Source organism: Triturus cristatus, chromosome 9 (assembly GCF_964204655.1).
Source record: "Triturus cristatus chromosome 9, aTriCri1.1, whole genome shotgun sequence".
NCBI lineage: Eukaryota > Metazoa > Chordata > Amphibia > Caudata > Salamandridae > Triturus > Triturus cristatus.
In genome coordinates this window covers 751,596,718-751,668,806 of record NC_140592.1, presented here as the reverse complement: position 1 = coordinate 751,668,806, position 72,089 = coordinate 751,596,718, and the positions used below count along the sequence as shown (strand labels likewise).

General features: G+C 44.9%; 1 protein-coding gene across 2 annotated transcripts; it reads right to left on the bottom strand.

Annotated features, from left to right (window-relative positions):
• Positions 1–35,495: 35,495 nt before the first annotated feature.
• Positions 35,496–66,230, bottom strand: GPHA2 (glycoprotein hormone subunit alpha 2). 2 transcript variants are annotated; one of them, XM_085627998.1, is made up of 4 exons: positions 66,112–66,230; positions 47,938–48,045; positions 42,277–42,461; positions 35,496–36,322 (listed from the first exon to the last, which is right to left on the bottom strand). In XM_085627998.1, exons 1-4 carry the CDS (start codon positions 66,200–66,202, stop codon positions 36,221–36,223), a joined length of 486 nt encoding a protein of 161 aa, XP_085484124.1. In that variant the 5' UTR covers positions 66,203–66,230; the 3' UTR covers positions 35,496–36,220. The 2 variants fall into 2 exon arrangements, with proteins under 2 accessions (XP_085484124.1, XP_085484125.1); XM_085627999.1 differs by having other exon boundaries at positions 66,098–66,210.
• Between the last annotated feature and the right edge of the window lie 5,859 nt (positions 66,231–72,089).

The following is a 72,089-nucleotide window of genomic DNA, read 5'->3' as shown; positions in this document are numbered from 1 at the left end:
CAGTAATGTCCATTGCAATCTTGAGAGAGTACCCTCTGTTGGACAAACTCTAAAGCAGGCCCTAAGGTATACAGATATAGTTTACCCCAGATGGATTGCAAAGGACATTACCTCCCTCATCCATCATAGTGGTTCCTTTCAATGTAGAAAAGTTTTGAAGGATGGTCAGCTGTCAAACTTTTCAAAATGTGTTTTTTTCAAAAACAAACTCCTAAGGTGGGAGTTTGTTTTTGAAAAATAAAAAAAACAAATGACCCCCACACACTGAGAGTCTTCTCCTAGGGCGTGGGGGTCATATTTCTTCCCCCTAGGGTAGACAGTTTAATGTTGTTCCCCCCCCACAAACCCTACTCCGTTGGGCTGTTAGAGGAAGTACTCCATTGACAGAGCCAATGGGGCTCCATCAATGAAATACTTATGTCTAAATGAGGCGGATGGACCAAGGGTTTGGCAGGCAGGATACTTTGTCATATTTGCAATTGAGTATTCTGTTCACCAAACTCTACATCAGGTGTTTAATGTGGTGTGTAGGTAATGACAGCTGCTGTGAGGTTCAATCAAAACATAATCATTACCTTTTTGCGGACAATTAACAATAGCAGCATTGTTACATTATTTTTAGATTAGGAAAATAGATATTCACAGTGGAATTAAAAAAATATCATATTTAGAATGATTTCGGCAGAGAAGTAGGCCTAATCCAAACATCTCTAAGTTAATTTTAGTCCACAAAACTTACATTTATAGACTTTAGGAATTTGACTGCGGGGTGTTAGTAACCAACAGCTGCACTATTTTCTTTTATCAATAAATCAACAGAGACATTTTGAAAAAGAACTACACTGGCACAGTACAAATATCGAAAATGGCCAAAAATATTTTGAGTCAAAATATTAAATCTTTCAAATATATGTGAGCTTTAGCAAGTGGCTATCTAGTAAGACACTAAAAGAGTACATATAAAGAGCTCTTGGATTGGAAATAGGCTAAAAGAAAAAGTTGATTAACTACTTTAACTATATTGCTGGTGGATATTATATCTTCCGGCAGATTCTCCAGCAAGTAGAAGACCTTGGAAAACAGTTAAGGATGGAACTACCTCAGTAGGGGAGGAATGAAAGCAGTGCTACAGTTGCGGAAAGATCTAGTATCAACAGGAAATATTGTTACCAAAGTACATAACTTTTTCTTCTAATTGATGCTTCTTCCTGCAGATCCCACACCAAAGGAATGAAGGCTACAGCAGTACCCACCAAGAGGTTGTGCTGATTAAGCAAAGGCCTAGCAAAGTATTCTTCACTTCATACTTCAGCTGCAGGGCAATAATTATTGGCAAAGGTATACAATGAAGATCAAGTTGCTGTCCAGCAAATATCAGTCACTAGGATGCCCTGTTGAGGTCAGCAGGTCAGCAGAAGCTGTCATGATGCGCACAAATTCCAACTGGAGGTTTTTTTTGTATCCAAGACGAATGCAAAGACTGACCACATGCAAATTAATATGCAGGGTCACTACTTTTCCTTTCTTGACCCCAGAAAAGCTAACAAACAGCTGACAATTGTCTCATGGAGTACCCTGTCCACCAGACCCTCAGTCTCCCCGCCTCATGAAGAGACAGGTGGACCTTAAGTTTTCTGTCAACTGAGCTCCTTTGCCTCTGTTAATGGAAAACTTCCTCTGACGGCCCAATGGAAAACTTCACTGTCTGCTGGCCCTATTTAAGGTGGACAGTGTAATGTCTTTTTTTTCTTGGGTCTTACGGCCAGTAAAAATCTGGCAGTGAGGGACAGGAAAATAAAAATAGAGACCCCTTTTCCCTGGGAGAAAACTCCCTGGGTGCAGGCAACATTAGTTTTCTGTTTTTATGAAACAAATTCATGGTTTAGGAATTTGTTTCTGCAAGCAAAGACATTTTAAAACTTTAGTAGATGGCTATTAAAACTAACGGCAACCGTCCACCAAAATGTTGTACATTTGAAAGAACCGCCATGATGGAAGTTCCTTTCAATGTACAGCGATGCCCACTGGGACATGGTCATCTCTATATTTGACGGATGGTAGTCTGTCAGAATGGTGGAGAAAATGTCCTCCGCTACCTGGAAGGACATGGTACAATCAGTCAAATTTACGGGCCTTAGATATAAAGCCGTAGAAAATACATGATCGAGAACAACGTAAAGTATGCAGGGAACACTAAGAGCAGCACAGGGGGACAAAGACAAGTCCTGTCTGGTGCCAAGTAGTAGAGGGATCCATGTAGATCATTCTCTGCATGCAAAAACCCCTCTTATTTGTGATCAATTCATGGAAGCTTGAGGATATGCTGTACCTGCAGACATATATAGCTCTCTTAAACACTCTGGGCCTTATTTATGAGGCCTTGCGACACTTTTAAGTCACCGTTGCGTCACTTTTTGTAACACACCGGGTGCGTAAAAAATGCGCCACATTGCGCCCTATTTACAAAGTGGCGCATCTAAGCATATGTGTTACTTTGTAAAGCCCTGCGCCACATTATACCTGCGCCAGGTATAATGTATGCAGGGTGGGCTTTCCCCTGCAAAAAGACTCCTGAAAGCGGCACAGTGAAATCTCTCAAATTTCACTGCACCTCTTCTAGGACGCCACTGCATCAAAACCTTACACCTGCCTCACAGCAGGCGTAAGACTGACGTGAAAGGACACATTGCTGGAGTTACGTCACTCTTGTGACACTCCAGCAATGTATCATTACTGCGCCTACAGATACGTGAGAAATACTGACGTATCTGTAACTCCTTGCGACATGGAGCACCGTACATTAAATGCATCCATCGTGTTACATGGAGGGCGCAGTGAAAACTGTTGCATCGCTGTTTTTCATGCAGCGATGCAACACTTTTCATCAATGAGGCCCAAAGCATATTGAACTTATTAATTACTGGCATTCTTTGTTACTCTACGGCCTAGCCCTCCTCTTCACAGTTCTTACTACCAGAGGATAGCTCCACTGTGAGACAGCTGGCAGGCAAAGCACAGCAGAAAAAGCATTCAAACAAATGATTCTTCCACTTCCTCCAACTCCAACCACTGACAACATAAAACGTCGTCCTCCTCCCCCTTCTGCTAGTAAAAAAAAGCCCCATTAGATGCCAAGAAAATGACAAGGTGAGGGACCAGGCAGGAATGAAGGACTGTGATGGAGAGGACTAGGGTTTTGAGTAATGTCTCATTCCTGTGCTCTCCCCTGCGCTGGTGCACAAACTGCTGCCATGCACCGGCGCAGGCAACCTTGCACCATGGTGCAAGGATGCCTGCATCATGGGGAAATTGTTTTCGTGCAGGAAAGGGCACCTTCCTGTACAAAAACAATCACTACAGGCATTTTCCTCTTTCAATGCGTGCTGTAGAATGCAGCATGCATTTAAAGAGGAAAAAATTAAGAGAAATGAAAACATTTCTCCTTGTTGTGCCTCGCTACGCCACCCCTAGGGTGGCGTAGCATTCAGACACATTTTCAAATTCACAATTCCCCAAGAAAAAAGAAAGAGCAGAAAGGGCTAAGTCGAGGGAAACATGGCGGCAGGCTGACGCCCGCTGCGGGAGCTCCCGAGAACGAGAAGAAAGAATGGCATAATCCAGCGTAATACAGCAGAGGACACGGCGCAAATCAGCTCAAATTTGGTAGAAAATGGTAGAAAATGCGCAATATATGTAATGTAGAAGCTTGTTATAAGTTTGTGACAGAATAATTTGTGAAAAATTAACCGAGAGACTTACCCCCTCATGGGAGCTGACGCGGAGCTCTGTGGAGGAACCTAGCGTAGAGCGGCGGCGCACTGGAGGAGGACGCGGGCTGCTTCCCTGCTAGTCGGGTTCCGGGTCAGCAGAGGCAGAGGCAGTACTAGACATCAGGAGCCCGGGGAAAGGTGTATGGAATGCGACTGCGTGCTGGAAGAGTTGCCCTTCGGTTGGGGGAAGAGCCAGCTGAGTTGCCGAAGGAGCAAGGAGAGGAGCCTGAGTGAGGAGTCGAGGGGGAGCCCAGTGAAAGTGTCGGCTGGGTGTGAGAGGAGGCAGATGGAAGAGGGCCCCCCTTTAGAGACACTAATTTTGGTGGATGGTGGTGAGGGAATCGCTACTATCACTACTATCGATGTGCCAGTAAGTAACTCTTCACCCAGGGAGGTGGATGATTCGCAAAGGGAGGTTGACGGTTCAGTCAAAGAGTGCAATCCATTTAGAAAAGTGACCGAGGTAGAAAAACTCCCAAGTAAGGGGGGGCTAAGGCTGCAAGGTGCAGCGCAAGGGGCACAAGGCTCACAAGGTAAAAACAGATACCTTCTACGCTCGGTCCCTGAACCTAAAGGAGGTGGATGGGGGGAAAATATTAAAGGGAAGGGAGAAAGTGGAGAGGCCCTGGTCCCAGTCCCAGTCTCGCCAAAGAGAAAAGGGGGAAAATCAGGAGGGAAATTAAAGCGGTGTAGCCCTAAGGTGTCATGTACCTCTACAAAACCTCTTCCGTCTCTCACTTCCTATTTCAAGATTATGGAACAGATCACAGCACCACAGGGGGGGAGAAACAAGAGCACTCCACCCACAGCAACAATGCAGTTGGAGAATAGGTTCTCCGTGCTACCTGAGAGACATGTTCAGGATGCCCTGGAGGGAAGCATGAGTGGGGCGGGGGTGGGGGTGGAGGTGGAGGTGGAGGTGGAAAATGAAGAGGCGGACGGCAGTCTTAGTATCATCCCATCTCCCTCCCATCGGGTCTCTCCTCCTATTTCTCAAGGGGGGTACTCCAAGCAAAGAGAACCCAGAGAATCCAGAGTCAGCCAGGTACAGGCATAGACACATGGTCGAGTATGAGTGCAGAAGGGCCGGTAGAAGAAGCCACAGGAGGAATGGAGAGTCAGATAACAAAGATGTTTTTGAGTTTTAGGCAAGACATTTTGTCAAAGTTTGAGATATCGGAGAGTAATCAGAGAGGGATTCAGGACACATGCGAGACTTTGGAAGGAAAACTCGACGAAATAGCACAGAGAACTGGAATCTTGGAAGAGGAAGTGAAGGGTCTGTCGGAAGTAGTGACTGAGAACTCAAAGGAATTCGCGAAATTAAAAAGGCAGAACAGAACACTAGAAGAAGACATGGAGTGGTTGGAAATGCAAGCTAGACGCAATAATTTGAGAGTTCTCAAAGTACCAGAGGGATCGGAGAAGGAAGATATTATTAAAGCCTTTATTTGCAAACTATTAAGGGACGGTATTTTGAAAGATAGACCAGAAATTGAGTTGGAAAAGGAAATTCAGAGGAAAATAAGGAAGTAGATAGAACGTCACGTGTGAAATATGTTGCCCCCCCAAAAGCTTTTGCTAGACTTAAGAACATGATAAAAGAATTATATTTGGTGGACATTAGGCGTAGTAAGAATAGAGTTATAAGAGAATTCACGTATTATAGCAAAAAGTATAGGCATAATTCCCGCATAGATTACTTCCTCGTAGACCAGGCATTATATGCAGACATAGAAGTAGTATCGCACACTCCAGCAATCTTAGCCAATCATTCTGCAGTAGTAATGTCTGTGAGCCTCCACCAAAGGGAGGGGCAAAGGAGATGGACGTTAGACAGGACTATTTTACTGGATGAGGAAGTGATAAGAGATTTGGCGGAGAATACTAAGGAATATTTTCAGGCAAATATTGGCTCTGCAAATGAGCAATTGGTCTGGGACGCCTTCAAGGCATATGTAAGGGGAATTTTGAGATCCATAACAGGGGGGAAAAGAAAGATAGCAAAACAGGACGAGGAGAGTAGAATAAGTGAGATCAAGATGAAAGAGAGGGAGCTACCGAAAACCTCCTTAGAAGGTGCAAGAAATCTGTCAACTTTGGTTAAGGACTTAGAGGACTTGCAGGCCAAATTTCAGGCCCAATTGGATAAAACACTACTTGAGAAATGGAAGGTAAGTAAGCTTCAACATTTTGCCTATGGCGAGAATTGTAGCTCTCTGTTGGCCTGGAAAGTGAAAGCAGATAGAGCCAGAAACACAATAAAAAGTCTAAAAAGTATAGAGTCAGGGGAGGTGCTCTATGCAAATGTAGACATATGTCGGAAAGCCAGAGGATTTATGAGTGGGCTTTATAAAGAGACTGTATTTCCAGACCAAGAAAGCATTAATAAGTGGTTAACGCAGGAAAACCTTCCACAGTTGGCTGAAGAACAGAAGAGCATTTTAAGAAGGGAGATAACAGAAGAGGAGGTTAAGATCCAGTGCAGAAGAATGGCCTGGAGAAAAGCAGCCGGGCCGGATGGCTTTCCAGTCGAGGTATACTTATGCTTATTAGATATTGTGGTGCCTGTTTTTATATCATTGTGTAACAGATTATATAGTTTGGGAGAACATTTTCCCAGCTCATGGTCAGAAGCTACGATTACAATAATATTGAAACCCAATAAAGATCCACAGAAAGTAGACTCCTATAGACCTATATCCCTTTTAAACGCCGATTATAAGTTCTATTCGGGCATTGTGGCATCACGAGTGGCAAAGGTGATAAAAGAGGTTGTGCACTCTGATCAAAGGAGCTTTATCCCCGGGAGGCAATTAAATAAGTTAACGTTTCAGATGATAGGAGTTGTGGATATTGCGGAAAACACAAAAGATTCCCTTGACAGTAGTAGCAGTAGATGCTGCTTAAGCATTTGATCAAGTTAACTGGCAGTATCTGTGGGAGGTTCTAACTGGTTTAAATTTTCCCAAAAATTTGGTGAGGGCGATGAAAAACCTGTACCAGAGCCCTAGAGCCTAGGTCTTGACCAATGGAGAGTTATCGAATTGGTTCAGCATAACAAGAGGTTCAAAACAGGGATGTTCCCTGTCTCCGCTTCTATTTAACTTATATATAGAGCCTTTGGCTAATTTGATTAGGGCGGATGCTATGATTCTCCCCTTTACTTTTAATGAGTTTAAAGTGAAACTGGGACTCTACGCAGATGATCTGATTCTATATGCAACTAATCCCCAAGAGGCAATACCTAGTTTGATGAGAAAAGCGGAGGGTTTTGGTTTAATCTCCGGTTATAATGTTAAGATAGATAAAACCGAGATTATGCAATGGAACCAGGAGATAAGCATTCAGGGAGCCAAAACTCGAGTGCGTTATTTGGGGGTGATCAGTATGCAGAAGTTGGAAGATATTCCAAGAGAAAATTGGAAGAAAGTAATTCGGGAGTTTTCCTTTATATTGTTGAAATGGGCGAATTTACCGTTAAATATCTATGGTAGGGTAAACCTCATAAAGATGGTTATACTCCTGCAAGTTACTTTCCTTTTTAATTCTATTCCCTTAACTTTTAAAAAGGAGGATATAGCTAAACTACAGGAGAAAATTAGTAGTTTCATTTGGGCATCTAAAGGGCCAAGGTTAGCTTGAAGGAAGCTGAGGAGGAAACTGGGGGCGGGGGGATTGGTATTACCAGACCTGCTTGTTTACTGCTACGCATTCCACTTCAAAATATTTCGTTTGCTAGCAAATAAGCCAGATAGGTCATCACTGGGTGCATTGTTTACAGCAATGCTTGGAGAGGTGAGTCAAGGCCAGCATCGCTTTTTGTTTAAGTATGGAGACCCAAAGTTTTTTAAAAAGGTCAGATTGAAGATTTTAAGTACGGCATTAAGAACATGGACATATGTCCGGAAACAACTGCGAATTCCATATTATTCTATGCGGGCACCAATCTGGGAATCCCCGGGTACCCCCATATGTTTGAATGATCAATTGAGTCACCCACTAAAAGATGGGGGTATTTTCCATTGGACGGACCTTACGATAGATGGAAGCCTAGTGAGCTGGGAAAGGCTTAGCAACCTGACTAGGGGGAAGTTAACAAAGTTCAAATATTATCAATTGGGCTACTGGTGGGCAGCACAAGATTGGGCACAGGAGGAGGAAGACCCCAAGCTAGATCAGCTAACAAGAACAGATCACTGGGGGAAGGAAATTTCTTACTGGTATTGGGCCTTCGTAGAGGCAGAAGACACGTTAGAGACCGATATTAGAAAACTATGGAGTGAAGAGCTTAAAGATGAGGAAGCAGGTACCACATGGGTGAATTCTTTCAATTTGCTACTAGTGGTTGTGAAACCAGCTTCACTTAAGCGTAACCATCTATTCACAGAGTTTATTGGTCTCCGTTGAAGTTGTCAAAGGTTACAGGCAATAAGTACTGCTGCCCAAGATGTAAGCATGAAGGAGCGGACGATATGTACATGTTCCTGGGATGCTTAAAAATTGTGAAATACTGATTGGAGGTTTGTAACTTCCTGGGAGAGAAACAAGGCAAACAAATTAAGGTAAGTCCGCATCTGGTATTTTTTGGGCTTCCGCAAGATGAAGAGCTGGGGAAGGAGGTTGGTTTCAAGCTTATTTTTTATGTGGTTTTACTTGCAAGGCGTGAGATTTGTAAGAAGTGAAAATCTGAGGATCCCCCATCTTTTGTTGAATGCCTAAAAAGCGTTATGTTAACAAGTGAATCTGATATGGCCTGTGACCCAGCAAGTAGGGATAAGATCTGGACACTATTGTTGGAATGGAAAAAAAAAACAAGTGGGTCCAATGATTAAGCCAAATGTGCTCGCGGCTCTGATGTCCCCAGAAATTCCTTCCAAGGGCGGCATAGAAAAATGGTGATGGGTTTCAGAAACTGCACTCTCCATAAGGAGTACTCCTTCCTCTCTCTGATGGTCATCACACTCAGTAGGAAGAGACTCAATATGAGAGTTGGCAAAATGAGGACTATCACGATTCCTCGTAAATCATTCAGACACATTTCCAGATTTACAATTCCTCGTAAATCTGGAAATGTGTCTTGTTCCATGAGTGTTGCTTGGGAACACCCACAGCGACACCCGTGAAACGCCCCTTTCACCCAAAGTGTTGCGTGTAAAGGGGCCATATTTACAAGGACAGGAAAATCCACGCAGGGTGGCTTTTCCTGTCCTTGTAAATATGGAACAGTAACATGCGCCACCAGTACGTCACAAAAAGTGACGTACTGGTGGCGCAGGGGGCTTGTAAATCTGCCTCTGAATGTTTTCAGGGACAGTCTTACACATTCATTTGTAGGCCTGTTGGATTGCCTGCTGAACATACCTGCTCATTGTCAGACTGGATGTTTTTTTGCCACTGTTATCTGGACCGTACTCAATAAAGAGCGAATCTGAATCCCTGAATGAATCTGTTCTATGTAGATAAATCATAAGAACCTCATCACATTTAACATCACAGGCACACCAGACTGCAACTCCTACTCATACACTAGCAGGATAACTTACTAGGAGAGATAAAATTGCACTTGGACTTTATGTTTGAAATTAGTATTTGGAAGGAGAACCACCTTGTTTGGAAAAAATCTAATGTAAGGAAAAGATGAAAGTGAGGTACCTGATTCCCAAGCATCCTTGCTCATGTAAGCTCTACTGGAAAAGCTACATTCACTGTTAATCATTGAAAAGAGGCTGTTTCTAAATGATCTAATTGTGGGACATATGCACAAGCCCCTATTGCCAACACAACGCCCGTTTTTCCGACATCGTGGTGGCTATAGGGGCTTAGCCTTATTTACAAGGCAGCGTTAAGCCACTTAACATGGCTTAATGCTGCCTTGTATATAAGGCCCCCTTTCACGCTATGGTTAGCGTTAACGGGGTGGGCAGTAGGTGTTGCAGTGGGCGTTCCACCGCAACACCCATTGATTTTGATGCTGCCCTCTATGTACAAGGGCAGCGTAAATAGGAGGCAGCGCCAAAATTAAGACCAGGGAAAACCTGGTCTTAACTTGGCGAAACGAGGAGAAATGCATTGTTTCTCTTTGTTTTTGCTTTTTCCATGTTTGCTGCCTTGTGCAGCACACATGCAAAAAGCGACTGCCATGGATTGTTTAGGTACATGAAGGTCCCCCTTCCTGTACATAAACAATCTGTAAAAAATGCCATTTTGTGACTTTCATGTGTGCTGCATTAAGCAGCACACATAAAAGTGACAAAATGGCATTTCAAGATTGTTTATGTGCAGGAAGGGACACCTTCCTAAACATAAACAATCCTCACCATGAACACAGACACCCTTGCACTATGGTGCAAGTGTGCCTGCATTGCCTGTAGTGCCATCGCTGGGGGAAACACAAGGCTGCACCATATCGTTGTAAATATGGTGCAGACTTGCGTTTCAGAAGTGGCGGAGTGAGGCGTTAAGCCATGATGGCTAACGCCTCACTCCGCCATTTCTATTCTAAATATCTTTCATAGTATGATGGGCCCCAGGACATCGGGAGTACAAGGCCTCCACCCCACGGCAGGGCGCCGTAGTTTGTGCTTGCCCTGTGGCCCTCTGAAAGGGGTTCTGACAGTGCAAAATTTCTATTCTTAAACCAGGAGATTAGATTTTCCCAATGCTTCAAATACGAAGAAAGAGTAGTGCTGTAACTTTTCAGACATTTACCCCCAGTCACAGAGCTGGGTTGAATCCATCATCGTTCTTTAGCTCACTTTGCCACCCCAGTTCAGACCCAGCTATATGCAAATCAATTCTTGACCTGTGCGTTATGGGAACAGTCCAGCCCGAACTGCCAAGCCAGGTCTTCCCTGAACCAGAAACAAGCATCCTGGGACCAGTTTCGGGGTAACGCCCTTCATCAGCCAGGCTAGCCTGAATCCAGTGGCAAAGTGAGCAAGGGACCCAAGTCTAGGAATACCCTGCCAACTTAAGGAGAACAACGCAAACACAAGGAGATGATGGACGGAGCGTTGAAACTATTCAGACATTCATCCTCAGTCACAGATCTGGGTTGACTCCATCATCATTCTGTAGCTCAGTTTGCCACCCCAGTTCAGATCCAGCTATATGCAAATCAGCCTTGTCCCTGTGCCTAATGGAAACAGTCCAGCTCGAACTGCAAAGCCAGGTCTTCCCTGGACCAGAAACAAGCATCCTGGGACTGGTTTCGGGGTAACACCTCTCATCAGCCAGGCTAGCTTGAATCCAATGGCAAAGTGAGCAAGGGACCCACGTCTGGGCAAATTGTATGCTGAGTGCGGCACCCGCTTTAGGAACACAGCGCTCAGTTAAATTAATATTTTTACTTTGATTTTGAGCGTGGTGTCCACTTCAGGGACACAGCTTTCAGTTTCATTTTTTAGTTTTTTAAAATTTGCGATTTTACCCTTTTCATGTGATAAACTCTTCCCAGTACAGTGCAATTACGCGTAACATCACATGGAATGGGAAATTACGGTATGGGGCCGATACGTTTTTCTCTGCTGTAAAACATCACAGAATCCCTTATTCCATGCAGTTTCACTGCATACATTTCTTGTGCATGGGGTTTAGGAAAGGGGTATGGGAGAGTGGGGGAGTTTTTAGCAGATGAAAGCATTGTGCCAGGGCACCTGTCTCCTACTGCAGTGGTCAGGCTCTTTCATACCTGGTAAATCCAGGTGCGGAAAAATCTAACCGCAAATAATTGGGCGGAGGAAAATTAATGCCTGACTTGTAATCAGGTCTGTGGTTAGCAAAAATTATTCTTGCAAGCCTGTCTATATTGGGCCTCAATGCCCAGAAAAGTCACACCGTTTGTCTGTTTTTAGTTTGTGTATCACGAGTAGCAGTCACTAGAGTCTGGACCGAGCATGAACCAACCGGACCCCATTGGTTCAATCCCTTTTAAAGTGATCACTCACGTCAGAAGCACAGTCCTGTAGATTCCAGGGGGCAGATTTACAAGCCCCTTGCAACAACTTTATGCCGCAGTTGCATCACTTCTATGACGCAGCGGCGTCGTAAACAATGCTGCCATGTTGCGACATATTTACAAAGTGACGCATCTAGGGAGATGCGTCACGTTGTAAAGCCCTGCGCTACATTATACCTGTGTCAGGTATAATGTATGCAGGGTGGGTGTTCCAACGTGAGAAAGCCTTGTAAAAGTGACGCAGTGAAATCTACAAGATTTCACAGAGTCACTTTTATGACGCCACAGCGTCAGAACCTTACGCCTGCTTGAAGCAGGCGTAAAGAGCAGTGACGGCTCGCATAGAGCGCGCTGCAGGGTGGTGAGGCGGGGCGGGGCGGGGGAGGGGCATGGTGGGGGGTAGTAAACTCGAACATACGACGGAACGGAGGAAAGCAATAATTACTTTCCTCCATTCCATCGTATGTCTGAGTGTACTACCCCCCCATCCTGCCCCTCCCCTGCCCCGGCGCCCCGCAGCAAGCCCTATGCGAGCCGCCACTGGTAAGGAGTGATGCAGCATGTTAGGAATAGGCATTCCTAACCATTGCTGGAGTTGTGTCGTGCTTACGACACAACTCCAGCAATGTAAGTCAAAAGATCCATCACGCATCTGTCTATCCTTGCGCCACGGTGCGCCGCATTGTAAATGAGACGCAACCATGGTGGTGCAAGGGTTTTTTTACGAGACACAAATGAACTGACGCATCTCTGCTAATATGCAGAGGTGTACCGGTTCTTGTAAATCTGCCCCAGATGCTTAAATGGTACGGATTAAGAATTAATTTGAATTTGCTCCGTTTGTTGGCTGGATTTCGTTACATCTCTTATCAGGTGGTGAGAGGTAAATTGACTCGTTCGTTATTCATTGTATCTTTAATGAAGGTGGTCAGAAATGTTTTGGGAAGTGGGTTCACCCTTCTGCCCTTCCCGTCTGCTCTTGTGCTATTGGGATATCATTTCCTATAGTAAAATGTTTCGTGGCTTAATAAATAAAATAAACTGCACTTTAAAAAAAATAAAGAACTAGTTAGTCGAAACGTTTGTCAACACTGCTATCTTGTGTAAGACAAGCTGCCAAAGGTGCCTTGTATTATATGGGTATATAGAGGTTTCCGCGCCTCTTGCGAGGAGTGTGTCCGAAAACACATGTGCTCATAGGCTCTGTACTCCAGTCTAGCCTCTGCTTTCTATAGATTATGTGCGGGTCTAAGCCCTTACTATAGATGTTTCCATTCACCAAGTAAAGCTGTGCCACAGTCCTTGCTTCAGAGGTTTTTTAATATCAAATGTGCAATTTTAATTGGACAATTTTAATTCATTGACTTTCTTCTTTTCTCGATCTCTTTACTTTCAAAATAGATGCTTGATTCAAGAAGTGCAGGCCTTCCAAAGAGCAGACGTGTGTTACTTGTCCTTCTCCCTGATTTGCCTACGTTGCCTTGATGCCTGAAACATATGTAGCATTTTTTGTCCACCTGCCGAATGGTAGCCCATTCTTCATGAACTGATGCCAAAGCATGGCCTGCCATTTACTGGTACTCGTCTCCGAGTACTAGACTTCTCGTCACATTCGTCACAACATAAGGGTGAGTGTTAATCCTACAGACCCTCCCTTCCCCCATACCCCCAAAGGAGGAGACAGAAAATTAAAATACCCCCCACTTCGAACCAAAGCTCTTACGGTACCAAGCAAGTGAAGCAAGTCATCGAGGCACTCCCCAGAAGAGCTCTCTGGTCTCTTCCACCCAAGCATCTATCTGTTCATCCTTTCAAGTTCAAGAAATACTTTATTCGGTTCAATTACAAAAACCATAAAAGTAGACAGACAACAAGAACAGGTCCCCTAAAAATACAGTAATTTTCCTTTTAAAAAAGAATATAAAAACAAACATTATGTAGAAAACCATTCTAAAAAATGTATCTGAACAAATCAGTAAAACAACCCAAAAAACCCGCTAGGCTACTCTCTTCCAACTTATCTTTTTACTCAATCTCATGGCTATGGTCAGAAAATTCGCAATGTTAAAAATTTCCCAAATATTTGACAACAATTGCAGGTACAAAAGGGCCGGTTTGACCTGTCTAAAGCCTTTATCCTTAATTAATGGTAGTATGAACTTTTTCCTTATTGGGGTAAAATATATGCAAAAGAACAAAAAGTGCGTAGTGTCCATGATGGAAAATCCATCACACGGACAAATCTCTAGGTCTTTCGCATTTGTCCACCCTGGGCAGCCTGTAATAAGAAGGTGCATTTTGTTTAATCTGAATCTGGTCAGCAAAATTCTATGGTTGGAATTATTGACCACTCTCAGATACAGTTCCATCTCCCCAGAATTTATTAACAACTGATAAGCTCTTACAGTAGGTTTAGACAATTCTTTGTCTTCCCTTTCTAGTCCCATGATGAGCCTATATGTATGTTTTACCCATTTCGCATCCCCCTTAACTATTTTGGATGGCTGATTATACAATTCAGGACGACCTAAATAATCCGCTATCTTTTTGATGTAATTCAGCCACGGGATGGAATTACATCGGTCAAGTGCTAAGCAGTCCCTTAAGACCTCATGGTTTAATTCTAGGTCTGCATTCAACCACACTGTAATCCATTTTAATAGTGGTGCAAGTGCAATTCGATCCACCAGGTATTCCACCCCACATTCTTGGTGGGCAATAAACCCCGGGGTGGAATGGGGTACAGACAAAATGCTTTTTAGGAACTTATCCTCCACACACTGCAACGATTTTGCATCTTTAAAGCCCCATAAATCTGCACCATACATAGCCAAGGAGACACATTTAGCGTCATACACCTTTAAAACTGCCTGCAGTGGTTTCACACCTATTTTCCGTGCAAATCCTAATACTGACAGAGTGGCCCTAGAGAAGACATTACGCTTGGCTGCCATTTGAGGCAGCCATGTGGAGCTATCATCGAAAATGACCCCTAAGTATGGGAATCTAGAGACTTTAGACAGGACATTTCCGTTACAATACAAGTTCGTCGTTTGTTTGCCTTTTGGTCCCACTGTCATTACATGGGATTTGAGGTAGTTAACACCTAAATCTAAAATATTCATAAAATCATAAAATGAGTTTAAAAGCCGCTGTAAACCTACCATGGTACGTGCCAAAAGTGCGGCATCATCGGCATAAAGTAGTGCCGGTATAGTAAACTTACCCGCCCTCGGTATGTCCTTACATACTTTCCCTAGGACCATACCAAGGTCATTGACATAAAGGGTAAACAGAAGGGGGGCTAAAATACAGCCCTGTCTGACCCCACTCAGAATCCCGATCTTACCCGTACAGTTACCCTTGTGATCATACCTAACTGTAGCAGTAAGGTCCCTGTGAAGATCTGCCAGGAAGTACACTATGTTTTCATCAATGCCTAATTTTAAAAATATATCCCACAACTTTGATCTATTTACTCGATCAAAAGCTGATGAGGGGTCCATAAATGCTATGTATAGTGAACCCCTTTTGGCAATTGTGTACTTCCCAATTAAAAGTTGGAGATTGAGGCATTGGTCTATAGTACCACGGCCCTTCCTAAAACCAAATTGAAGAACCGAAAGGATATTTGTTTCATCCAATTTTTCACAGAGTTTACTCAGGACCACCCGTCCTAGGACCTTTACTGCAGAATCAATGAGCGAGATCGGGCGGTAGTTACTGGGATCCCCTCTGTTACCCTTTTTGAATATCGGCACAATGACTGATTCTGACCATGTGGTTGGAATACCAGATTTACAGACTCTATTATAAACATTTGCTAAAACTACGGACCATAGCTTGACATCTGATTTGAAGAGGTCAGCAGGGACGCCATCTGGGCCCGGGGCCTTATTGCTAGTCATTTTCCCTATGGCGTCTGCCACCTCTTCCACCGTAACCGAAAAAATGTATGGATGCAGAATGACAGCGGGTGAGCCCTCCTCACCCCAGTTTGTTACTTCATAAACTGATTTAAAATGCAAAAGCCATGACTGTTCCTGTATGTTGCAATCTAACACATGATTGCCAACATCATTAAAAAAAGGTTTATTAACAACGGACCAGAATTTAGCACTATTATTCAGGACATCAGTGGAGGTCAAGTCTTCCCAGGCTGTTTCCCTAATCTCGCGCTTTCTAATCTCTATAGCCCTTTTATAAGATTTCCTTAAGGAAGCCACGAGTGTCCTATCTACTGGGTTCTCCTTCAGGGCCATTCGTAGTTTTTGGTTGGCGCGTGTACATTTATGGTCAAACCAACCGACCCCCTCTGATTCTTTTACTTGACCTGGACATTTGAGGTCAGCCCCTATTTGAGTGCTGACTATTTGGTACGCATCTAACACCTCCTGATCCCCTGCTTCCAAATCCCTGCATATGTCCAGCTCCCTACCAACATTAGCCCTGAGATTGCTTAAAAATTCCTCAGGGACAACCTTGCCCCATCTTAATCTTCTCCCCTGATCCGTTGGGACGATCTCTTTCCTGCTAGCTCTATTCTGACCTTTCTCCGGAACACAAATGAGATCCATAATTCTAAGAGTAACTGGGTTGTGGTCACTAAAATGGGACCATTCCGCACTGTAATTCTTGATGTGATTCCCTAAGGTAAGGCTGATAAAGATGTAATCTATGTTTGAGCCCCTTCCTCTACCTTTAAAGGTAGGTATATTCTCATCTTCCCTTTGTGGGAGCATCAAACCATGGTCTGCCAATTTTTTTTCAAGAAGTACCCCCTGTGCTGAATGCTCAAAATGAACTTCCCCTAGCTCTATGGGTCCCATCTGGTCCAAAGAAGAACAATTTTCTGGGCAGCCATGAATGTTAAAATCGCCCAGAAGAATAATTGAACAATGATGCTGATTAACCTCCCTATATTTTTCCAAAAAACAATCAAGAGAGGCCAATTGGTCAGTCAGGCCTGATCTATCAAAAGAATGATAAAAATTCACAATTAAAATATTACATGCCCCGTCACAAGCAATTTGTACTGCTAAACAGCATGGGAGACCGGTTTCTATCTGTGTAAGTGTCCCTGGAATAGTAGCCACAATTAACATCACTAGCCCCCCCTTTGCCCTCCCCATAACCGAGGGTATTGCCGGTAACAAATAGGTGGAATAGCCGTCTATACTTAAAATATTTTCTAAGTCCCAGGTTTCTTGTAACCCAATGATATCCACTGTCCCCATGAACTCTCTCCAGATGAGATCGTCCAATTTATTCCGTAGACCCGCAATATTCCAGGTTACGATTTTTATAACGGTAGTAGTCAGGGAATGTACTAACCCATCTGAGACTACCATCGTCCCCACTAGGGTATTTACGTCATCATTTTGAATCGTAACATTTGGGGGCAGGGTCTCACCCTCCTCCCGGGAACCGGGTATAACTCTATTCTCTAAGCCATGCCATAGTCAGTCTATGCAGCCTAGGTTGGACAGAGCATCAAACTGATTAAAAACCGGGACATTGAAAAAATTGTCTGGTCCCAAGGTATGACGAGAGTTATGTTGGGGATAACCTTTGTGCAATAGGGGGATGGGCAGTGTCTTTGTAAAGTGCCTCCTTTGAGCACCATTTCTCCCAGGAAATTGCATAGAAAAGTTCTCCATGCCAGCCATTTGGGGGGGCCATGGGTAGAAATAGCTCAGGTCAAAGGTCATGATTCCACCCCCATTATTGTGATTCGGGAAACCGCTGATGAACTGGACCACACGTGGGTTACTAAAGTTCACTATAATGCAGTCACCCTCAATGTCCTTTGCCTTTTGGCCTACCCAACAGACCCGTCTCACATTTATAATTTCCCCATATAAATCTCAACTTAATGGCCGGTTTTTCCCTAACCAAAACATTACCTTATTTTGTAATTCTTGATAAGACTCTGCCCTATTGTTCACCCACTCAGGAACCCCCGCCAGAACAATCACAAATGGATAAGACTCCTCAAGGAGATCAATTCCCTTATGATTGCTCAGAGCATTTGTTCCCATAGGCACCACTTTAACTTGAATGTTGTCAATTGTCTGTGTGCCTTTCGGGTTTATCTGGCCATGATGTACAGCTATATTGCCTATCTGTGTGTCACTAGCTACCTGAAAAGGCATACCCTTAGTTTCCCCCCCGAGGATTAAGATGTACTCTACTCTCTTTAACCAATTTTTCCTTAAAGCAAGACTTCTGGCTGGTTTTTGGAGGATTAACTAAAGTAGACGCACTATTGTGTGGCTGATGTACTTCCCCCACATTATTAGGCATATTTAAATTAGCGGAAGTAACAATTTGAAGGCCATCTAACTGCGAGCCTACCCTGCTAAGTCGTTCGACTATTGGGGAGATTAATGATTTTAACATGCATTCGAACTTATCTAATAAATGAGCAATGTCACCAGCTCCATCAGCAACATCAATTTTATCAGGAAAAAAGTTAACTTGGGGGGGCACAGGAGTCACCTCCTGTAAAGAGGTATTTTTACTACCTCCCTGAATGCCCCCCTTGTGGCCGGATAGTATAACTTTGGATCTCTTGCGGCTCCCCCCCTTCAATGCTCTATCACAGTGTTTACGCTTTAAAGCTAGCGCTGGCGTACTTTCTAGGGACTCGTGTACCACTCGATGTTCTAGTACTGGTACTGGCTCATTACTTTTCCTAGTCCCTTTATCCGCACTTGGGTAAGCCATAAAAGAAGCCAAGCTAGCATCCACCCCACTTATATCCGAAATAACGGACTGCTCCATGATTAGGTGATTTAAAGGAGCACTCTGGGTCAGTGTAGAAGGTGGAGACACTACGAGTGCAATGTTCCCAAGAGAAGATCTTTTTTGAAGAGCGGGGTCAAGAGATAAACGACGGACCGTTTGGTCGATCTCCTTTTCCAGGGCCGAAGCAGCCATTGTAATAAAGGCGTCTATGGGACCTATAATCCCCCCTGACCCTCCCTTAATACTCAGTTTCTGGCCTTTCAGTGATTTTGATGCCATGCTTACTCCCACACAGGCTACACGTTAAACTTATCAGATGACTAACAGACACTCTGCGATTGGGAATTATAAATCAGTACTTTACGTGGGACTCCTATTCCCCTCACCAGCACACTATCCGAGTCCGTCAACCAAGGGGTATGGCCCAGTCCAGTCTCCTTCAGTCTCTGACTGTCTCAGACTGTCCGCCCTTTGTCCAGGCTTCGTCCCGCGCGCGTCCCGCTGTGCGCGGGTCCAGTGATGATTTTATGCACCTGGTCCTGGTGTGCTGGGCGTGGCCGAGGTCCCCACAGCCTTGTGGGCACTGTAGTCCTCTCCAGAGGTGTTGCCCCGGTGCAGGAATGAGCGAGTGTTTCCCGCGAAGCGGGAAACACGAGAAGTTGGTGCAGGTCTATTAAAGGGCTTTTCCCAGTCTTTCCAGTCTGCCCTGATCCGCTACACAGCCAAACACGATTGCCAGGACTCTCCCGCTTTTCCACCAGTGCAGTGGTGATTTTATGCACCTGGTCCTGGTGTGCTGGGCGTGGCCGAGGTCCCCACAGCCTTGTGGGCACTGTAGTCCTCTCCAGAGGTGTTGCCCCGGTGCAGGAATGAGCGAGTGTTTCCCGCGAAGCGGGAAACACGAGAAGTTGGTGCAGGTCTATTAAAGGGCTTTTCCCAGTCTTTCCAGTCTGCCCTGATCCGCTACACAGCCAAACACAATTGCCAGGACTCTCCCGCTTTTCCACTGGTGCAGTGGCGATTTTATGCACCTGGTCCTGGTGTGCTGGGCGTGGCCGAGGTCCCCACAGCCTTGTGGGCACTGTAGTCCTCTCCAGAGGTGTCGCCCCGGTGCAGGAATGAGCGAGTGTTTCCCGCGAAGCGGGAAACACGAGAAGTTGGTGCAGGTCTATTAAAGGGGTTTTCCCAGTCTTTCCAGTCTGCCCTGATCCGCTACACAGCCAAACACGATTGCCAGGACTTCATCCTTTCATCCACCCGCTGATATCCACCATTTCATCTGTGCGTTCTGTCTTCCATTCAGTCTTTCATCTGTCAGTCTTTAACCATTCCATTCATCCGTCCACCCATCCATTTCCAAATCCATCCCTCTGTCACCAAATCTATCCATCCAACCTATCCATCCACTCGTCCATCCCTTCTTATACCCATCCATCCTAACATCCACCCATCTACCAATTCACTCACCCATCCGTTCAGTTCAACATTCATCTGATCACTCACTCACACATCCATCCTTCCACTCACATCCATCCTTTCATGTTAATTTTGAGCTTTTGTTTGCCTAGTTGAAGACAGAAGAGGCCTTCAAAACCTCCACCTCCACCCCGCCGTAACGATCCCCCTGCCTTCATCCATCTACTACTACATCTATCCTTCCACTCATCCATCCTTTCACTCACTCATCAGTCCATGCTTTCACTCATCTCTCCATCCATCCATTCACCCTTCGTTTCAATTATCCATCAGTTCTTTCACTCATCCATCCACCCTTTAACTCATCCACCCTTCCTTGCACTCATCCATCCGTCCGCCCTTTGATCCGTCCACCCTTTCATCCACCCACCCTTTCATCCATCCGCTATTTCGTCCATCCTCCCTTTCATTCATCCACCCTTCCACTCATCTATAAATCTTTCACTTATCCATCCTTTCACACATCTACACATCCTTTCACTCACCCATTCATTTGCCATACATTCAAGCACACACACACTCACTCACTCCATCCATCCATCCAACCTTTCACTCACCCATCTATTCTTTCTCTCATCATCCACCCACTCATCCATCCAATCCGTCATCCACTCGCTCTGCGAAACATGCTGTATTAGGGTATGCACTGGAAGCCCGCCCATTCTTCGCCCATATTTGTCATTGGCTTGTGTCATTGTCCTTCGTAAATGCTGGCTCCTAATTTGCAAATAGGCTTGTTAGTCCCTCCTTGGTACCACCTTGTCTGCATTTGTTACTGCCCATAACGACTGGACCTTTTACTTGGCTTGTTGTCACACAATCTGCATAAGTGGGTGAGCACTATTTTGTTTATTGACAATGATGGGGAAAATTGCGGCTAATTTTCTTATACCGCGCTATGCCACTCTAAATTGTGTGCTGAGCGCAGCACCCGCTTTAGGGACACCGTGCTCAGTTTATATTTTTTTAAAACTTTGATGTTGAGTGCGGCACCCGCTTAAGGGACACCACACTCTGTTTCTTTTTTATTTTTTAAACTTTAATAATGAGCGCGGTGCCCGCTTCAGGGACAATGCGCTCTGTTTCTTTCTTTTAACTTTAATAGTGAACGTGGCGCCTGCTTCACGAACACAGCGCTCTGCAATGCAATAGGTATTGCTTTTGAAAAACTTTGAACTATTAGTATTGTCAATGACAACGCCTTTTAATATTATAAAAGGCATTGCCATTTACAATGCCAATAGCTCAAAAACTCGCAATTGCAAGACCTATTGCATTGTCAATGCTTGTTTTAGGTCTCGCCTAGGCAGCACTTGCGCTGTCTGTTTGAGACATGCTGCATTCAGGTATGGACTTGAAGCTCCGCCCATTTTTCACCATCTTTTCAATTGGCTCCTGTTACTGTAAATGGTTGCTTTTGATTCGTAAATAGGCTTAGTAGTTCCTCCTTAGTACGGCTTTTTCTCCTTTTGTAACCTCTCATGAGGACTGGCACTCTTACTTGTGTTGTTACCCAGTATGTTTTATTTACAGTCTGTGATAACTATTTTTCTTAAAAGATTTTCTACTACTGCACTGCATGACATGCTTTCCTGCAACGGCACCCACTTTTTCACTCTCTGCTGGTTGTCTGCTCCTCATCACCGTCCCGCCGCAGGCGCCACGGTTTAGGTTTCAGCACAGAGCCCGGTTTTATACTTCTATTAGCAATGGCAGCCGTGCAGGATATTTTTAAAATGCGCTGCTCGCCTGACACCTGTTTAATTTATAAAGCATGTGTTTTTTTGGCAGCGTGGCACGCTTTAACAATAGCGCCTGTTCGCCTTTCTTTTCGTCGGAGTAAGCATTTTATTAGCAATGGCGGCCGCAAATTATATTTACAAAATGCGCAGCTCGCCCGACTTACACCTTTTTATTTATAAAGGCATGTTTTTTGGCATTGTGGCATGCTTTAACAATAGCAGCCGCGCACCTTTCTTTTTGGAGTAAGCAGCCAATGTCGGCCGCGCCCCTTTATTTTGTTTGACAAGTAGCTCTTCTTGGCTTCAAGCAATTTAGGATTAATTTCCTGGTCACTCCAGTCTTAGCTGCGTTCAGCCTTTCCCTATGCTTGTATGTTGCTGCTTGGTGGCCTAGGGCAGGCTCTCCCACTCCTCCCTGCCCCAGCAGGCACATTGCACTTCTAGACAAAGTACCTTTGCGAGGCACGATTGGGTGGGAAGTGCGATACCTGCTTTCGGAATGGCGAGTCGTCACCGAACACAAAGCATTTCTTAGGTAGTATGTTTTTTAATAAATCTCCTACAAGACCGTGGCTTAAAATAAAAGTGATAGACCCTTTGAGCCACATGTATTTGAAAATATCAAATGATTTAATACCCTTAGGGGGATATTCTCAAGAACGTGTGATAATTATCGCAAAATTAGCTTAACGCAACTGTGCGCATCGCAGTCTATCGCGAAAAAATAACACCGTGTCAACGTTGTATTCCCAACCCTGCGGCACCATGCGATAGTGTCACGATAACGTGCCAAATGACCACGTAAAAATTAACGCAACGCTGAAAAAATGCTAAACACGAACGCAAAAATGCCCCAAATAGCGATACAAAAATCTGCAATAACCAGCGACAGGCCTGCAATTCCCATGCGTCATGTGGGAAAATGCACTATAAAAGCAACAACAAAAAAACACACCAAAACCAAAATAAACTGCGTAACACCATGAATGCACCCGGACCGAGTGCAGAGGACAAATCGAACCCCACAAGCCCCACGGAGGACCAGCCAGGAACCCCGTGGAAGAGGAAGACGAGGTTCAGTCTGCAGGAAAACCGGATCAACGCAACTGTGCACATCGCAGTCTATCGCAACAAAATAACACCGTGTCAACGTTGTATTCCCAACCCGGCGGCACCATGCGATAGTGTCACGATAACGTGCCAAATGACCACGTAAAAATTAACGCAACGCTGAAAAAATGCAAAACACGAACGCAAAAATGCCCCAAATAGCGATACAAAAATCTGCAATAACCAGCGACAGGCCTGCAATTCCCATGCGTCATGTGGGAAAATGCACTATAAAAGCAACAACACAAAAACACACCAAAACCAAAATAAACTGCGTAACACCATGAATGCACCCGGACCGAGTGCAGAGGACAAATCAAACCCCACAAGCCCCACGGAGGACCAGCCAGGAACCCCGTGGAAGAGGAAGACAAGGTTCAGTCCGCAGGAAAACCAGATCATCGTCGCGGAGGTGATAGAATACTACTAACAACTGTTCGTCACCTCCACTGTGTCATTGGCAACACAAACGGAAATATGGCAGTCCATCATGAACAACGTGAATGCAGTCGGAGTGTTGAGGAGGTCAATGGAGGAGGTCAAGAGGCGGTGGCATGATGTGAAAAGCCAAACCAAGCAGAAACTCGCTGCCAACAGGAAGGCAGCAACGGCGACTGGAGGTGGGAGGCCTGCGCCACAGGAGGAGCTGGATGATCTGGAGGAAATGGTGGCCACAGTCATCAGTGTAGAGACGGTGCAAGGAGTCGGGGGTCCGGACACTTCTCGACATGACCTGACACAACAGCAGCAGGGTGAGTAAAACCAGGAACTAGGGGGACGGGGGAGATGGGCACAATGGCACACAGTCACAATTAGGTAGTGCACACTGCACACCCACAATGATTATGGAATATGTCCCTGATACCCTTGGCACACTGCAGCACACATAGAAACACCAAGTAGGCCCCCGTCCACTATGTTCACAAAGGGGCCCCCCTCCCTATCACCAATCCCACAACCTACCCATGCACATGTGCTGAATCCAGGTAAGCAGCGGCTCTGTGAGCCACACTGACAATGCAAGTGACACTGCATGGCTGATAGCATGGCTGCAGTCAAAATACATGACATGGTGCACGACACAACACTGAGGTGGCCCAGTGTGGATCACATCCTCAAAGGAGCAGATCACACTCTGACACATCCATGTGCACATACAACCCCTGACATCAACAACACATCTGCAGACAAACAATGCACAAGAGTACAAAAATCGTCCAAGAGCACAAATGACCCAAGTTGCCAACATCTGTGCACCGTAAAAGCAAACAAGTCAAAGGCACACCACCTCAAAGGGATAAGGGGCCGCTAAATCAGAGCTGCAGGGGCGACTCACCCACAATGCAGCACACACACATAGCAATCACAGCACATCAACATTGACGACAATGTGGTACAAAGTGCAACACTTTCACTACAGGACAGAGGACACAACTGGTGCCGCTTGTGCGTAGAAACTGGCCAATCACATCTGGAATAGCAGGAAACTGTGAGATGATAATGTACAAGTACAACCTCACATCCGTCATGTAGTCGAAATGTCCACTGTCTCCCATCCAATAGTCAGCTCCTCCAAAACAGTCACAATGCACATTGTCATGCAGTCTGTATGTAAACATGTACAATGCGTCAACATACATGGAACACACTGTTAACCGGCATCTCCCCTTTACATTGCAGAGGGACAATCAACACCTCCTGCAGAGTAGACCAGACATCTCTTCAGTGATGTTGAAGAGACCCCCTGGCCCTCTGCTCCGACACCCTCCAACGGCTTGTACACAGCCTCCGCATCCCACCCCCAGGAGCAGGGCAGCCCAGCTGCATCGAGGTGATCCCACCCCTGCACAGACCACACAGCAGGAAGCACCCACCACCACGGCTGACTCCCAGGACCCTCACGGCCAACACATGGCATTCCAACGCCATGTGTTAGGGTGCCAGGAGAAGATGGCTGATCAGCTGCGGGTAGGGTTCGACCCCATGGCAGCCAAACTAGATGCCATACGTGGGTGTCTAAGTCCCATCAGGGACCACTTACAGTCCCTAACAGACACCCACTGTCCGCTCCATGCTCTCCAACAATCCTTGGCTGACCTCGCTGGGGCCATTACTCGGAAACAAGAACTGTCTAGTCAGACAGGCTTCAGCGATGACAGCACAGAGTTGGCACAGATGCGGAGGACAATAGAAACCATGGAACCGATGCAGGCTGGAATGATGGCTGCCACGGCTGAACACCAGCGAGATGTAGCTGGGATCTTCCATGCCCTGCAGATCCTCATCTTGCCATTGCTGCCGCAGAGCCTGTCCCAGATGACTGCTGCAGGAACTTCGACGCACACATCTCCGCCCCCTGATATGTCAGTGGCACACAGTGATGCAGCCATAACACCACCACACGCACCTGACACACTGGCCACAGTAGACATACCAGAGGAGTAATATGTGGATGGTAATGACTCTGTGTGAGAAAGGAGGTTGTAGCATTCATCCCCACCATATGGCCTGTTCCTGCCTGGTTCAGTCCTCTGCATCATGCCCTGGAACAACACCTTCCACTGTCTCCCCAAAACACTCTGCAACATTCACCTGGACCCCGACATGGACTTCCATATCTGCTCTGGTTACCAATGATACAGCAATCAGGCTGCAGACTGAACTCTTCCTCTTCCGATCAACTTGTCATTCCCCAAAGGACTCTGGTTGGCCCTCCACTGGGCAACCATGTAATGTGGGGTGTGCATGGCCATGTACTGCTCCAGCTCCGACACTCCACAGAATGTGAATAAAACATTCCAAATCACACAGATGTGTCATGACTATGTTCTATCAAGTATAAAAGTATGGATGAATGTAGGTTCATTGATTGCACAAAAAGGTACACCCTGGGAAATGATATCAATGTGCATGTTTGACCATGACCCACATGGCCAAATAGATGACTGTGAAGGTGTGAACTAGCTGTGGCCTCATTGCTCATTAACAACAACTTGCAACCCCCCAACGTAGACCTACGTCCATGTATTAAATAGGGCGGTGTGTAAAAATTTCAAATTCAGTAGCAGCCCTAAAGTAGTATCCCCCATCACATGTGACAACACAACATCTCTTCGCATACCTATTCACACTCAACTGTGTGGACACAGCCTGTTTTGATTGATCACATTGCTCCACATGGCAAGAAGTTGGACACCATACTCGCATTGCTGAAGACACGTAAGAGCACAAGTCTACCAGCAACTATCCCAACCACAATGTCTGGCTCACAGATGTGGAGCTGTCAATAGGGACTCGCCCCCAAGTGAAATGCGTCAGTCAGTCCCTCCCTGTGTACGGACAATGCTCATTGAGGCACACGATTTGTCGTTCTAATCAACACTCATCACAGTTGAACACTAGTGAAGTTGCGTAGACTTTATTAGCATGTGCGTGTCAGAACGGGCAAGACAAGGGCCACAACATGCAGACCAATGCTTCCGACACTAACAGGCAGCATAGGAACATGTAGAGGTGCAAGATATGAGGAGGCAAAAATTAACACCAATCATTACGGATGGCAACGGTCTCAGCCCACCTTGCCTTGCTGGACGAGTCATGTGATGTTTGGAGTATGTTCAACAAAGAGAAGGAGAGTGAGGGGTGGGCTATTTTTATTGAGGTCCTACACACAAGCCCTAAGTAGTGATATCAACAAAAGATGTGTAGTTCCTACAAAGTGAAAAGTCGGAGGGAAAGAAGTTATCCGGTAGCAGACTTTCACCTAGTGAATGTAAGTGCACAAGGGAATGGGGTCCCTTCAGGGTGGAACTGAAACCCTCACACACCCAGCAAGCTAGGTGTCATGCTTCATCATCTGGGTTTTGCTCCTCATCGGGTCGGCGGTGCAATACCCGACGGGCACCCATGCAGGGGCTCTTTATCGGAGATCTTTTGTTCCCTGCCGTATGGTGCATGCGTGTGAGGGCCCGGGTGTGTAGATGTGTATGGGTAAAAAAGGTTGGTTAATCTGAAATGTACCTTTATTAGCTCAGTCAACCACCTTGTTAAAAAGGATGAGTGGCGTTAAAGCTATATTTGCTCACAAAGGGAGGAGTGGCTAGCTACGCTGTACTCTTCTGGTCAACATGTTTCGCGCCCAGTCGGTCAGGAGGATCCCATGGCGCTTCGTCAGGACCTATAATATTAAAGTGATATGTGCTAAAAACTATCTACAGTGTGGTGTGAAAAAGGGTGAAAAAAGTTTGATAGTCAACCCTTAATTGGTTCCCCTACCTTATGTATAATTTATATCTCAAAGGGGTCACCTAAGAAAAAGAGATAAAATAAAACAGGGATATATTGAGAACCACCAAAAACCTTGGGAACTGTAACAGATTCACACCAGTTCATATTTAACCAGTATTACAAATTGTTACATTCTAGACAATGATTATACTAGATCACTATCTGGATATATAACTAATCAATCCACGATGATTAATCAAGAACAGGAATTAAAATAGGTTAACTAAGGAAGCATAGCGAGAATCTGGTTAAAAAACAGCCATATTTCAACAGTTGTAATCAACAAACTATAGTTACGTGTGGACTCACCAAATCCTATTATAAAAACCTCATCATCAGGTGCATGGCGCGTCAACAGGGGGCGAAACACATTCGTTCCCTATGGTACAGTAATGTAAAAAGAAGTAGAGGCAAATGCAAGAATAGGGTTAGAAAGTCAAAAGTAGTCAATGACTCAATCCTTTGTCTCTTCTTGTAAATGTAGCTCAAGAGTATAACACCCCAAAAAAAGTATGAAGGGGGACACTTAATCAATTCATGTAGAGCCACTTAAGGTATAGTTCAAGTGTGTTATAATGATCTAGTCTCATAAGTGGCCAACCAAGTGAAACTACTGGAGGATGATGGAGGCACATAAGTGTATGTCCCAAATAAATCGTCACATTCAGCTTCTGATAAGGTTCAGACTAGCTCAGGAGTGTGATTTAGACCATAATCAGGTCTGTCTACGTGGGCGCCTGATTAAGTCAAAGTTATCCTTAGTGGAATGCCACAGTGCGAGACAGAGGGTGAGCGCGTGCAAGAAACTTCACCCCAGATGTGAATACGGTCAATGTAATGGACCAGTACTACTCGTACTACTACAACAGTACAGAAAACTGTTAGATAGATCCTCTGTATAGCACCCCATCCCGTGGTCGAAGTAAGTGTCGGAGATGTGAAATACCTTAATAAAAGTATAGTCGCTTCTTTATGTGTCTAGTACCAAGGCAAGGACACAAACAAGCTATCAAGGAAGCCAAAAATGTACTTACAAATCAATGTTCCCCTGGAGGTTAGTAAACCTGCCCGCGTCGCCGAACCCGGAAGATAAAAGAAGGGCCGGTGGCGCTGAATTATATTCAGTAGATAATTGGCTGGGAGCTAGTCACGTGTAGTGAGATCACGTCCGTGGCCATAGAAACTAGCACAGTGCATGTCAATCTTAGTGTAACAAGAGGCTTAACTTGGGTGCCATGATGTAGTCGCTTAAAATGTGTTAAGTATACTTAGAAGGTTGGCAATAGTCAGAACCCGATTAAGCAGAGGTACCTCGAATGGGGCTCACAAAAGAAGTATTCAATATCGTCTGATCCCACCCGAGTAAGCGAGCCTATTAATGTGCTTATAATCGGTGGCCCGATTCAGGTCGAATCAGTTTAGTAACCCATTACGGGCGCCATGATGGAGTGGTGTGGGTATAGGCGGATTGTTGAAGGAAATGGGGAAATTGACTTAGTTAGAGCAAAAGGTGGTGCGAAATCGATGATTTTTTATCAAGCCATAATAATTTGGTGACCTAATCCGGGTACCCAGATGCAATGGTGCAAATTATGTCAACCTTGAGGAAGGAAGTGAAAGACTGAACTCAGTTAGACCATAGGGTGGTGCCACCTCGTCATAAACACAAGTGAGGTGTTCTGTTAATTAGATATTGCCGCCCAGGGAATGTCATCATTGAGGCCAAGTCTGTCTAATGAAAGGCGGTGTACCCAGCGTTGTTCTAACCTAAACAAAGAATGTTGAGACATCCCAGGCTGGCTTTCAAGGACAATCCAATGTAAATCGCTAGGGCTATGTTTACACTCAAGGCAATGACTGTAGAGTTTCGTGTTAGACTTGCTACATCTAATGTTACTTTTGTGTTCAATGATGCGTGTTTTCACAGCTCGTGTCGTCATCCCTATGTAATAGAGGTCGCATGGGCAAATTAATAGATAAATGCAGATCCTCCTGACCGACTGGGCGCGAAACATGTTGACCAGAAGAGTACAGCGTAGCTAGCCACTCCTCCCTTTGTGAGCAAATATAGCTTTAACGCCACTCATCCTTTTTAACAAGGTGGTTGACTGAGCTAATAAAGGTACATTTCAGATTAACCAACCTTTTTTACCCATACACATCTACACACCCGGGCCCTCACACGCATGCACCATACGGCAGGGAACAAAAGATCTCCGATAAAGAGCCCCTGCATGGGTGCCCGTCAGGTATTGCACCGCCGACCCGACGAGGAGCAAAACCCAGATGATGAAGCATGACACCTAGCTTGCTGGGTGTGTGAGGGTTTCAGTTCCACCCTGAAGGGACCCCATTCCCTTGTGCACTTACATTCACTAGGTGAAAGTCTGCTACCGGATAACTTCTTTCCCTCCGACTTTTCACTTTGTAGGAACTACACATCTTTTGTTGATATCATGTTTGGAGTATGCTCATTACCCGTGTCAGGGGAAACGACTCACAGCCCATGGGATCTGCATAGTGCTATACCAACGGACTGCGCTGACTGTCTGCTCTGCTGACAGTGAGCAGGTGAAAGGGTCCAACAAGGTCACATGTAGTACTACATTGCCAAGTGTATGTCAGATTTAGGAACTTTGCCAAAAGACGCTGTGCAGCTCCGCCCATGGGACTGCCTCACCTTGCACAGGTGTGTGTCAAAACGTGTAGGTGCACGCACATGCATTCTGAGTGCAGGCGAATGCAGACATGTCCACGGTTGTGGTGGGATATGTGTCCATTGCTCCAAGATGCAACAAGGTATTGGGACCTGTGCTCTGGGTTACAATCAGTCGTGGCTGCAGGAACGTAGTTACTCATCCATGAATGCGAGCGCAGCTTCATGGGCAATCAGTTCCAAGAGCACGTCGTTGTCGAGTTCAATGAACACGAGGGAGAGCCAATCCATTGTTTGGTCCGGACAGCTGTGCTCCGTCCACGCCGTTTCACCAATCCGCAACACAGCCCAATAGGGTAGCACTTCGATGTGGTCACTGCACATGAGGACTTGTGCAATGTCCCATGCCCAACTGCCAGCACATACGCCAGATATCAAGGCACGGGTATTACGGTTACACTCCTGGTCCAACATGGGACGCACACATAAGTCATAATCCAGTTCAGCTACCGTTGTGTTGGATAGGCAGACATCCATGGGCCACTCGGATGTGCATGTTCGACAGTGGAACCGTGGCTGGATGTAGGTGACGTACGCAAGACGGAAGCTCAGACGGTAACTGATGCGCAACCCTGCCAGTGGCAGTGCCCCCAACAAATGCAGCATACATGCACGGTACAGTTCCACGTGACGCGGGTTGTGCATGTGCCCGGGACGTCCTGCCATTGCGCTGTTGGGTCTTGTAGAACCACCACTCTTCTGACCTGCGGCAGTTGTGTGGATGATATGCCACAGCTCGGAGCAATGAGTCGTATGTGTATGCAACGTTTGGACATATGTGTTGTTTTTTACTTAAGTGTCGGGCATTCCATGCAAGAGTACCTCAAGCAGGGACTTCTGTGTGTGGGGTATGGATACGTTGGTCTTTCATTAGCGCTGTTCGTGGTGTGGGAGTCATCATCATCTGCTATGGTATCTCTCAGGGGGTGCCAGCCGCATTCAAGACCAAGGTCGGAGGTGCAGATGTCCTTCCGCCTTCTATATTGAGACAAAGGAGTTTTTATCCCTAATGTTATTCTGACTACTGCTTGCATTCTGGACATGTGATGTGGCTTTCGCTTTGGAATCGAGGCCAGGCCTTGGCTTATGGTGCACTAATAGCGATACACACACAACAGTTGGCATGTATGAGCCAAGAGCCTGAGCGGCCTTGCGCTCCTTGTACAATCTCTCTCTTTCTCTCTCTTTCTCTCTCCCTCTCTCTTTCTCTCTCTCTCTCTCTCTCTGTACTTTGATGAGTGCATGACACACCTTCTTATCTTGAGTTTTGTCGTGCAGGCTGTGACTTACATATTGTCCAGTGAAGACCCGCCATGACTCTTCCAAATAGTTGTTTTGAGTTAAATTTGGATGTAATATTTTGTTTGGAAATTCAAAGATGAATGAATGATTCTCCTTTTTTTGGCCACACATGAATGTTGATTGTTGTAATTGTGCGACATCAGGCGAATTGTTTTGTTCATGATTTCGTTAGGTTGATGTAAAATATTTTTGTCCGGGTGAGGGACCCCGGGGTAGGCTCCGGGGTGGGGGGAGAGCGGGCCTGGGAGTGGTGGCAGTGGGTGTTGTGGCCCTCTTGGGTGTCCGAGCTGCATGATTGGTGGCTTCTTGGCATCTGTTGTTCTTCAGGTGTGACTCTGGGCTCCCTTTTATGATGCAGGTTGTCATCCGACTTGACACCAGGTAAGAGCAGGTGTTAACTCCCTGCTGCTAACGCGCCTTATTGCATGTTTTGTGATCTTATCGCCGATCTAGCTGGTCGCTGAGAATGTTGTGAAGTGGTGTTGTTGCGCCATTTTGCACGGAAATCCTACTCTGCATATCATTAGCATTAGTTGCCGGTGTCATCTGTGGCAATGTTTTTTGCGGCTGCTATCGCAGGTAAACTGGTGATATCGGCTGTTAGCACCAGCTTGTGAATAGGGCGATAATTTTAGCACCACTTTGGCTGAGATGAAGTGCCGATTACTCTGCGATGAGTCATTGAGAATATGCCCCTTAGTCTTGTAATTGCACTCATTTACTACTCGGCAAGGTCCAGAGTATTTTCAGTAGACAGTTTGTGCCACGTAGCTGATGCTACGGATTGTGCCCGACATAGTAAGACAGAAGTGGGTGGGAAGCAATTATGGTAGCTCCTCAATGACGTCACGTAGGTTCCACTTATCTTCCTTTGGATCTCAGCAGGTTGTACACATTTTTAAAATGCTTCTTTCTTACAAAGAACCTTTTGGGTCACAAGCAGCAAACCCCCAGAAGTCACTAGAATGGCCTTTTCCGATAGACCCGTTGTACCTGATGGTGGTCTTACCCTATCAGCCACACACTCCAAAATCAATGGCTGCTACCGACACAACAGAAACCAAAAAGTGCATGTTTCTGTTACTCTGTATCCTGGAGGAGCCAACTCACTGGTAGTCCCATTCATTGTTTGGGGTCTCTTGAAATGTGGGGCTTGACAGAGGAAGAATTTGCCTTTATCTTTCCTTATTAGTTGTCAGCAGACTCTCAATTAACATATTTAATATTGATACCTTTGTGTGCTTTTCAGGTATGCTTTTCAATGTGGAATGCTGAAAATAGCCACAAATTCATGAATTAGGGAATTGTCTTCCTGTCCACCTTCATTTAATGTCCTTGCAAAACAAGCATTTGCAAGCCAATAGCTTAAACGTTCAGTTATGCAAGACCTATTGCAATGCAAATGGTTTTTTTCTATTCATTTACTTTTTAAGCAATCGCTTAAGATGTTTAAAGCTTAAGTGCGGGTGCCGCGATTGCTTCAAAAGTCAATAAATAGAAAAAAATGCGGTTGCACGTCTTTTTTTCTATTTCTTTTCTTTTGTTACAATCGCGGCACCCGTGCTTTCGCTGTAAACATCTTAAGGTAAAGCGCGGGTGCCGCGATTGCTTAAAAAGTAAATAGGAAAAAACATTTGGAATGCAATAGGTCTCGCATTACTGAAAATTTAAGCTATTGGCGCTGCATTGTTATTAGCAATGCGAATAGCTCCAACATTCAGTATTGCAAGACCTATTGCATTGCAAATTCTTGTTGTGTTATGCAGACCGGGAGGCAGCACAGGGGCGTGTGTTGAGTGGCAACACAGATGGAAGGAGGGAGTAACACGGAGAGAGGAGGGAGAGAGGCAGCACAGAGGGAGAGGCAGCGGAGGGCACCACATCACATAGGGAAGGGGTGGAGGGTGGGAGTCAATAACACGGACAGCGAGAGGATGGCCGGAGGGGGAAAATAACACAGACAACAGATCAAGGCAAACAACTCGCAAAGCAGGTCAGGCAGCAACAACATGGACAGCGGGTGCGACAGCAGGCAACAACACACGGACAGCGGGAGGATAGTGGGAGGAGCAAGCAACTAAACAGACAGCGGGTATGGCCAAGCAATAACACAGACAGCGGATGGGCACAATCAACAACACAGAGAGCGGGAGCAGGCAAGCAACAACACAGACAGCAAACGACAACATAGACAGCAGGAGAGGGCAAGCAGCGTAATAGTGTGGATGGGGCCAGCAACAACAGGGACAGCGCGAAAAAGGAGCACGAGGGAGCCAGCTCCCAAACACAAGCACTCTCAGCAGCCAAAATCTAAATCAGGCCTAAAATGGTGGATGCCACTCAGATGAGTAAATAAAATGTACTTCCCTAAAAGAAAGTAGTGGAAGGATACAAGGTAGCCAATCAAAAGGATAGTAAAGAGGCTATGTGCAGGGAGGGACAACACAAGAAGAGGAAGACAAGTCATTAAATACGAAGCAAGCAAGTGAGAGAGACAATGAAGTCAACCAATGGTAACTATAGGGCAGGCTCTAAGCAGACTGTAAATTTTTGGTTTGGTCCACATGTGGCTTACTAGTCCCACATTTTTTGGTGCGGTACTACCATGTCAAGGAAATGTCACTGGTGCGCTATTCCCACATCATTCTGAGTATCACAGCTCAGAATGGAGAATAAGGCAGTAAAATTGCATGCATTCCCCCATTCCGCAATTGCCTCTGGTATTATTGTTATGCAGACCAGTGTCGTGGTTACATTGGCAGGTACTGAGGAAATGCCACACTCATCTCTGAAGATTAAATAAAATGATGGGCCACTGGAGCAATGCTCTTGTAGGGCACAATATGAGTGGATGCCCAAGCAAGCTCTTGTGTTAGTGGCACATTTGCTACTGAGAGGTACATACTCCTAAGGTCCCTATGTCATGCCACAGCATCAGAGGAGATTAATTGAATAGCTAGAAGAATGACATTAGCTATTACTACTCCAGGAACCACTGTGATGGCAGCTCTCATTAATCCATGCTAGTAATCCCTTCAATCTTACTATCCTGGCACCACAAGCAAACCAACTTCTGGAGTGAAATTTAGTGCACGATATGGCAAAATCTAAAGGAATATTCTCAAGATTATGCACAAGGATTACACGTTCCTAGAGAACAGTACCCTAAAGAAGGGGTATAATCTATAGTTCGTTGCGTCCAGACGAAGGGAATTTTCACAGGTAGCCCTAAAATACAGCAAGCTCTGAAAAAGCATCTTTTCTTGCTGATGCCATCTTATCTCAGAAAGCAGAAGATCTCATTGCCGTACAAAATGTGGGGGTAGCTCAATATCCGCTCCTGAAGTTGGGCATGCACAAAGTGATTACTAAGGGAAATCATTCTAACTGATTGTTTAACATAATTTCCCTTTAAGATACCTTCGTGCTCACCATCTCATTAAAGGGGCTTCCCATTGTGGGCTGATGCATCCACAAAATGGCTGCCCCCCCCCCCCCCTCACAAAAGTATTCACTCCAAAGCATCAACCTACCCTGCAGGACAACTAACACTTTGTCAGTTGATCACAGTTCCTTTGCAGTATCTTATTCAAAGTCCTTAAAACCCCTCTTCAACAAAAAACACACACCCTCAATAAGTCACTCTTTGATGTTCGGAAACTTTAGAACTTAATTTCTCCCTGTGTCCGCACTATCTTCATTGTTCGAAACTGCAACTATTTGTTTTTAATTGTCACTTCCCTCTGACTTCCACATCTGTGACGAGCATAAGCTTGAAAGATGATCCCAAATCCTGAGGGATCTTGGACAGACCTCTGCCAGACTCTAAAGCTGCCCAGGTAGAGCCTGTATGCTCATATCCATGGCACTCTTCAACAGTTGCATCAACTATTGCAAGATCAGGCGTCTCCAACGTAGATACAAGCGGGCCTAATCCATTCCATATTTCCAGAAGGACCAATAAGATAAATCTATCTATAATAAATTCCTATGGGTATATGCTCATATCATCAGTGGTCAAGCTGAACATCTGGCACGGATCTAGCCCTCATGGGCCTACGTTAACCACTTCTGCTATAGATAATAAAAGTCACAGCTTTTTTTAATTATCGCACATGATGCTACTACTCCTGGTTCCTCTGCAACACGTGCTTTTTCTTTAAGGAATGTAAAGAAATGTTAACATTATTTTTCATTGACGATTAATACTTGAGTTTTATTTTATTCAATTTGCATTGAAAATAACTTCATTTTGTGCTAGATCGCCTATCCCCGCTTTATTTGTTGACTTGTTTCCACTTGCATTGATGACATCCGTGATTGTTTTGTAAAGTGCCCGTCACCTAATGGATTCTGTAGGAGCTAAATAAACACTGATAGATGAATACAACAGACAAGCCACATGAAATGGCTGAAGTGTACATGCCCAGGGAGGTTGAGAAAGAAGGAATCGGGGTGTTAAGCAACAAATGGACAAATGGGTTCTTTGTCTCCACATTAATTACTTTAAGAACCATTCTGAGAAAACAATACGTGGACAATGGTTGCAAGGCCAACATACAAAAAATAGCTGTTCAGTTTAAAAACCCGGCGCAGCAAATTTACAGCATCATGATTATAGTGAGCTTTGAAACATCAAAGTGGCCGTGCACAAGAAAGAAAACCTTCAGCCTCAGATTCATAGGTCAGGAAAAGGAAATCCGTTATTAATTCAATATAATGCATGTGCTTCTTCTGCTTGTCATCATCTCTGGAAAGTGTTTGCCGGTCTCCCTGGAGAGGTAGACCAATCAGCAAGCTGCACATAGCCAAAAAAACAACACACAGAGCCAGAGCCAGGAGGCAGTTGAAAAGGTATTATTTTTCTTGGCCGGGCATCTGCATAGTTAGTTTTTACATGGACAACCCGTCGACTTTAGTGCAATTCTGGCTCTATCATAAATACATTTACAAATATTTAGTTATATAAATAAAGTCATCTAAAAAAACAGAACATAGTCTATCAGCTTCTCCTCACGGCCCTCTTGACCAAGCTAGAAGGAAGCCGGCAGCAGGCAGGGAGGGGAGCAGGGCAGTCTCTTCTTCGTGCGATAGCTTCGACGAGCAGCTAGTATCTGGAGAGCCGGCACATGTCGCACTGGCAGGACTTGGCGGTGAAGATTTCAATCTCCTCGCGGCGCAAGGCGGCGCAGTAGAGGCGGACTTTGATCTGAAAAAAAGACAGTTTGTCACTGAAGGAACATTAGACAGTTTGAAAGCTATATACCTGCAGAGAATACCATAGGCAGTAATCTACTTCCATTTTCAGGGAATGTGTATATTTGACACTTGGCAGGGTGCAGTGGCGGCTCCTCTGCCTAGGCGGAGGAGCGTCGCCCCACTACTGACAATAATGTATAGTTATTATCATTTTATTTGTCCTATTGCAGTCAGTGGCAGGGTGGGTCTGGCCAGAGCAGGGGGAGGAGTGGTTTGCACTCCCTAAGTGGGCATGACTGAGGGCCAGTCAAACAATCATGCTCCCTTTGCATGTTCCCCACCAGGCTGCATTACACTGTCTGGTGAGGAACATGCACAGGCTCCCTGTATCCGTCTGAGCAATGAACTACAGCGCTCTGACCAATCACAACGCTGCACTGCAGCGTTGTGATTGGCTCAGGGAAGCCTGTGTGCACGGGTGCTTCTTGCTGCCAGCCGAGACAGGAAGAAGGAAGGTGGAAGAGAACGGAGGAGAGGCGGCAGCTGGCCGGCTGTTCCAGGTAGGTCCTTTTTTTTCATTTCACTTACCTATTAGGAGGACCTGCAACAGGCCTAGAGCCTGAAACTTTGCCTCTCTAACTACAAAACTCCAGGTACACAACCACACCTCAATACAGGCAGTATCTCCTATAAACTCCTACAGACGCTCAGTCATAAGTATGCATCCTCATATGCATTCACAAGGTGATAATAATTACTACTGAGTTAGAGATGAATACCCCCAGATCTAATCCCCAAAATCTCACAAGGACCTAAAAAACACACAGTAAGCACCGCACTCATACAGCCTCACCCACAACAAATCCAACTACCAATACCTAAATCACAAGACGTATAAAAAAACAACACACTAATTAAAAACCTCAGCGCAAACAACTGACATACACTGATTTACAAACGTTTCACGCAACGCAGTACAGCAGGGGAAATTGCTGCGTTGAGGGAACGGTAGAGAGCAGAACTGCCCCAACGCTTTGAAGATATGGCACAGTTCTGCTGTCACCCTGCACTGGCGGACTTTGGCCTACCTGGCGCCAATGCAGGGAATCTTGCGCCATAGAGCAGGGGTACCTGCATTGTGGTCAGGATAATTTTTATGAAGGAGGGGATACCTTCCTGCACAAAAACCATCATTAAGGCTATTTCCTCTCTGTTTGTGTGTTGTAGAATGCAGCACACATGCAAGAGGAAAAAACAAGGAGAAATTAAGGTATTTCTCCTCATTACGACAGCCTACGGAAGTGTCACGTGGTTCAGGATAGGCCCTGTAAGAAATGCAGCCATTTAAATGCTCATGTGTCTTAAATTACCTTATCTTTTATACACTGTGACTTTTGACATACATTTGCATGCGTGAGCATGCAGGATAACCTTCTCTGAATCTGCATTGCTTACATTTCCACTTCATAGGCATACTATCACGACACCTTTAACATTCAGTACAAGGGATAAAGTTCACTGCGCAAATGTTATTTATGCTGGTTTCTGGTAGGTGACAAAGCTATCCAACAAAAATAAAGAATTTAATTGAAAGATAAAGAATTGCAGCCTGACAGGGGTTGCAACGTGGCCACATGGGTTCTATTGGTATATACACATAACTGCCTTCTTGTTTATTGAGAGGAGCACTAAGCTGACACTGCGAGGTCACTGCATGTTGGAATTCCAGCTCAGTTGATTCATGCATATCAAAGCAGGGATGTCAAGCTCTACACCAAGACAGGCAGCCTGATGACACTTACCCACAGGTAATGGGGAGTTAGACCACCCAGGCTGGGATTTGGCAGATCACCCACCCTAGGAAGATCGGGTTAGGAAATGCTAGGTAGAAGTAGACTAAACACAGTACTTATAAGCCCACATACATTCACTGTCCTAGCACAATGGTGTAAATGTTCATCTTTTTCACTATTCTTGTAACACTAATTACTCTAATTTGTTTAATTCTCCAGCCATATGCAAAGAAACTAAAAGCAATGCATTGTGCTGTTAATTTTTTATTTTTTTGCAAAGGAATGCAAATCGACATTTGCATTGCTTTGTACATACCAAAATTGATTTTGCGATGTGTCTGCCTCAAAAACAAGACGCAAACCCGACACAAAATCTTTGTAAATCTAGGCCACAAGGTCACTTGCCAGGAGGAAATTAAAAAAATATCACTAGGTTCTCTGATTGCACCTTCTCCCCAGAGCCCAATGCACTCCATTCAAACCAGCATAGAACAAAGCAGCTCCCACAAAAAGCCCACACAACCACCTCTCAACCTTCAGATTATGCTCTAATGTAACAATCTTCATGTCTACCTTAAATTACAACTATTTCCGACCTAATCCCATTGATATTCCTATGCTTTTGTCCCTCCTCCTACACTAGAGCACACCTCCTCAAAGCACCATCACATCAAGATGAAAGAGACACAACAACTAAATGTTTGCTTTTCAAATCAAGGACAATGATCTACTCTCAGAACTCACAGCATGGCCTCACATTCATTACAGAAACATGCCACAGAGCCATCCCACCTGAATTTGCCATTGTCAGCAAAACTCATATTGACAAAATTGGAGGAGGACTGGCAGTCATCTATAGAAGATTACTAAAAAAAAATAACACACATCAAAAACTTCACCAGGAAAGACTGTGAATCTTTGCTGGAAAGAGGTTACCCCACTAAATGCTCATTTGTTCTCTCCTCTTATTAAATAGACAACCATGCACCAAAGCAAACTTTTAAAGATACCTTTCTAGATACAGTTAACAATGCTGATCTAAACTATCCCAACCTATACATTCTTGGAGACCTTAACATTTGTCCTGACAAGATGAATCCATCAACAACCACAGTCATCACAGTGAACCTTGAGGCCTTCAAACTACAACAAATTGTTTGTGGACCAAGTCACTCCAGTAGACACACTCTGCACACCATATTTGCCAGCCCCCTGACAGGCCACAGTGAAAGGCAACAACCCAGTAATCTGGAGTGGGTACAACATCATTACCTTCAAGATTAATACAATTTAAATTCACCATTACAAAAGACACCAATAACCCACAACAGACAACACACATGCAGACAAGACAATGGAAAAACTAGACCTCAAAAACACTCAACTCCTGTCTCAAAAGAATCCCAACAAATATGCAACCTCAAGACATATACAAATTCCACAACTGGATTTCCACTGCATTGGACAACCACATACCAGTCAGCCTTAGTGTCCGTTTCAGGTAACCTAAAACTCACAGTGGACAGGAACAAAATTGCCACTCTACTGCTTATGAGCTTATCAGCGGCATTTGACACTGTCCATCAGCACATGCTCCTACAAAGGCTCTATCATCTCGGAATATGTAAAAACTTGAAAATGGATTGCCTCAACTCAAAGACAGACAAAGCTTGGTATACTTATACATCAGCTCCTCAAACTCAACACTGTTGCACCCCTCCGGGATCCCTCATATCTGCCCTCATATTCAACATCTACCTAACCACCCCACCAAACCTCATAAGGTCATTCAACCTCAAATGTTACATCTAAGCAGATGATAAGCAAATTATCATAAAAATGGATGGCCTGGAAGACCTCTACAAATCACAGCTGGACAACAGCCCTAATGCCATAAATGCATGGATGATAAATAACCAGCTAAAGATGAAAACCACAAAGACAGAGATCATGACTGAACGATAGCAAAAACACCAACCTAAAGACACATGGCCCAAGCAACTTGAGGTGCCTCCATCGCCATCAGGAAAATAAATCAACCTAGGAACAAATATGGATTCAGATCTGCCCTTTATACACACATATCAAGAATTTCACAAAGAGCATCAACAAGTTCGCAAACAGCAACTTTTACTCCATGAAAACACTGTGACACAACCTCCTCTGCGTCGGATACCAACAAAAACTATAAACTACCCTCACACTTGTAATCTCCAAACGTGACTTTGCCACCAACCTAACATTGGTTCCCCAATTCTATTATGCGCAAAATATAACTTAACCAAAATGGTGCAGAAAAGCTCCTTCCTCATCTCTACCCAACAGACACATGACTCCCAAACTACACTCACTCCACCAGCTAGCTGTAGCTAGACAAGAAATGTGCAGGGCACTCTGCATAATCCACAGAGCCTACCAAGGAAAAGTCTCACTATATCTACAAATTTAATTGAAGCTATACAAACAAAATTGGACGCTGCATCTCAAGCTTGCCACACCGATATTCATAACACCTTACAATAAGAAATACATAGGAGGCAGGCTTTCTCAGTACAAGTCATTAAACTCTGTAACTCACTTCCAGGTAAGATCTGAAGGATTCAGGGTCATTTATACTTCAGAAGAGAGGTGAAAACATGGTTATTTCCAGTACAACTACATCATCCCAGAACCCTGAGATAGAACCAGGAATAATAATAGCCCCTACAAGTATATTCTACAGTCTACAGTTCACAGATATAGAACAGCCCAACCAGAACACAGCTTCCTATGCCCAAGTAAGTTATGAACAGCTGGCCTAGGTCTTGCCTAGATATTAAATAGTAATATTAATTCATATATATACCTCCTGGCCCACACTCGTGGGCAGCTGCCTATAGTTCAAACAAGCTGCATAATAACTCCCTTATACTGCTTGACTCTGTTACACTCACATAAAACAGAACCCTATGGGTCATGTCCATCCTCTAGTACTGCACCAATCTACAGCAATAAACCACTCATCACCAAATGAACATGCATGGAAAAACTGAAGGGATTGGCCCGTATCGCTGGTCAACGGAGCACTCTAATTTAAATCCACCCAACTAGCTATGTACTGTGACCACTTTTCGACAATGATAATCATGTATAGGACGATAGTAACAAACTCTAACCCAGCAGATCCATCAATCATCTCTCCCTCCAACCTTTACCTGCTCAGGATCATACATTTTAAACCAAAAATCGCAGAAAGGAAAACCAAGTGAAGTAATCAGCTTAATGAATTATGTTCATAAAAATAGCTTAATGTACTATGTGCCAGATGTATGACACATTTTACTGGTTTGCGCCCAGTAAAATGCATAATGCATTTTGCTATGTACAAAACATATTTTGTAAGTCGGTAACGATAGGAGGGGGATATACGATTATTTTGCGGTTGCAAAACAATCACAGTTTACCCTCTACTTCAAGTAGATGGTAAATCAGTTGCAAATTGTGAATGTGAATGGTAGCGAAAATGGTTTTTGTGAGCAGATAGTGGTCCCATGGACCACTTCCTACTCTTAAAAAATGAAACAGAAACGTTTCCGGCAAAGGAAAACAGGACGTTGTTCAAAAAGAAAAATGAAACGTTTCTGTTTCATTTTTCTTTTTGAACAACGTCCTGTTTTCCTTTAAGGAAAAGGGGCAGCATTTTTTTTTTAACATTGCTTTATTTAAAAGCAAAAACTGACATGGTGGTCCGCTGTCCCCAGCAGGCCACCAGCCCTGTGTTATTGCCCATTCCCAGTGGGTTGAAATTGCGACCTGCCTCATTAATATAGATGAGGCAGGTCGCTTGCGACCCATTTGGGAATCGCTAATGTGTCTGAGACACATTAGTACATCTCATTTTGTGAGTCTCTTATTGCGAGTTGCAAAAAATTGCAATTAGATACTCGCAAAATGAAATGTTAGTAAATCTGGCTCTATGTTCATAAAAAGAACCATAAAGGGACCTTTAGAGATGTGCAAAGCTGCAATTGTGTGCCTATCTATCACACTTTTTCAGATTGATACATGGTTGTCAGCAATCTACAGTTCAAAAACTGGCTAAAAGTGTCTTGTGAATCACAGATATTGAGTGCTTACAGTATGCTGCCTAAAGCAGCAGTAAATCATTTATACAGACCTATTGCATACTGACCTTTTGCATTTTGCTGATAGTGCAGCACTGGGACACCGATGTGATGTTGTGCTTGAAGCCGCTGGCCAGGAGCACAGAGTACTTGGACGGGAAAGCGCTGGACTCACAGTATCCTACACAGGCATGGACCACATGGGTTCCCCGGCATGTGCCCTTGCGGTCACTCTTTATAGTCACGTTGAAGGCTGCCAGGAAGAAGCAAGCAAGTGGTAAAGATGGGAGAAACACAAGAAAATATTTTTTTCGCCGCAAGGTTTTAAGGAATTTCCATCCAGACAACGAAACAAAGAGCCACTGAGAACTCCAGTTGCCAAGACCTTCACATATAATAATGCATGCTAGTGTAGACGAAAAATGCTCTGAAAAGGAAAGTACACCCGCTTAAGAGTCTATAATTTTACATCTAAAGACAAATATGATCTTCTTCTAGTCCTCACCAAGTCATGAAGGTGGGTAAATCTAACCTCGTCTAACAAATAACACGTTGTGATACTTTATTAACCAAAGAAATCAGGTAACACTCAGAAGACGTAAGTAAAAAAAAAAAGGTAAGGGCGCCCACGCTTTTTTCATATCACTTAAGAAGGTAGATAGATTTAGATGCTGCTAAATACCCAACTCTTGTGCCCCTTTAGTTTTTGCTTTCAAATGTAAGCTATCTGCCATGCTTCCATGAACTGATTCAATGAACATAGTGCTCGGCTGAGATCAATCTTCTTTTGAGTATATCATTTCAAAACAAGTGTAGTTGGCATGATACGTAGAAGAGAATGAAATTTAGTGAAGTCCTCAATCATGTTCATCTTCGGTCAGCGATAAAGTAAGTGTCAGCCAAGCTCTCCGGCCAATGTGCCTCGACCATAATATGGTGAAATCACCTCCAGAGTCTTAGAAGGCACTTTAGTACAATTATCAATTCCATCGTTGCCTACTGTCTCTCGTGTCCATTTAGCACGGTTATGTGATTTAGACATTTTGCAAAGTGAACAGAAGCATCTGAAGAACTGGGCTGACATCACCCGCTCATCAGCTTTATGACACCCGGAACAATTGTAAGCCACTAGATTCCATGGGATGGAGTTCAGCTAACATACAAGTGAAAGGCTCGCTTGTGCCGGGCAGAGGTTCCACTACAACGGCCATATCCTGAATGTGGCACCAAAATGCAGGACAACTTGCATTTCTCAAAAAAACACTAGACTGTTCTAGCCCACGTTACTGCCCTGCTAAGTATTAGTACTGCCGCAGCATTTTTCAAAGCATTCCTCACAAGCATTTGCAATGCAATAGGTCTCACATTTATGAGTTAGAGCTATTGACATTGTAAATGGCAATGTTTTTTACCTACACCTTTTATTTTTGGAGTGAATGTATGTAGAGTGCAAAATCCCTTGGAAAGGTCCTGCACTTCGTAATAAATATATTGAAAAAGACGCAAAGTGTGGATTGTGTCAACAATTGCTTGGCATGTACCTCATGGGGGAAGCGTCACCACACATGCACACCGTGGTGCTTTACTAATGCGATACTCATTAATAAAAGTAGTGCTTACTGACTAACCAACACGATCGGAGCATGTGAATCCGAATCCCGGCTTCACTTTCATTTTCTAGACTATTAGACTCACTGTCCTGCGTCTTGGTTATCCCCCAAGCACTGTGAGGCAATGAAGTTGCCAGGGGGCGGGGGCTGGGGGGTTTCGGGGGTACATGAAAATGTATTCATTGCCTAGTTGTCAAAGGTCGCCTGGTGCTATTAGTTAAAAGTGTGCACATTTCATTATGATATTAAGAGTACTTTACTCGCATCTATGAGAAAATCGACATTAACTAAACAAAATGCCAGAATGCGTGTCAGTTTTTACAGTGTTTTAGACAGTACTAGTTGCTTAGTTTCCTTGCATTAATTTTTGTATTTACTCTTTTACACAGCATCCAAAGTAGGTTACCTAACCCCAAAGCCCCAAGTTGTTAAATGACCCATAGAAGGGAGTGTTTTACAATTGAGCAAATGTGTCCAAATGTAATTTTGGTAGTGCCATGGAATGATCAGCCAATGAGGTACTCGATGAGCAGGTATTTAACCACACGTTCAAAATGGACGGCATTGTGGCTATTGTTTGTTTGTACACAACCACCTCTCTGAATGTGTATATTAACACAGAGCATCATCTACCTGACAGTGCTAACAGAGGGTGACTAAATCACAGAACAAAATGTATTCATTTATTCTGAGTGTGAAGGCACCCGGAAGGCTTAGGTGCCCGTCCGGAGAGGCTAGGGATCCCAGCGCTTCTACAGACTCTGCCGTGCTCCTCTGCACCAGCAGGGCACAACTCAGAATCTGCCGCTTCTGCTAAAAATAGGTGAGGGGGATGAGGTTGGGGCATGCGGGAGTTGCCGGCAGATTTCCAGGTTATTGAAAGTGATGATTCTGACGTGAGGCAATGGAGACTGACTTTGTCTGTTTGTCTGCACCAGGTCTATCTCTCTACCATCTACCGGGCTCACTGTCATGTATCCATTCATCTCTCTTTGTTAGAGTTGCGTTAGCCAATATATTAATTAACAGGTAGAGCCAGCCGGAGATGAGCCAAGCGTATACGAGCCAGTGGGCGAGACGTGAAAATAATCGGCATGTTAATTATACAGTAAACATGATGTAAATGTGCGATAATGTCTCTTCAGAATTCAAAAAAGTGCATTTCTTTAGTGCGTCACCTCAGTACACAAAATTACAGCACTGAATTGAGAGGAAGTTATTAAAAGTGCTCGTTTTAAGCATGAGTTAACCCCTTCAGCACGGCACGTATTTCCGCGCCGTGCTGAAGGTTCTGTGCGCGGGCGGGGCCATGACGGAGCGGTTCCATCATGCGCACAGCGCAACCGACGCGCATGACGGAACCGCTCCGTCATGCGCGTCGAAGGGGTTAAAACACTGCCGCTCCTCCCGCCCGACAACAATGCCATGCCATTTGTGAACTAAGAGGCGTCAGTTGCCATGCATACCCCGAATGTTGCCTAGAGTATTTTTATATTTAGAGTAACATTAAAATCTAGTTTATTAAGCACAAGAAGTTTTTGTCCAGCACGCATCTTGAACTCGCATATTTCAAGGTGGCAATAATAAAGATGAAAACGGAAGTGCCGGCAGGCAAGAAAACACGAACGGGAGTGGGTGGCGGGGGTGGGTGATGGTGAGAAGTCACAGACTGAGGGAGGGGGCAGTGGGGTGGGGAGACAGGGAAGAAAATATTGGTAAGAGTAAAGGGGCCAATAGCAGTGGAAGGATACAAATGATGAATGAGGAGGGACTAACAAGCCTCAAACCAATCAGAAGGCAGTATTTAAGACAAAAGCCAATGGGCAGAGAGTGAGCGGAGCTTCCACACTACAGTATATATTGCATGTCTTGCAAAACGATGGCAGCGCATTCGCGCTGCAACGCTAGCCGAAACCTAAAAGAAAATAGTGTCAGGAGTAAAGGGGCCAATAGCAGTGGAAGGATACGAATGATGAATGAGGAGGGACTAACAAGCCCCAAACCAAATGGAAGGCAGTATTTAAGACAAAAGCCAATGGGCAGAGAGTGAGCGGAGCTTCCACACTACAGTATATACTGCATGCCTCGCAAAGCGAATGCAGTACATTTCTCGCTGCAACGCTAGGCGAGACCTAAAAAGTACCTTGATGCAAAGCAACGCTATATTGCTGGTAAACGGCTTGCATAATTATGATAATGGCTATCCTAGACCGTGAGACCATGTAGTAATCGCTGATAAGAGGATGGAGTTTAATGTATGTGCTATCCTTCACAAAGCATGCATAAACAGGGTCCGCCATACCCTGTGCAACAGGGTCAGCAGTAACATCTCTTAAGACACCTACCCAGCTGGAATCAATCCCGTTGACATCAGCTTCAACCACACCACCCCAGTAGGAGGCTAGTGATCATCAGAAGACAAATTACCGAATGATCAGTTTCTTGATCACTCATTGACATTCCATTATTATGGACCTCTGCTGAGGGACATACTGGTCTTCAAATGCCCTCAGCAATGTACTCAACATATGTAAGAGAGAGGTCATTAAATGATCATTATAACCCTCGCACAAAGGCTCTAATGCTATTAGAAAATGTCCCCCTTTTAAAGGTGTGAATTACTAAAATAAAACTGAAAGCGAAACATTGGAATGTTGTGTTGGGGCTCGGATACGGATATTATTCGCCATCTGCCACTCTGTCATGTTTAACGCACCCAATATTCCACTTTTTTCCGAAAGAAAAAAATATATATATATTATTTACATTTTCGATCTTTCACAATTAAGCAACTATATGTGTGTAAAAGATATCAAGACAGAGAGTATACAGGTTGCATTGTAGGTAAAGACCTAGGATTTTGAGACGTAGGGAGCCAGGAATCCAGCCAACGCGGGAGACCGGAAGCGGAAGAGGTAGACCAGGGCGAAGGAGAGCAGGAAGAACAGAAAGAGGACAACTATGAGTATCAGTGGTAGAACATACAGAGGCTAAAAAGCAGGGGTGCAATAACACAAACATAGCAAAATGTGAGTGAAAGGGCTCAAGAGCAGGCTGGGGGAAAATGGAAGGACAGAGATGGGTCATTTGGAGTCAGGGCGTGGGCGACACAGTTTGAGGGTGGGTGAGAGAAGGCAGGCAGTTGAGTTCATTGAACAGTGGACTGGAAGAAGTTACAGGATTGGGCAAACCTCCCAGGGGTAATGAGAGTGGACAAGAGAGCAGCACAAGAATGGGGGCTGGAAAATGAAGTAGTAGGAGCAGAGAATGAAAGGTAGAGCAGAGAATGAAAGGTACAGCAGTGCCATATCTGTACATAAATAGGTGCGGAGGCCTAAGACTTTTTAGGAGCCTGCCAGCAGCACTGGCAAATGCTTAAGTTGCCCAATTTCATGGCTGCCTATTCTTAATCTCGCTTCTGCAGGCCCTTTGTCATCCCAGCTTTCTGTCTTTGTCACTGATTTCTTATTTCCCCTTTGTCCCTCTTTACCCTTTTTCTGCCTTTCTCTCTTTTGCTCTGGGGAAAAGTCTGATGATGAAAAATGTATTTATTTTGCTGCAGTTGAATAGACCTAAATGAACGTCTGAGCGCTCTGCATATGAACAGCTACAACGCATAAGCTTATTAGGCTTGTTAATTTACATTTTTTCCAGGTGATTGGTTTCAGGTTACAATTAAGCATGGGTACGCAGTAGTTAATTCAAGTTCTGAGGTGAAACGTAGGCTAAAGCTGAATGGCGAAAATAAGCCCTAGTTTAAAAAAACAGTTAAAAAATGAGCGAGGGAGTCTGCCACCTGCAACAACAACCGTGTAAATTAAGCACTGGGAAAGTGGCTTCAGGAAAGGGCTTGATGGCGATCCCCCTGTGCAAATGAGGGTGACATGGTCTTCCAGTGAAAATTAAATGGCAATCGACAAGAGGCCTGGAGACATCGAAACGGGTTTGACACTTAAATAGAAACATGACCACAAACCTTAAAATACACCTAATACAGCAATTCTCTCCTCAGACGTCTCACCATTATGACTCTGTTATGGTTCTGCAGGCAGCTGGTCTTGGTAATTCTAATTCTAATCCTACATACTTTGAACCAAGATAACATCCAGCCACACTTACGATGCAGATGGCAACCTGGCCCAATGTTTTCGTATGTCCTAGATTCAGAAGCCATCCAAGCCAGAGCCAGGGCAAGCAGCGCGGCATAAACCGAGGCCATGTTGTGATCTGTAAAATAAAACGGATGGCTCTCATTACTAAGTTTCTTGGTGTGTTGGAAATTTGTGACAAGGTCAAAATACATGTATATTATACAGGTACAGTTATCTTGCGGTCATATTTTGTTCTGTGCGTAAACAGTAATTGTGGATACATTTCAACAAAGCTGCCATCTGCCCTTACCTGATCAGAGGGTCTTAAATGGATTGCTTGTATTAAATCTGGCTTGATGGTGCAGCTGTCTGTAAGACCTATTTTTATCTATTCTTTAAAATAGTCATAGAGGAGACTTTAGCTCCTCCAAGAGGAGTATTCCCTCTCACCTCATGCTTTGGCTGTTTGGTGTATCATTCCACCTCCTACAGAGAGTCTAGGAAGTATTTTACAACTCAAAAGTGACCCAGACACTCACACATTACATTCTTCATGTCATAGATGAATTGTATTTGCACCTAAGGGGGAAAGAGGAACCTTTAACCAAGAGGGTGCATCCCCTAGTATAAAACTACATCAAAAGTGACTCTCAATGAGAAATTTGACTAATTAGACAAGGGTAGTCGAGGTGCAGTGTAACAGTGTATGGAGAAGTCCTCTCTCTCTCTAAATGGTGACATGCTTCATCATAGGGTACCTCCACGCTGCGGACAATGGCCCTAAACATGGGCTACAGCCCTCCAAAGCAGGGGAGCACTTCTTGATTTTTCCTGCGAAAATCTACCTATGGTGAAAGGTTGTGGTGTAGTGAGGTAATGTGATGTGACTCTGGGCAATAGCTCGCTTAATCTTCCTGACGGCCCCCAGCGCCGGGATGCCTACAGGTAGCTGTGCGCTTTACAAATACTGGATTTACAGGTAGGAGAGCTGTTCATGCTACCTTCAATACAGGGAAAAACCGACTGTTAGCAATACCTCACATGGGACAAAAACCTTTATTTGTATCCAAATGTGCTATGGTTAAAAGTAAAAGGGGGATGTTTCAAGCCCATTTATTGGTTACTATGTTTCAGACCTTGGACTGTCCTCCTTAGAGATGCTTGGGCTTTCTTCAGGACCTTAAACTGTTTAAATCCCATCATATGTTGCCTTTATAATATTATGTAGCGCATCAATAAAAAATTAATACCCGGGCCTAGATCGTGATGCTTGCTGGGCACTTTAGTTGCCAGTCCATTTTTCAATCTTTGGTGGAGAAAAATGGGACAGTAGTCTTCATTATTACCTCACATGCCTTTTAAAAATGTGTACATTGTCCTCCAGTGTTGAAGTGTCCCTGTACGCCCATGGGGGGGGGGGGGGAAGGGGGGGATACTCCCTTTGGAACTGCCACACCACTGAGAAAACCATTTATATTTACGTATTGTCCCATATCACGTTCCATGCTATTTGCATTGCAGATCCCATTATAGGCCTTTGCTTGTGAGCCCTACTAAAGGCAACTGTGACGGGTAAACAAATGTTTTTTATATTATCCAACTGTTCATTTTGAATGCATACATACACGTTTGTGTTAGGTAATTCTCACCACACCTATTCACCATAGGTAGATTACCACAGGAAACACCAAGAAGTGCTCCCCTGTTTTGCAGGGTTGTAGCCCTGGTGGCAATTGTCCACAGCGTGAGCAGGTACCCTAAAATGAAGCTCTCAGAGCACTGTAAAATAAAAAATAAAATGATAATAAGAGAAGTTATCATCATTTTATTTTTAGTATCCGCCAGTTTAGGGCGCGCAGGGGCTTGGCTCCCATGAAGTCCAGGAGGAGTGGTTGCTGCACTCTAAAGTGGGCATGCCAGTTTGGCTGGCCGTCTTGGCCCAGCAAAACCATCATGCGCACTTTGCTTGTTCTCCACCCAAGCTGCATTACAGCCTGGGTGGAGAACATGCCCAGGCTCCCATTCCCGATCTGAGTGCCAAACCATGGCACTCAGACCAATCACAACGCTGCACTGCAGCGATGTGATTGGCTTGGGGGAGTGTGGGTGTGCTTCCTGTTCCGGCGGTGCGGAGGGACGAGGAGGAGAGATGGCTGCCCAGGTAAGTGAATTTTTCTTTTTGCGTGAAAGTTGAGCTTGAACTGGGCATGCACATGTTGTTGGGTCAGGCTACTCTCTATAAGCAACAGTCTTCACTACTGTAGGAAGACGTAATTTCAAATACAGTTGCAGACAAGCTGATGTACAATGACAACGAGGGAGGTAAAGCAACTAAAATGCCTAATTTAGCCAGCATAAGCCGGAAACATAGCCTGTATTATGATTATGATGCATGACAAGCATCCACTATTTCAACCGAACCAGCATATCACGTGGTAAGTACAGTGGAAGGAGATATGGAGAAAGAATACTTACCTTACCTATACTTACCATGACAATATAGTGGTAGGCAATGAAGTGGATGCAATATTTTTGTACGAAATGATTGATCTTCATATAGTGTCATATTTACTTTAATAAAGATAAAACTAAGGACCTGATTTTGACTTTGGCAGACGGCCCATCGTCTATCCGGGTGGCGGAGGACATTATATCTGCCATGCTGGCATGACTCCACCTTCCATATTTAAAGATCATTGCCAGCCGAGCAGAGATCTATGTGCCTTCAGAAGAACCACTGTGATTGCCCTTCCACTGGAGGCACTGCAAGCTCAGTGCGCAGTCACAGTCTACGAGGCCGCGGTGCACCACACTTGATTGTTTTTCTAAAACAAACTTCCAATGCAGGAGTTTGTTTTTAAAAAACAAAAAACGAATGATTGCTACCCGCTGGGAGTTTTGCTCCAGGGTAGTGGGAGCATTTCTTTCAGGCAGAAAAAAAACATCCGATCATCCACCCTAAATAGGGTGGGCAGTCTGATGTCCTTACTCCGACAGCCCAGACGCTGACGAGCCATTGAATTAAGTTTTCAGACAGCAGAGCCAGCAGGGGTACCACTGTCGGAAAGATGAAGGGTGGACGGACCACTGGATTGGTGGACAGTACTCCTCCAAGTTTGTTACCAAGTACCCTGTTGGCCAAACTCTCAATCAGGACTTTAATTAATATGCCTGCCGCCACTCAACTTTCGTAGACGGTACATATTAGTCTGTTGTATTTTTATGAACTCCTTGCTAGCCTGATTTAACTGCATCCAAATGTCCAACATTCTTGTGGATATTTGCATACGAAGTGCTGTTTCTACAACCACATTAACTGTTTGAGGAAGACATCACTTGCAGATAACAAAATGAGGGCTGATGGGCTCAGTCTACTCATAGCTCTGCAGTGCTGCAACCTGCGCCGCTCTGCAAATCTCAGCAACTATCGTTCAGGGTAAATCATTCGCAACAATTAGCATGTCTGTGGCTCAAGGTCTGGTGCCCTACAGCAAACTTTGCGCTCCGAGTAAGACCTTGCAGCGACTCGAGTAGAGTACCTTGGGGACTTTGGCTAAGCTGAGCACTGTCTGATCTAGAACGTCAGGGGCGGAACAAGCAGTCAGTCCCTCCCCTTAGCAGTCATCTGAGGTGTTTATAACCTTTTTTCTGAAACGTCATTGTGACTGTATCTAGATCTGAAATAAAGATAGCGGAAGAAAGTGAATAAGTTGTAGAGTAATCACTCTGGAGAAATTCCAACACATTTGCTAAGGTTTTTGGGATCCTGTACAGATGCCGAACTTGAAGGCCATATAAGGCTCATGGCAGATGCCTTAACTTGGTGCGAGAATCCTAGTCACAATAAGCTTCCTGAGGTCTACACCCTCACCATATATTACTTGCATTCCATCTCAGACTGGGACCTGGAATTGGATATTGTGATGAAAGCGGTGTATCATATGGTGTGACTATGTGACCTAATTGTGTAATAAATTCACGTTACTGACTTGGGTCCAGTCAGGCTCATTTGTTAAACCTTAGATCAACTCTTGGTGGTTGTGGCTTTGAGCAGTCAGGCTTAAAAAAAGGAACAAGTGTGAACCTTTTAGAAGTACCAAAACAAGGAAAAAAGAAAGTCACACAACACGAAAGAAATCTGGCAGCAATTTATAAAAATAGAGCTTATTTGTATGAATGTTTAGACACCAAAACAAACAAAATTGATAGGAGGGTTTCAGAAATATAGATTTTAAGGTAAATCATAAATCACTGCTTTGTATGTGAAATTGCAATAAGAATTGGCAAGCGGAAAGTTTGGAAATTTTGTAAAACGTATATAAAAAGTTGCAATCAACTACTCTGGCACTCTTTGGGTGAACAACTCTGGTGGGGAGGAGGTCAATCTGGTGGGGAGGAGGTCAAGAGGGCCAGTAAGGAGTTGTAGGACAGCTGCCTTGTCACCAAAGCGGTCTCAAGTCCAATTCCAGGCTCTATGGGCGAACCACCATAAACTTCAATTGAGTGGTCCTGATGCGAGGGATACGGAATGCTGTAAGGTACTGAGGATGCTGTGCGGTCGATGGGTGGTACCTGGGACTGCTTCTAGGTCCATGGTCCAGGTGGAGTGACTTTGGCTACAGCGGTCAATGTCCCTAAAAGCCTTTTTTGGTCCAGCAGAAGTCCAGTTGCCACTGGACTCCTGGTCTCCAGTCACAGGGTAACCAAACTGCACTCCAACTACTCTCCCAGGCCCAACCTTTAAGCAGCTGGACTTGGTCGTCTGGGCTGCATGTCTACAGTCAGAGATGATCAATCAATTGTGGCTACTGATTGGCCAGAACAGACTTCCTCAGCTTTCCTGGCCCTGGTGTTGTGACAGGAAATCAGCCAAATGACTATTGGAGTTCACTTCTTCTGTCTGGGGCTCAGGAGCGACTTTTCCCATGAGCCAGGCACCGGAGGCACAGTCCCTTCTTTGCTTGCCCAAGGACTGGCAGGTGCAGTCCAGTGGTTGGTGCAGCCTCTCGAGCCATGTCCAGGAACAGGAGGGCATTCCTTTTTTGGTCCACTCTCCAGTCCAGATGTGATCTAAGGTCTGGGTGCCAGGTGTGGCTTATTTATGGCCAGAAAGAGACCTAGGTATGTGGCAGTAACTAACCAATGGGCTATGAGGACCTTTCCTGCCTGATGACGACTTCCTACAAAGTATGGCATCTAGATATCCCACAGTACACTATTCTGTCCATTTCCAACAAGGCAGAACTCCTCTCTCTCATTACTAGAGGTGTGGCTACCTTAGGGCTACACACCCACGTAAAAACCTGTTTGGCAACTGGTCTCCCTGCTCTGGACCCTATGCCAACCATCTACCTGAACAAAAGAACACCCCCTTTTGTGTGTGTCTTCCATTTGCCCTTCAAACATAGCTTCCCCTTTGAAGTTCACCTTTTGGTCTTCCACCATTGGTAGATTCTTTCCAGAGAGGTGATACCTCTTCCAAAGGCAGGCCTCTTTTGTTCTCACTCCTGGGAGTCTTTCACACCTTCCCCAGGAGGGCAGAAGGATTTCTTGTGGCCAGCATCTGGGAATGGCCACTGGAAGACTTTGGAAATAGAGTGTTAATTTTCAAAAATTGATTTATTCTTAAATGTTAGATTAATTTCAACTTGGGCATTAAGTCGGGTTTAATGTAACGATTATTTTGATACCTTGAAGTACCAACTTTATTAGTCCCGGTCATGAGTTGGCACAGCTGAGTTGACAGCGTATAACCCTGTACTCGCCAATGGGGCTTCTAGGCTTTCCATGCTAAAAAGGCAAATTTGGATTTTTTACTGTTAGGTCATATCAAAATATAAGTCATACTTTTTAAAATACAGCACCCTGCCTTAGGATTCAATGGGCCAGATGTCCAAACATTTCAATTTGCGAGACTCTCATTACGATTTTATTGCGACTCGCAATTAGAGACTCGCAAAATGAGATGGACTAAGTTGTCTCAGACACATTAGTGATTCCCAAATGGGTCGCAAGCGACCTGCATCATTAATATTCATAAGGCAGGTCGCAATCTGCGTCCTATTGGGAATGGGCAGTAACACTTCTTGATGAGCGATTGACATCGCTTCTGTATGTCAGGAGGTAGAGAGATAGTAGTAGTATGATCTAACCCGTCAATTTAATAGTGTTCTCTTCACATCCATGGAAATCAGAACAAAGGATTTTTTAGCCTTTCAGTTGGACTGGCAAGGTTCTATCTTCTAGTTCTAATATTGGGAACAACTTATACACATTTCTAAAATGCAAATTTAGCCCAAAGCAATAAGTCTACAAACTGCCCCCATTCTTCTCTCTCAGAGGTCTTTTCTGGCTGCACTCTACTGTCGCAAAGGCCACGCAGCACCTTGCAGCGATCCCACCCGAAATATTTGATATTTGGCTGGTTGTGTTTCTAGTGTGTGTCAGTAGAATGTGCAAGAGGCTATTCTGAAAGAAGATCATGTATTCTGAAATAGCTCGACAGACAGTGAAGCAGAGTGTATAGGACGTGGCCCCAGCATCCTCACTTGGCAGCTAGATGGACAAAGGAATTCTGGCCTATCTGCAGAAAATTTGCCCAGGTTTCAAAATCTATGAACAGCTAGCTGCCATCTACCAGAAGAAAGAGAACACGACCTTGGTGGCGATGCAGTCTAGAGGGTTAGTTTGTTCAGTATTGTCAGTGAGTGAATTAACATGTGAGGAAAAAGTGATCTGGAAAATACTTGGAGCTGTTGGCAAAAACTCTTGTTCAGAATGAGCGCTGAACTGAGCTTTCCTTTGTAGAACACAAATCTAGCTTGTGACTTTACATGCTAGACTCTACAGTAGGCACATTAAGTGCTAGATGTACGAAATTGTGTGTTTGTGATCTTCTAATAGCGAATTTAGTGATTCGCTATGAGGAAATCTCAAACTGCAATGTACAACATTGTGTTTGACACTGTTAGTGGTTCGCAGAAGATTGCAAATGGACCTGCCACATCAATATTCATGAGGCAGGTCACAATTTGCGACCCATTGTGAATGGCTACAATCACAGGTATTGCTGGCCTGTGGGGGTCAGCAGACCACCATGCCTGTGATTGATTTTTAAATAAAGCAATATACATTTTTTTTGTAATGTAGTCCGTTTTCCTTAAGGAAAAATAAGATGCATTTCATTTCAAAAATAAAAATGAAAAGCTACCTTTTAATTTTTTTTAAAGTAGGAAGCGATCCGCTGGCCCACCGCCTGCTCTTACATTTTTTTGGCACCCACATGCACAAACAGGACAGCATTCCCGGTCACAAAGCGTTCATACAAACCAGTGCTATTCGGTATTAGGAAGGGATGCCGAACACACGCCCCTTCCTAATACCGAATCGCAAAATGCGATTCGGTAACTAGTTTCTGATCCACTTTTTGCCTTCTGTACATGGCAAAATGCATGTTACCGGTCGCAAATGGCCCTATGGTCGGTTGCGATCGGTAAAATGCTTCGTACATCTAGCCCTTTGCTCCTTCTGCAAACCATGAAAAACGCTCCATTTCGTGCCCCTCCATTTTTCCCAGGATGGCTCATTCATCATGGGTGGGTAAGTGGGCATTCTCAATTGTAGCGCCTTGTGGCACAGCATTCTCCTCATGAGTTCAGGACATCACAAATTTAAAATATTAACTGCTCCTAGAAAACACCTCTACTATGGGGTGAGGAATTTACAGAGTGCAGTAAATTACTCCTATTCCGAGTTTGTGCTGGGAAAGTAGTGAACTATGTGCATAATCAGTGTTTACCGCACAATTTAGGCTAGATGGATGAAGATTAGGAATAGCAATTTTCTAATTGCGATTTCCTGCAAATCCCAATCAGGAAATCTCTATTCCTAATGTATGAAACTCTTGAGTTTTATTAGCGAATCCTAATGGGTCGCAAATCGACCTACCTCACGCATATTAATGAGGTAGGTAGCAATTTGCGACCAATGAGGATTTGCTGCCAACACAGGGATGGTGGCCTGCTTGAGTCAGCAGACTACCATGTCTGTGATTGCTTTTAAAGAAAGCAATTGGGGTCCCAAAAAGATCCCTCCCCATTCGCGAATTAGTTACCACCACTTTTAAAACGTTGGTGAAGTATTACGGTATTGCGACCGGAATTTGGTCGCAAAACAGTAATACTTGCTATACTGATTCAATAATTGGAAGGGACGCCCACAACATGCCCCTTCCAAATACTGAATCACAAATGCAAATTGCGATTTGGTAACAAGTTACCGAATCGCATTTTGCACATCAGAAAAGGCATTTTTCTGCTTATCTCTTAATCGAGGTCTTTGCGTGTTTTGGTTCAGTGGCAATCCTCGCTTTGCCTGGTATTCTTTCTCGAATATTGGTAAGTTTATGCCTTGTTTGAATCTAATTGTGCTTCATCCGTAGTGCATATTGTTCCCTCTTCCATTTAGGGCATGATTTCTCCCACAATAAATTACCGGAAACGGACCAGTACCCAGGAGAGACCCAAGAACTTGTAAGACACCCTAAGATAGTTCAGGTTTTTAAGCCAACAATAGTCAGAAAACTGGATTTTTCGCGAGGGCAAATTATACAGGTTAAGTTTGGAGAAAGTGAGAAGTTTTATCACCCTGGCTCAATTTTGCAAATATAAATTTGAAAACTTTTAGACTAAACCACATTCCATCGGTTTGATCCAGAAAAGAACCCTTATCTGATAAGCATACAGAGTCATTCAGCTGGCAACATTTTTAAATATAACCTTTTCCTACCTTGGGTCTGGGTACTCTTGAAAATAAAAGGTTTTTTAGGTCTCGCCTGAGCTAGCGCATGTGCTGCACAGGCGAGACATTTAGTAAGTGGGCTTTAAAAAGTCTGACCACACGCTTTTGCTGGCCTCAAGCTTGCGGTTACACGTGCGAGCACGTGCACAGCCGCCATCTGGCTTTCCTCGCAGCACCCTTACAGCGGGCCTCGCTCCGCCCCTCCCCCACCACAGAGCGTGTGTCCGGAATCGCGATCACTTTTGCTTTCAGGGCTGCACGGCCGCGTTACCTTTACGGCCGCGCGGCCAATGCTTGTTTAAATCTCTCACTTTTCTCTTCAAAATGTGCCATGTATGGTAGAGGCATGGTGGCACTCTACGCAACCCTTCTGAATAACAAGCACAGTTCAAATCATTAACACAAATAACAGTACTGAAGTTCCGCACTTCCACTATAGTAAAACAACTTTCTTCATTCAGCCGAAAAGCTACTTCCGGTTAGTGCAAACTGTGGTAGTGGGTCACGGGGCTCCATTACAAGAACGCGCGAGCATACTGCAGGCGAGATATAGGCCTCTTAAAATTACACTCAGAGTCACTCTAGTGTGAATAAACCAGTAGGAGGCGCTTGTAATAGGGCAACTACGGGTCAGGTGCTTATATCATTAGCGTCGTCCAGCCTTTAAAGCTGCTTATAACAATTCGCTCATACGAGTGTTAAGTAACTGACGTAAAGAGTCATGAACAGCGACCATGTTAGAATCAGGCAAAAGTTTTTTTTATGCTTTCACTACAAGAGAAACCACTCCCCTGTGAAGATTTACAGTAGATGTCTTACAGGTCGGTTCTGCACAAGCGCGGTCTCCGTGTAGCCTGTTCAGCTGTCTCACTTGGGCGGGCAATGCCTGAGTAGAGCCAAAGAGGAGGGGTGGTGGGAAGGTGACAGGTCACGGAGTTGCGCGCTGCAGGCAACATGCAACGTTGGGGACCTGCGCGCGACTAGGCAAATGTATCCGAGCCCCGGCGGTGCACAGCACAAGCTCCTCGGCCGCTACACTTGGGAGGAGGAGCTGCTCTCGTACCCGGAGTGGATTAGCAGGAGTTACGTGGAGCTGATGAGCCTCAACGAGCACTCGCTGCAGGCGCTGTCCTGGCATAAACTGTACCTGAGCCGCGCCAAGCTCAAGGCGTCTAGCCGCACCTCGGCACTGCTCTCCGGCTTAGCCATGGTGAGTGAGGGCGGTAGTGGGAAATACTGAGGAGGTCACTCTTTTCAGTGTTACGGGAGAGCTGTAATATCTATGCTACAGTGAGTATTCACAGTGGATATGGGGATCGTAGAATGGTAAAATGCACCAGAATAGTAGCATTTCGGTACCGAGTCTGTCTTGAGGATAAGACCTCATCAGGCGAATATGTTCCCCCTAACAGTCTGGTTAGCTGTATCGGTGCGGGGGTCATAACAGTAACACCTTATTGCGAATTCACTTTCAGACACTGAGTTCTTGCAACATTTAGGGTTCTGAACACCCCACAAGTTTTAAGTGCTGAGTTCTACACCTGTGACAGAAGCAATTAATGACTACGCTTCTTCTCTCCCGGGTCTTCCTCCATATCCTCACTGTAAAACCCTTTGCACTCTTAATGGGCCTAATTCTGCCAAGATGTTGTGGTGCTTTTCTGAAATGGAAGTACAGCTGGAGTCTGGTATTTTGTCTCACCAAAGAGTAGGCTATAGTTAAGGTGGCACCATCAAAATATGGCTCGAATGAGATTTACTCCCTTAAATGGGTCTAGGAGTCAGAGAGAAAACAGTTCTCTGTACCCAGCCTTTATTTCTAAAAACTGCAATTGCAGGAATTCTGGAAGGTTGCTTTGATTATTGACGTCGGCTATGTGGATTTGAAATGTATTGTGACATCGTTCACTGGATAGGTCTTTTAATCTGCCCCCTTAAACCTCCTCTTTCTTCTGTCCGTGCCCTTGTTTGAATCTGTATCCTGCACCCAATTCTAGCGCACTGCTTAAATAACAAGCATTGGCATAGCCAATAGGTCTCGCCTTTGGGACCTTATAAGTGTTTAGTCATGCAACAGTTGATGTTGTTGCACCAAGGATATTGTGCTGCATAACTAAATACTTATAAGGTCCCAAAAGCGAGACCTATTGGCTATGCCAATGCTTGTTTTAATTTGTTCCCTAATATTGTCAGTTTTTCAATTCATAAAAAAATGTAGGGGCCCAAAGATTCTCTTAAGAGCCCGCCACTGGCACTATCGAATGCCAGAGTTGCCTAATACAGAGGTTGCCTAGTGGTTAATTGACCTCTTGTTTCTTTCTTCTACCACTCTACATATTCCGTCTCTATCCCACTCACAAGTTCTTTTTCATCCCTGCTTTCTTCCTTGATCATTGATTTTCCTATCTTTTGCTCCTCCTTCTTTCTTCCATGTTTACCTTTCTCTCTCTTTACCTGTATCTAATGTCCTGATTTATTTTTCGGTGGTCACCTCCCATTACGGGGGGAGCATTACTTGGTTTTTACTGTCACTCACCAACAGAAAGTAAAAAAATGGCTACATGTCCGCCCCTCCCGATTTGGCAGGCAGATATGTAGTCATTTCTCTGATGGCCTTACTCCGTCGGGTCGTCTGAGAGGCTTGGCTATGGCGGTAACAGGGTAGTCACCGCTATATCCAAACCGGACAGGCGGACCGTCATGTTGGCGGTGTGTATACTTCGTTGCCATTACTACGGAATATATATACCACCAACATATAAATGAGGCCCTAAGTCTGATGTGGAAAATGTAATCCTATTACCAGGGCTTTAAGTGGGCCGGGTGTCATCGGTACTGACAACCGGCAGATTTTTTAAAGGAGCCCGCGATTCGGGTCTCTATCGGGCTCTGTTTTTTTTCCGGAATGCAGTGGCAGCAGGCACATCGATGTGTGCTGCTCACTTCTCACTAGTGGAGAAGTTACGGCATGACATCATGCCAGGTTAGCGTTGGAGGGGAAGGGAAATCCTTTAAAGAGAGTCATTTTCTCTCTGGATTTCCCTTCCCTTTTTGAAACTCAGGAGCAGCAACATTGTTGTGGTGTCACCAGGGCTTTAAGTGGAAACTTTTTCAATATTATATACAAGCCATACTTACTGCTTATTTATCTTATGCAACTAACAACCATTCGCATAGCCAAAGGTCCTGACTTGTTTTAGGTATGATGTTACTTGTTGTATCATATAGGTGGATGCAATGACAGAAACAGCAAAATACAAGTTGGACGGCACACTGTGCTAAGCAAAGATAGCCTTTGTGTTTGAAGCCACGCCCTTAATTACATTGGCCACGCCCCTGTGAGAGACCCCCCAGGTTTTTCATCCCACTTAAAGCCCTGCCTATTACCCAAAAAAGAGTTCCGGCACCACCTGCAAACGGTAGCACAAATTAAACACTGGGCACATTACACACTAATTATGCTTTGGTATGGGCCCTGAGGTTTCAATATATGAGACAGTAAGTTTAGTACAGTAACTTTTGTAACAATACAGACTTCAATAACCTGACTTCCTGTCCCGCTGCTCAGAGCTTGACAACTACCTAGAATTCAAGAGAGAGCTAAAACCAGGCTTTTTTTACTTTCCTAATTCTATGACACATACTACTCCATAAACGTAGGTATTCTCACACTTTTCGGCAATGCCTTATGGTTATGTGCACCATGTTTAAAGGACATCTCTGACCCTCACACACCTCAACCTACGCCTCCCATGTGGTCCTAACAGCAATTAACACTCTGTCAACCCTGCACACTGAAGCTGGTTCACAACCTCGTTGGAGTTGGAATGCCCTGTGCATTATATATATATATATATATACACACACACACATATAAATGATTTACACCTGGGTCCTCTGCCAGCGATAAAGCGCACTTCTGCATGATGGTGCGTACTTCATGCGGCAGGACCACACCGCTTAAATATCTCCTACCTCTGTCACTGCTGTGACGCTTAAATATCTCCAACCTCTGTCACTGCTGTAACGCTTCAATATCTCCAACCTCTGTCACTGCTGTGACGCTTAAATATCTCCAACCTCTGTCACTGCTGTGACGCTTGAATATCTCCAACCTCTGTCACTGCTGTAGCGCTTAAATATCTCCAACCTCTGTCACTGCTGTAACGCTTAAATATCTCCAACCTCTGTCACTGCTGTGACGCTTAAATATCTCCAACCTCTGTCACTGCTGTGACGCTTAAATATCTCCAACCTCTGTCAATGCTGTGACGCTTAAATATCTCCAACCTCTGTCACTGCTTTGACGCTTAAATATCTCCAACCTCTGTCACTGCTGTGACGCTTAAATATCTCCAACCTCTGTCACTGCTGTGACGCTTAAATATCTCCAATCTCCAACCTCTGTCACTGCTGTGACGCTTAAATATTTCCAACCTCTGTCACTGCTGTGACGCTTAAATATCTCCAACCTCTGTCACTGCTGTAACGCTTAAATATCTCCAACCTCTGTCACTGCTGTGACGCTTAAATATCTCCAACCTCTGTCACTGCTGTGACGCTTAAATATCTCCAACCGCTGTCACTGCTGTGACGCTTAAATATCTCCAATCTCCAACCTCTGTCACTGCTGTGACGCTTAAATATCTCCAACCTCTGTCACTGCTGTAACGCTTAAATATCTCCAACCTATGTCACTGCTGTGACAACAAATGAGTCGCATCCCGATTGCAATGGCCGGTGTTTTATTGTTTGCCACGCATTCAACAGTGTTGACCCACAACCAGCAGTGATGCCCCAACGCGTTTCGATCCTCCTTGGACCTTGATCGCCGGTATATGCAATTCCTACTTCTCTTTTAGTAACCGGGAGTGCGATTAATTTCTTGACACAGCAGTGAAAAAAAATATATATATATACTCGTAAAAAAACAATGAAATTCCCCCATTATAGTTAGTTCAGATAACTATAACTCGTGCGCCCGCAATCCACTGTTGATGACGTCACATATTACATCACTCATGACATGGTCAGTGGCATCACTCATGACATCACTGATAACATCATCCTTGTGATAGAGTGGCGGTCGCGTGAGTTATAGTTATCTGACTATAACGGGGGCATTTCATTGGTTTTTTACGAGTGAAATGTCCAGTTAACTATAACATGTGTGAAACCTATGGTTTTTTAAGTGAATTTGCAAGGTTTTTTAAATACTAATTCCTAACTATAACGTGTGTGAAACCTATGGTTTTTTAAGTGAATATATATATATATATATACACATATATATACACACACAAAAACAATACCCTTTCAGATTTAAAGCGCTGCATAAAATATGCAAAAAAGACGCAGAGAACTCTGGGTAGTTCCGAAGTATAGGTAGAGAAATAAATACAATACATTACACTTGAGATTGGGTCTGGCCCTTGGGACCAGATACATGACACAGGTCCCCTCTGTGTCATGAAGAATCGTCATTAAGTTTCAATCTGCTTCCAATCTCCTGAACTCCGGAAACAAAAACACAGCGCCCTGTCAATACCTATTTCATTGTACCTACGATTATAGAGGACTCTGCAGAGAGCTCTCTGACACAACAGAACAACTACCCATGGAGCCAAAGAACAGCAGGAGGCTGGACACAGGGGTATTTAGCGCCAATCAGCGTGCCTGGGTAGGATAGTTTCAGTGCTAGTACAGAATGGGCACTGGGCACCCACTGTGCTTCCTTTTGTAGGATACGAACTTGGCATTTGATTTTACACGTTGTAGTACACAGTGGGCACATTAACCTTCTAAGCTAATCTATGATCCTTCTCTGAGACAATAAATGAGACACGGGTCACTACAGCAAGTGCAGTGACCACATGATGTATTATACCTTGAGACTTGATGGATGTACAAGGGCCTTGACCGCCCACACCAGCTTCAAAACTATCTCCAAATTCGTTTTGTTAGTGACCAATAAAATTCGTCAGAACCAATTTAATGCCTCTTTTTCTAGTCAATTTCTTCAGGGCAGTTTTGGGGGAAACAATGCATATGTAAGTGCAGATCATATATTTACTATCAAGGGCTTCTGCATTTCACGAAAACTGCTCCTGTCTGTTTCCCTCCTTACTTGTACCCACCCTAGCACAATACTTGAGGATCCCAGAAGGCATATTTTTAGTTTCCAACTCTGGACAGACATCAGGATTTATTTTGTACCAGTACACCCAAAGGAGTAGCATGGCGCTCCGATACTGACCAAATGTCAAGGAGCCGTCCTACCATGAGAGACGCTTGGAGAATCCAAGTCGTAGGAGTTTCCCAAATCTCATGTCAGAAGAAGTAGAACGTTTAGCTAAAGAAATCATTAACTCGAATTACAAACAGAGACAAAGAAGGGGAGGTTCGCAAACGCATTTATGCCTCAGGAAGAAGGCATCCAGAAGTGCTTTTCTACACACTCCTACATGCCTTTGCTAATTGGCCTCTATATGGTCAACTCTCTATTAGTAAAAGTGCAGAGAGGGCAAAGTGCAAATGTATATTGTGCAAATTCATAAAGGCCCGGAAGAGTATGCAATAGAGATGGACTAGCCGCCGAAGTCTAGAGCCTGGCTTGAACAAGATGGCCACATCTAGCTCGGCCAGAGCTCTTCTGATACTATCAAGCCAAAAGTGAGCCGAATTAGGAGCCATTAACTTCTGCCTCCTACGCATCCCTTCTCCTGCACTTGGAAACCATTCACCAAGCTGCCGCCATGGTGCAGCAGAGAAAGGGCTAGCCAGCATTGTTGGCGCTTTCCATATCCACAATCAACATGCAAAAAGCCTGTGGCGCTGCTCAGCCCCTAGTCTGCCACACTCTGGAGGGGTCGGCTTGAAAAATGATGTGATAATACAGGAGAGGGATGCAGGGGGTAGTGCCAGCCTTTAGTATGGGTGAGCTGGGCCAATGCTCAGGGCATGAATGTTCAGAGGAGGCAGAAGCCACGCAGGGAGCTGCAGCAGTCTTACTCTGAAATAGCCCCAACGAGTTAGCCCACACTGTGTTTAACCATTCTTTGTTTCTTGTACACACTGCATGCGCCCCATCAAAATCCTCTCGCTCTCCCATCTCCTCACCCTCTACCCCTCTAATTTACAACTTGGCACTTGCAGGAAGGAGCTGAGCTGTGGGTCATACAAGTGAGACTGGCAGGGAAGTGGGCAAGTTTGGGTAATCAGCAGAGGTCTGACCCTGAAAACCATAGCCCAACCCCCCAACGCCACACAGCTCACCCCGTAGTCACCATTACTTAGCAGCAGCAGCAAGGAAGACATGGGCAGACAGGACAGGGGAGAGCTGAGCAGTGACGGGCTCAGCCGGGAGCAGCCGAACCTCTCGAACACTCAATTCTAATTATTGTTTTCTAAACGTGAAACATCTTACATCTTTCTGGTCGCATAATATGCAGACAAATAGGAAAATGCTGTGCTGCTCAAAGGGCGGCCGCTTGCGCTCTTGACCTTTACACCGGCCCTCCTGGTGAGCTGCTGTTTAGTTCCTAAGCACTAATATTCAGAATAAAATGTTAAATCAACAGGCAGCCTTTATTATCCTGCAAATAAATGCTTGCCGTTTATTTAACTTTTGTTAGACCTCCTTACACAATCACTGGCCCACCCAGACCCCCACCAGCCACCCTCCTGGCATCAGTGCGGCCCTCGGTCACACCACAGGCTGTACTTGGTGGCCTCTGGGCAAATGTTTGCGAGTACCCATGGTCTACTACATGGTGGCACTGGATGTCTATTTTGAGAAGAGCAAAACAATAGTGTTTAATAATTTAATATACATTAAAAGTGACAATCAGACTATGCCACGCCATTCTTATAGCTTTGAACGGCCTTGAATAGACAGAATTGCCACTCGCAGGAGGCGGTAAGTGCTTGTGTTGGCGCTGTAATTGGCAGCACGGTCAGGGGCAACAAGGGGAGGCTGCAGTGGCCTCCTAAGAGGAGCCCCGGCACTTAAAGATTTACAAATTAAGCACTGTCCAAAATGCCTTTGTGAATAGGCCCCACATTTAATAAAAGCCATTCAACCAGGAGTTGACAGTCTTCACCAGTTACAACCATGGACGGGCTACTCTGTAAGCATGATTCCATGTACAGAGAGTTCCAGAGGCGCAACTAGAGCCAAATTTCGGGGGGGGGCTGAGCAAAAATTTCGGGGGGGGGCTGAACTTTAAGCAATAGGCAGAGTGGAGCTGCAGGGGCTCTTAGAAGGGGTGAAACAACAGCGAGGCCTCATTAACATTCAAATGGTCTTTTAAAGACCTGTAAAGTGCTGGGGTGCGGCTGCTTTTTTGCCCGGGAAGGTGTCTCATCCCAGGCTGCCACACACGAGGGGGGGGGGGGGGCTGAAGCCCTTTGACTCCAATGGGTGTTGCGCGCCTGGAGAGTTCCGGGGAGCTTTTTCCACGATATTTCCTACTTTACGGCTGACGGATGTCCTCATTCCGTGCACTCCGCTCGTCTCCTTGTCCATTTCGGGCGGTCGTGCTCGTTTCTTTTAACTTCTGATTATGTTCTGCTGACTGCTATAAGTGTTCGCAGCTGAAGCCAAGATTACACATTTAGGGGCAGATTTATGAGCCCCTTGCGCCACTTTTGCGTCATTTTTCCCATGTTAAAAATGACGCAAAAGTGGCGCAGGGGGCTCATAAATCTGCCCCTCAATGTCTAGAGAAGCCCTTATCTTACGCTGGCTGAGGCTCGGCGACACCCAGTGCTTCTGAAACAGGTGGGGAAAAGGTCTTGCCCTTCAATCTCACATGTTGGGCTAGTTCATGACGTGTACACACCAGCGTGGGGGCATTTCTGTTTTGTTCCCAGCCAGTCATATCCGATTTAGGAAAGTGAACAGTAATAATGTCTAGTTATTAATGTTCTGGTTTACACCGGCTATAGCCCGTTTTTAAGAGCTACGCGGTTTCGAAGATATGTCAACTGTTGGACAGTGATGGAAATAAAGGGATGTGCCCAGGATAACAGTGTGCGCTCGAGATGGAGCCGAGATTTGATCTCTGGATAGAAACCGACCGAGATGTAATCTTTGCTGCATCTGAAAGCAACGTCCATCCCAACTTAGCCACCCACCAGTTCGTATTTCATGTTCTTTAACAATCCTGAAGGGTTCACGCATCCGAACTTTCTCATGTAGTGCGTCTCATAGAGACCATGTCGCGTGGAAACCCCTTGGCACAGAAGGGTTAGGAAAAAAGTAATAAACCGAGCTACTATGTATTCATGGCTTTTTATTTTAACACAACCCAGCATTAAAAGTCACACACCACAGCTCTGCAGCATTGCGCACGTCGCAGCACAGAGTTTCAGCAGCCAGTGCTTACCGATGAGGGCTTACCGTGTACTCCGGTGGGTGGCAGCAGCAGGCGCGCAGGTGGGTTTTTAGGCCGGTTGCTAGGTAGGCGCGTGGTGGCTCCGCAGCTTAGCATCCCCTGGAAGGGCTCGTGCTCCGCAGGTGCTATTTGTAGCCCGGGGGATGAATGGGAATGAAGGGGGGCTGGGGTGCAGGGCTGCCGAAACACACCCTTCCTCGGCTGGCTGCCAGGCCCCGCCCCTGAGGGTATGTCAGTCAGAGGCTGGTGTCCAAAAGCGGGTCCTCGCAGACACCCCTGCTGCTGCCTCAGCACACCTGAGGACGTCTTCTTCGCCGGGCACTGTCCGAAGCTGGAATGCACGCGCCAGAGACTAGAAGCGCAGCAGATTTAAAGGGGCAGCAGCCTCAAACTGGGGATATTTAGCATGGAGGGAAAGTATTTGTTTTCACCCAAGTCTTGTCTTTTTGATTCCAGTCTGCACTTATATGTCAACCCTGTAAATTCCACCTTAAGCCAGTATGGAGAAGTGTACCCGCGCTACGCCATACCTCGATTGCACCTATGCTGGCACAATTTGGCAGAGATAAATCTCTTTGACTTCATGATTCGCACTGACGTCGCTGTCCTTGCATGATTCTGAAACATGCAGATTTATGAGCCCCTTGCGCCACTTTTGCGTCACTTTTAACATGGGAAAAGTGACGCAAAAGTGGCGCAAGGGCCTCATAAATCTGCCCCGTGTAGTATTTATCATTGCGTAAACAAGACTACGAGTCCCAGAACGCAACTAAAACAATCACTGGCAAAGCCAATAGGTCTCACCTATGTGCAAGCTATTATATTGGCAGTGTCTTTTAGCCATGAAATACAGAGCGTGGCTGCTATGCAGCATGGCTGAAAGTTAGGATTAAAAGGGCTATGACGAGGCCAGGACTTTTTTTTTAAGGGAGTACCGTGGCAAGCAACTCAGAGGATGTGTTCTTCTGGCTGCCGACTTTGGAAGTGGAGAACCAGGTTGAAGTCTCGGCATCAGCTCAGCATGGTGTGATTGTGAGCAAGCCGCTTAATCTCCCCGTACCTTAAAAAAAGTGAATCTGACTTTGTTCAATGTAACAAGTGCTCCTGCAGAGCACTGCAATGCCCTTATGGCGACTTCACGTTATATAAAACTAAACACAGCATTAGAAGGATGCGGCAGGCAACACAGTTCGGGAGTGGGCGGGGCAAGCAACACAACGTGGGAGGGGTGCTGAGGGACAGCAAAAAAACAACACAACATGGGAGGGCTGGGCCAACACGGACAGCGGGAGAAGGACGGAAGGTGGCAAGCAACATAAGTTTTCAGTTTATAATTAAAACCAATGCGATACAATAACACATAATAAAATTCTTTAAAATCTGCAGCATAAATAATACATCTGTGTAAGTTAAATCAAATGTCCTGTTTTGCTAAGTTGATCATGGGTCAATTTTTGGTAGTTTTTTTTCTACTACTTTTAAAAATTTCACAAATCTACAGCTCAGCTGAGGGTCCTGTGCTGAGAAGCAGGTTAGCACTGCATTCCTTCGTGTGCGTACCCCCTGTAAAATGAAATGGCGTTTCAGCAGGAGCTTCCTTTCTTCGTGCAGTTCCTCACACGAGCAAAGCAGGTGCAACATGTCTTCTGCCCCTTTGCCGCATAACCTGCATAATGTACCTGCTTTCGATCTCAGCCAGTGAGGAAGATGTAGAATGCATGGTAACAAGCCCAATCTATATCTTAAAAAGCACAGTTTGATTTTTTTGTGTAACCTAGGGCAAGGTAAGGCTGGGAGGCTTGTGTCAGGTATGTATTTAATACCATCCAAGCATGAGATCTTTTTGATAGGATGGCTTTATCCTGAACCCATGACTGTAGCTTGATCGATTTTTTCACCAATTTGTTGAGTGTTTTATGATCTACAGGGGACGCCCAGAGCTCTGCCAGCCCGGTGTTCATTATGCTTTTTTCCAGGTATTTTGCAGCTGGTGAGTTTTGGGTCTGCTCTAGCTCTTTCCATAGATATTCGTTCAGCGTCCCTTCGGTCGTTTTTCTTACTTTATCCCAAGAGCAGATATATGCCCCCTGTCGTGCCAATAACTGTGACCGAATTCCAAACTCCAGTCTGATCTGTGCTGGGGAGGAGCGCCTTGGGAGGCTCAAGATGATTCTGTATGCCGACACGATTGTGCCGTCAAGTATAACGGCATCCCTGCCTCGGTGGGCCTCACTCCCATATGTTAGTGTTGGTAACAGTTTGGCACGTATAACATGTAGTAAGGGGGTCAGAGAAGGGCCGGAGAGGTTGTTATTTAATGTTTTTAAGGCAATTGCCAGAACGGTGCCTTTGCCTCTTATACTAGCCCTTTGTTCTCTAAATTGGCCACCACTGTCAATCTTCACGCCTAGATATTTATACGACGAGGTGTCTTTGATTCGGGTGTTTTTCCAGAACCACGAGAAAACTTTCTTCTTTTTGTTGTTGCTGATTGTCATTGTTTGCGTTTTCTCGAGGTTCACTGTTAAATCATTTAACTCAGAATATCTCTGGGTCGTATTCAGAAGATTTTGAAGCCCAACTCTTGTGTGGCTTATTAACACCAGGTCGTCTGCATATAAGAGGCATGGTAAATTGAGGCCTCCTAATTTTGGTGAGTGTGAATTGCAGTTGTTTAGTAGGGGCACCAAGTCCCCCAGGAACAGGTTGAACAGTGTGGGGGCCAGCACGCAGCCCTGCTTGAGGCCATTATTAGTTTGTATCCGCCTTAACAACAATGAGCCGTCCCCCACCTTGATCTGAATCCAAGTGTCTGTATGTAAGTTAATTAACAGCTCCAGCAAACCTTTTGGGATACCCCAATCATTGAGTTTTGTCCATAGTAGGTTGCGATTAATGTTATCGAATGCTGCTTTGTAGTCAATATAGCAGAGGTGCAGAGGCAATTTTTTTTATCTCTGCCTTGTCAATAAGCATACCCATCGTCAGTATGTTTGTTGTAGTCCCCACTGATTTAACAAAGCCTGTTTGATTGACAGGTATGAGAGATTTCCTTGTAGCCCATTCCTTTAGTTCTTCCAAAATTAGACCTGCGAAATACTTCGCATCGTTATCGATTAGAGCAACTAACCGATAATTTTGAGGAAGGCCCCTATCCCCTGCTTTATATATAGGGGCAATAATGGAGCCCTTCCAAGTATCTGGCAAGATGTTTGTGTATCTGATCTCCCGAAAGAGAGGTTCAAGTGCCGCTGCCCAGTAATCCGTGTCTTGTTTGAAGAGGACGGGCGGGATCCCATTTGGACCCGGCGCGCCTTCCCTTCTTCCTTTCTTTATTTGCCGCTTTATTATGGGTACCAAGGAAATATAATCTGCGTCCCCCGCCATGTCCTGGTCAATTGGGCACCATTGTAACCTATTGCCGTCGTCCTGGCCTCGCGCGGGAAAAGGATTGCTCATGTTCTGATTGGCCAACAGGTCTCGGTTAAAATGATTTTCGAGATATGCTGCCCATATTGCCTCTGAGATGTTTGATGTTATCTCCGTTTTTGCAGGGTGCGTTAATGAATTTATTGTTTTCCAAAACCTTGCACCATCATTCTTTTTTATGTCCTCATGAAGGGTTGCCCAGAGTTGTTCCTCTAAGGTTCTATTTGCTTCCCACTTAAGTTTTTTTAATGAGGCTTTTAGTTCAGAGAGTTGATACAGCATCCTTTTGTTGTTGTGATCCTGCTGTACTATTCTCCTTAACTTGGAGATTAAATATTTTGTTTCTTTAATTTTCACTCTGTGTGATTGAGGGAGGGTGCCCAGCTTGTTTGTCCTTGTGCGCAGTTTAGATTTTGTTGCATATTGCCCCAAGGTGGTAGTGAAATGCACCCATTTCACTACTTCATTGGGGCCCATGCGCTCCATATGATGTTGTTTTGCCAGACCAGTCAAAAGTTCACCCATTGCGATCGAATACTTGATCTTTTTAACATTTTCGGTATAAATGGACTCTTTAGGGGCTGTCGAACGCTCGTAAGTTGGCTTAGCAAGGTCCATAATGATTTCCTGAGGGCAGTGATCGCTATCTGCTTGGATCCCAATCTGATAGGATATTACGAATTGAAAAAGTGGAAGTGACATGAAGGTATAATCTAGCGTGCTGTTCGCTTTTTTTGAGTGAAAAGTTGAAGCTGGCGGGTTGTCCCCTGCAAACCTGCCATTTAGTGCCCTTATGTTAAAGTTTTCTAGTGTCTCAAGTACCTTCTTTCCCAATTTTGATTGAATGGCTGTTCGTGGCTTACTTTGTTTGGGTAATGCCCAGAATGTATTTTGTGCCATGGTACCTTCCTCTTGTGTTGTTCCCATAAGATTGAGGTTGAAATCCCCAGTGAGAACTAAATTCCCTGTTTTTTCCTCTGTGATACACTCTTCAATATATGCATATAACTCCTCCGCTGCTTTTTTCTTTCCTTTGGGGTGAATATAAGCATTAACCAAGATGCATTTATTAGTTGTTTTGCCTTGTCCTGTTGTCAAAGTCAGGTTAACTGCGAGTGCAGCTGTCGTCGAGTGCCCGGTTTCTTTGGCCAATGGAAATGCTGGTTGTAGCTACATATATTACCAAACCTTCTCTTAAATGACCATACTTAGCTACGCTCATTGCGCTGGAGAAGAAACGTAAGTATCCTTGCAGGTGCGGGGGCTCGGCAAGCCAGGTTTCTTGTAGCGCTATTAGATCAAAAGATCGAATGTAAGCTATAAAGTCTGGGTCAAGCATTTTGGATGCTTGGCCATTTATGTTCCAAGAACATAAACGTAAATGGTCCTGCAAGTTCTCCGTTATTGGCCACTGCACTTGTCAATTGCTATTTGTTATGGTTCTCACAAACCGTCTTTGTTCCTGCCACCCGTTAGGAGCTTGTCTTCCCTGTCGTGCTCCGAGAGTGAGTTCGCTCGACCCGTTGCTGCCAGTAAGGCTTGGCCCGACAGCGCCCCTGAGAACCGAGATTTTGCTACCATCTGTATGCACCCTCGGATTCGGGTTGCTCTCAGAGCACAAAACATCCGGGTATCGTGGCTTTGTGAAGGGCTTCAACGTGATGCCCCAGTTTTGAAAGATCTCAGATTCCAGAAGGATCTTTCGTGCCATGTCTGCCGAGGCCCAGGTCGCCTTCGTTGCTTCTTTTCCTATGCCATCCACAGCTATAAATTCGATAGACTTCAGGTCCGAGCTTATCACAGATGACAATGGAGGAATGTGGGCCAATAATCGCAAGATATTGCCTCTGTTGAGGATGTCGTGGCTTCCTTTGGAGATAAAATCAGGGATGAACCATGTGGCATCCAAAGCTTCCCCATGATCGATAGCACCTCCAAATACGTTGTCATTGTTTGGTGTTGCTGGCCGCTTCGTATTGCTAGCTGTATTTGCTGGTACCCGATAGCCCTCTCGGTTGTGTTCCCATGCTGAGATTAGATCTCTTGCATCATTTGACGGATCGAAGATTTCGCGGCGTGGAAGCTGTTTGTTTAAAGTCAGGGTTACAGGGGCAATTGTTGATGTTGTTTGGTCCACCTGTAGATATTTTGACACCGTTTCTTTGGTAATGGCTGATATTTGATTTTCGGTTAATCCTAGATCCTGTCTTCCTGTTTTATCTTCCCTTGGACTTATAGGGGCTTTTGGGCTTCCCATGGGTTTTGTGCAAGGCCGGATGTTAGGTATTAGTCGGTTCCAAGACCCGGGGTCAACCAATGTAGTGTTGGACCCAGAGTGTAGGGGCGCCACTGCTTTATTGCTTTGTGGATCAGCTGCTGTCTTCACTAAGGTTTTATTTGCTGGTTGGGCGATGTCATCGATAACACCGACTCTTTCTTCTTGTTCATGATTCAGTGATATTGCTTCAACCAGATTGCTCGTGCTTTGTTCTGCAGTTTTAATTTGCCCGACAAGTTGCCTAAAGCCTTCACGTTTGGAACAGAGCTTCTGTTT

What these genes read in the sequence shown, in the direction of transcription:
- GPHA2 (XM_085627998.1), bottom strand. Translation starts at nt 66,202, where the DNA reads ATGCTAAGCTGCGGAGCCACCACGCGCCTACCTAGCAACCGGCCTAAA. An exon ending in GCCACCCACCGGAGTACACG is followed by an intron (nt 48,046 to 66,111) that starts GTAAGCCCTCAT and finishes TTTATTTTACAG; the next exon opens with ATCACAACATGGCCTCGGTT. An exon ending in CTATCAGCAAAATGCAAAAG is followed by an intron (nt 36,323 to 42,276) that starts GTCAGTATGCAA and finishes TCTTTTTTTCAG; the next exon opens with ATCAAAGTCCGCCTCTACTG.